The following is a 72,089-nucleotide window of genomic DNA, read 5'->3' on the forward strand; positions in this document are numbered from 1 at the left end:
ATTTTCTCATAGCATTATATTTGATTTTTCTATTTTTCCAAACCACCCAGGCAAACATTACAATTTCCCTCCCATGCTGAAGGATTGCTGACCTCCAAGAAAGTCTCCCAAGGCCCACCCACCTATATTCCCTCCTAAGCATCCCGCCTCCCAGTTGTAGACATTTGATAATGAGGACTGTTAATCTTTTAATTAGACTCTATCCCCTTCTACTCCTGGTTTGATAATTCATATCAGCCTCATTTAGCATTCACACCCTAAAGTTCTGTAAAAGAACTATCAGCACTAGAGTATTAACATAGAACTTGAGCAATTGACAAGGGGGAATCCTATTAATAAGACTCATCTATGAGAAAAGTTACATATATTAGATGTAGAAACAAGTAAATATAAATAATTTAATTTTGTCCTGCTTAGATTTGATTTAGAAGGTACAGGTGATAGAAAATGCAGAGAAACTAGGAACCAGTGAAAAATTAAGTCTAGGGTAGGATTACTCTAAGCAAACAGTGAAGGGAAATTCTGACTGAGTCAGGATCCCTGGACTAGGTTCAGGAAAAACACAATAAAACTCCCTATAGCTTGTATGGGTGCACATACCTCTTCCCACACATACCTACCAGAGAGATTCCATGGACAATTTCTGAAAAAACTAACATCCCAGGCCTCCTGTGTTCTCTGTTTTCTGTATGAATGAAAAGATTGGATTAATAAACATCTATTTGCCAAGGTTACTAGGAGGTGGGCTTTAATTATCAACTGGGCCAAATTATTCTTCTCTGGTTTTGCAAAAGTTCAGTTTGCCAGAAATGACTGAATGACTTGAACAGCATCAGCTGTGTTCCAGAGAACTTTATTGAACCAGAAAATTTATTTCTCCCGTAAATTGGAACAAGTCATGAATTGCTCTTTTGTAGCACAAAGAGATTGAGTTAGACAATCTCTGAAGTCCCTTGAAGTTCTAATGCATGGTTATGAACATTACACAAAGTGACTGGACTATGTGCAAATCCCTTAATGGCTGTTCACTCTACTGAGTCTTTAATCAAATATAACTCAAGTTACAGAAGTTTAGGATTTGTGGGGAGCAAACCGGACTAGACTGAGTTACTGGAATTAAGACTTATTCTATGCATCTGCTCTCCCACAATATGGCGCTGGGAGAGGAGGAAACAGCTTCTAGGCAGCTGCCTCTTGCCAACTTGAGTGATGACCTCCAGGAGCTGATCCTGCTCCTGATTGGAGGAGAGCGGCGCGCTCGGCGTGTGGGCAGCCGAGTTGGGATTGGCAGAAGAGGACTATAAAGGAGGAGAGGGACAACATGCACCAGGAACATCTAGGGGGAACATCTATCTGAAGGAACACCTGTGCAGCCCCCGAGAGAGCCGGCCGGCGGTGTGCCGCTCCCCCGCGGAAGTGGGGAAAGTGGCCAGGGGGAACCGCCCTTCCACGGAGGTGGAAGGGACAGTAGCCAACCCGGGAAGAACCAGCAGCAAACCCGGGGAGGGCCGAGCAGACAAAAGAACAGCGCAGGGTCCTGTGTCGTTCCTCCATGAAGAGGGGGAGCGACAAGGATTCATTTCTGAAATTAGGTGGCCAGATAGAAGATTTTTAAAATTAAAAGTGTATTTGCTAGGTATTTGGCCTGATATTTAAGATGTCATTTGGAACAAATGCATTCCATGTTGGACTGTTTGGGTTCAAGTCCTGGCTTCACTACTCACTCTAACTTTCTGTGAATGCACACGCTGGGCAGCAGCAAGTGCTAACTGGTGTAGTTTGGTCCCTGCCACCCACATAGGAGACCTGGATTGAGTTCCCAGCTCCCAGTCTCTGGCTTTGGCTCAGTAGCAGCTGTTATGGACATTTGATGATTAAGTCAGCAGTTGGGAGTGCTCTCTCTCTCTCTCTCTCTCTCTCGTGTGTGTGTGTGTATGTCTATCTATTTGTCTCTCTCTCCCAAATAAATAAGATGAAAGAAAGGAAGGAAGGAAGGAAGGAAGGAAGGAAGGAAGGAAGGAAGGAAGGAAGGAGGAAGGGAGGGAGGGAGGGGGGAGGGGGAGGGGGAGGGGAGGGGAGGGGAGGGGAAAAGAGGGGAAGGGAGGGGAAGGAAAGAAGAAATGAAGAAATAGGAAAGATGGAAAGGAAAAAAAATAAAGAAAGAAAAAAATGAAGAAAGAATTGTCTAAAGCAAGTGGTTTGATTCAGTGCTTCTCACAGTATTAGTTGCAAATCATCAGCATCGACATACTGGAATAAAAATATTCAGGGTTCACTCTATACTTAAATCAGAAACTCTAGGGATAGGACCCATTAATATGTGCTCTAACAATTTCTTCAGGTGTTTTCACTAAAATATGTAGAGAAATGTCTTAAAAAGCAGTAAAACATATAGTTTGGTTTCTGCTGTAGATTTGAACACGAGCTGTGCCTCCTACTATCCAGGATCCAACAAGAACCAGACAGGAACCAGGAGAAGTTCCTTAAATTCAGTTTCTGTTTCACTGCCTATAATGGGAGATAATAATAAAATAACTTACCTTACAGAGTTGTATGGAGATAATACATATTAAACAACTAGCAGGTAATCAGGAAAATCCACTCTCATTGGGAAATAATTCCAAGAAGGAATGCATGGAATGGTCTCTTCAACAAATAGTGTGGGGTAAATTGGATTTCCACAAGCAGAACTTTGAAGTAAGTCCCTTATCTTACATGGTTATATAAAGATCAACTCAAAATTGACAAAGGAACCAAACTCAAGATCTGAAACTATAAAAATACTAGAAGAAAACAGAAGAGAAATGCTACAAGATATTGGCCTAGGCAAATACTTTTTGGGTAAGACTCCAACATCACAAGAAATAAAAGCAAAAATAGATAAATGGGATTATATAAAGCTAAGAAACTTCTGCACAGCAAAGGAAAGAATTTACAAAGTGAAGAGACAGCTGACAGAAGTGGACAAAGTATTTGCAAAATATTCATCTTACAAAGGATTAATATCCAGCATATATCAGGAGCTCAAGAAACTCAGCAATAACAAAATAAACAATCCAGTTAATAATTGGGCAAAAAATATGAAGTTTTTTTTTTCAAAGAAATAAATACAAATGCCAAAGAGACACCTGAAAAAATCACTCAGGATCACTAACCACTAGTGAAATGCAAATAAAAACCACATACCCTAGTTAAAATGGCTAATATCCCAAAATCAAGGAATAACAAATGATGGTGAAGTTGTATAGAATAGAGTACCCTAATACACCACTGAGGGAATACTCAATCATTGTGGAAAACAGTATGGAAATTCTTCAGAAAACTTAAAATGTTATCTACAATATGATCCAGCTATCCGACTTTTGGAAGTGTATACAAAGGAGGTGAAATCAGTCATGTTTATATCAGGGCAATTTACAATAGCAAAAAGATGAAATCAACCTAGATATCGTCAACTGATGATCGGATAAAGAAAATGTGGTTTATATACATGATGAAATATTATTAACACATAAAAAAGATTAAAATGTGTATATTTTCAACAAAATGGGTAGGACTATAGACCGTTGTGAAAAATGAGGCTGGCACTGTGGCGTAGTAGGTTAAGTCTCCACCTCTGTTGTCAGTATCCTTTGTTGGTACCGGTTTGAGCCCTGGTTGCTCTACTTCTGACCCAGCTCCCTGCTAATGGCCTGGGAAAGCAGTGGAGGATGGTCAAGTGCTCGGGTCCCTGTACCCACTTGGGAGACCTAAAGGAAGCTACTGGCTCCTGGCTTTGGATCAGCAGCTCTGGCCATTGTGGCCATTTGCAGAGTGACCCAGCAGGTGAAAAACTTCTCTCTCCCTCTCTGTCTGTAACTCTGCTTCTCAAATAAATAAATTAATCTTTAAAACAAAGAAAAATGAAATAAATTTGACCCAAAAGGACAAATATACATTTTCTCTTATAGGTGGAAGTTAATATATACAGAGTAGAAAAATTAAAAAAAAATGCTGATTCTATGAGTTTTGGGTATATAAAATTTGCTATGTATATGTTAACATATCTGAAAAATATGAGTGCTTCTACACAGAATTTGAAGTATTTAAAATCTAGAGTTGAAGTTTGTAAGAAGTTTTAATTCTCTGGAATTAAATTCTTAGGATTTTAATGTTTTTTTTTAAACTTGTCTCTGTGTTATATTATTTGCTCATGTATTTCATTTCTTTTTAAAAGGTATGAACAAACCCAAAAGAAGAAGAAGAAGGGACTCATAAGCATTCTTCCTGGGATGGGGATTTTATTAGCCTTAGGGATGGAAATGCAGTCAAGAGCCACAGGCAGTGAGGGTGGTGGTAGTTAAAAACCATCCTCTCAGTGAGAATAGGTGTTCTAGACATTCTGTGCAGCAACATTTCTCTAGGGTATGGCCTAGGAGGATTAGCTGAGGCTGTTCGTCTCCTGCTGTAGAATGCAGAGATCTTGTTCTAGAGTTGGTTATAGACTTAGCACAGTGCAAATAAAAGCAAAACTGGGACTGTATGACAGGAGGCACATTTAAATACTTGCCTCTTATGCTGGTTGCCAGATTCCTCTGCAGCAGCAAGTAGTAATAAAAATGTTCTTTTACCAGTTGAAGAGTCAACCGCGTATGTAGGAAAATTGTCCTGGAAAAAAAGAAGAGGTTTTGCAAACTGTTTTTCATCTCAGTAAAACACAATTGAGCATTTCCCGAGTTTGTGTTTGGTTCTTTTGTTCTGTGGGTAACTTGAGAATGACAAATCTGATAGGTTTATGCCTTCTAACCATGAACCTAAACATTAAGTTCATGAATGAAAGGGAAAAATGGGAACATTTCCATAATGCATCTTCAGTCTTCAATCTACCAGAAATCCAAGTATATAAATATAAAGGGCACTTTAAAAAGTTTATGGAAAAATGAAATTCAAAGATAAGATTAATTTGATGCAAATTTTTAAAATGTATGCATAACATAGTATGTTTCTTTAGTGAGCAATATTAATTATTCTATATGAGTATTTGAAGTTTACACAGCTTACATCATCATTTTTATTCCACTTTTAACATGTAAATTGTCTTAATGGTTAAAGTATGAGTATTTCTATGTGTAAAATTTCTTTGCCTACTTTGGGAAAATACAAATACGCATGGCTTTCAAAATTTGTAGCAAAATAAACGTATCTTTTAATTCTCTTATCCATGGATGCTTTGAAGTTTCCTCTTAAGTGTTTGTCATGAATTTATCCTTTACTAAATTTGGTCACAGGTGATCCAGGAATCCAATTGGATTATCTGATATTTTTAGGTAAAACAAAGGATATTAATCTATGGTAATAAACATCAAGAAGTGGTTGGCTATCCACCACCAGACATCATTTTTAAGATTGCCAGTAATGTTAAGAAATAAAAATCTTGTAATTTTTCCATAGCATTCATTTTATATGAGCTGTTTGAAGAATCTCTATTAGATATCAATATGCTGTCATAAATACTGTCTTGGGATTAATCAAACAATAATACAGCCTAAGAGATTTTTTTTATTTGAAAAAGACAGAGTTACAGAGAGAGGTAGAGCCAAAAAGAGAGAGCTCTTCCATCTGCTGGTTCACTCCCCAAATGACTGCAAGGGCCAGAGCTGAGCTGATCCAAAGCCAAGAGCCAGAGGTTTTTTCTGGGTCTCCCACAGGGGTGCAGGGGCCCAAGGACTTCTACTGCTTTCCCAGGCCATAGCAGAGAGCTGGATCAGAAGTGGAGCAGCCAGGACTCGAACTGATGTCCATATGGGATGCCGGCACCATATGCCAGGCCTTCAACCCCCTGCGCTATTTCTTTAATTAGGAGCCCAAGTCCTCTGATAAAGTATATATATATATATATATATATTATTTGACAGGTACAGATATACATAGTGAGAGAGACAGAGAGAAAGGTCTTCCTTCCATTGGTTCACCCCCCAAATGGTTGCTATGGCCAGCGCTGCGCTGACCTGGAGCCTCTTCCTGGTCTCCTATGCAGGTGCAGGGGCCCAAGCACCTGAACCATCCTCCTCTGCTCTCCCGGGCCACAGTAGAGAGCTGGACTGGAAGAGGAGCAACAAGGATTAGAACCCGGCGCCCATATGGGATGCCGGCGCCTCAGGCGGAGGATTAACCAAGTGAGCCACAGCGCTGGCCCCGATAAAGCATATTGCAGACTTCCTACTAAATCTACATCTGCTCCCCTGCTCTGGTGGAACCTACCATGGTGGTACATGTATAGCAGATGGGACTCAGTTCAACAGAACAGAGGAATATGCAGTATTTATATTTATTGAACATCTCCTAAATGCAAGTAATTTAAATATGTTGCTTCAATTTCTCACAAGACTGTGATTATAATACTGATTTTACGGAAGAGGACAATTATTTTTCATTTGATTCCAGCCAAAGGTAAAATAGAGAATAGCCTTGTCTATAAAAACAATCATATAATCTGCTGTTTCCCCAGCTCCTGATGTCATTTTATGGCAAGTAGCTTGCACAAAGGTCACCTTCAGGCAAAGAGCTTTTTTTCAAAAGGCACTTTTTCCTCATCCAGGTAAACCTTGGAGACTAGAAGAAATCTAGATTCTGCTAATCTTCTGAGTGTGGAAAATAAAGCAACAACCCAAAGAACTGAGCCATTCAATTTGTCTTCCAAATCAACTTCTGCTTGCTGAGGCTTGAAAGGAACTTTGCTTATTTTTTCACATCATTGAATGAAGCTGTTTGGTAAGATGTGTTTATTAGACTTACATAAGAGCTCCTGCCCAAAGAATTCAAACCCCAGTGCCGGGGAACAATCTTTACGATCTCTGGCTCTACCATTTTAACAGCATAGCGAAAGGGCTTATCAACATGTCTAATTTTTAATTCTACAGAGAAGGCAGCAGAATGAAAACAGGATTTTCAAATCAGGTAGCCATTTCTTTTTTCAAATCACCGTTCTGTCTATGTCAAAGTTGATTTTCAGAAAGACCCCTATTCTGATACAAATAAGTAGTGAGCATGAATCAAATATGCATTAACTCATTAATGAGGGAACTAGCAAGGTGGTAAAGCTGAATCAAAGACAATTTGAAAGTTAGTGCATATAGGCGCTGGAAGAACACTGCAAAAAAATTACAAATTAGATGCAATACTGGCTAATGCATTACAAGTTAGAATATGGAAACCTTTGTTGGACGTCATTTTTTTTTCTGCCCAAATTATTTACATCCTTGTCAGACAAAAATGCTATGGGTTAATATAAGCAACTTGAAGATTGGACCCGAGTGGGCATTTGGCCTCGTGATTAAGAATGCTGGTGAAGATCTCCATGTCCCAGATCGGAGTGTCTGGATTTGATACCAGACTCTGGTTTTTGATTTCAGCTTCCTGCTATTGTAGACCCTGGGAGGCAGGTGCTGATGGCTCTACCCACATGGGAGACATGGCTTGTATTCCCCATTCCATTCATTAGTACTGGCCTGCCCCAAGAACCTTGCAGGCATCTGGGAGAATGAACTAGTAAATGGGAGCTCTCTCTCTCTTTTTCTTTAAAAAAAAAAAAAAGATTCTGCCCCTATCAGTAGAAAATAGCAATTCAAAAATAGGAGGACAAACCTTTTCTGTAAAGAGCTAGATAGTAGAGATCTAAGGCTTTGTCAGTCATATGGTTTCTGTGGCAACCACTCAACTCTCCCCTTGTAGCACAAAGCAACCATATATAATACAGCCAAGAATGACTACAAGTGTATTCCAATAAAGTTTTATTTACAAAACATGCTGGGACCAGCTTTGGTTGATGTTCTATAGCTTGCCAATCCCTGCCTTAGATAATTAAATAATCCTGGGTGGGCCTGTTAGATCATTGGGTCTTCTAAAGGACACAATAGCTGTTTTCAATATCCTCCTTTGGAATATTTTTTTCTTAGACCATGTATAGTCCATAAGACATTATCCAAGGTACTCATATCTCCTCACTTTTTATTTCCTCAATTGCTGAATTGGAAGAGTTTTTGAAATTCTTAAGTTATTATATGCATACCATGGCTTAGTACTCAAAATATATTTATTCCTTACATCTTAATTTCATTCTTATTCTCAGTCAAAAATGTAGAAGATGATCTCACACTATCTCACAAAATCTGTTCATGAAAATAAGGGTCCCTACTTAAGCTGGAAGAAGAGACCAGCTGGTTTAACAGGAGGCTCAGGGAATAAAGAGCAACTGACTCACTTTTTTTTCTCTTAACCTCACACAAATCCTGCCTGTGATGTTCAATTTGGTGTGTGTGTGGGGGGGGGGCTTTTTTGGTGCAGACAAGACAAACATGCAGTCAGCAATGGCTTTGTCTTATCTTCCAAATATGACTAAATGTATAAGTACAGCTTTGAACACTGAAGAAGCTCAGTGTGATTCCAACAGGTCACCAAGTCCACCAGTCCTCTTTATTTCCACAACTCTTTGTGCAGGACAATAGTTCCACCAGAAAAGCAATGCCCTACATGGAGTTTTTTGGAATCAGACTGAGACCTGGAAAACCGTGCATAGAAGGATTAGTACAAGGTGCTGTTGGGAGATACACCTGGAGGGAAGGAAGGAAGGAGCACTGGGCAGAGGGAAGCTGACTCTCCAGCCATTACAAGAGAGGGCTCATCTGACTCCGTCGGGGCAGTCTGGGGCTAGAATGGCCTTCTGACTCATCCCATTTGCGACAACAGGGCCAGGCCCCTGTGCCCCTGCGTTAGTCATTCGTGGTCGTGAACACCCCTAGGAGAGGATGTAATCTTGGGAGAGGCAGTTCCTATCTGCTAAGGGAAATTCCAGTGAGGAAGGAAGCTGTGAGCCATCCGTCTCCATTGTTCCCAGCACCTGGGGAATGGGTGCTTTTCGTTTCTGAAGAGGATCCAATCTATCTGGTCAGTGTGAACAGGGTTTCACATTTGCTGTACTGTGATTCAACCAGGAAGCTAAAAAGAGAATACACTTATCTTCAACAATTACTGATGTTGATTACTGCTTTATCTGATCATGCTCATGCCAGGGTCTATTATCTGAGTCTTAGTGGCATAAAACAATAAATAGTTATTATCGCACAGCTTCCATTAGTCAGCAATCCAGACACAGCTCAATCTGAGTGCTTGTGATTCAGGATCTTCCGTGATACTTCAGTCAATGTTTTGACCAGGGCTGTTGCAGAATCCACTGGAGGATTATCTACTTATAGGCACTTACATGAATACTGGGAAGAGGCCTCAGTGCCTCATTGGCTACTGTTGGTGGAAGCAGTTGCTTGCTACATGAATCTATCCATTGCTATGTGGATATATCCACTTTGCTATCCCCAGAGCTTGGATCTGAGGGGCAGAAGAAGGGAGAATGGGGAAGAGAGGGAGAAATCAAAACAGAAGCCAGAGAATTTTTATTGCCTAAACACATGAGTGATGTCTTATTACTTCTGCTGTATTCTACACATCTGAACTGAGCTAATAGGTCTAGCTCATACTCTACGTGACAAGATTTGATGCCAGTAGTTGAGGATCTCACATGCTGCCCTCTTCATAGGGAATTAAAAATATTTTAAAGGGACTTTTGACTATCTCAAAACACAATTACTCAAATATACCTATAGGAATTTAATGAAAACCCCTGTCAAACATACTGGACTAATATTAGAATTATATCCAACTTGTAGGCATTCACTGACTTAAAAACAGATGGTCACTCATCTGAGATTAGCACAGGAACTGAAATCAAGTGTTGAGAAATTTGACATTGCTTGACATGTGTGGGGAGCAACCGAGACTAGGCTAAATTACTGGAACTGCTAAGACTAATTCTATGCATCTGATCTCCCACCATATGGCGCTGAGAGGGAATAAACCACTTCCACACAGTTGCTTCACCAATTCGACTAACAAGCTGCAGGAGCTGATCCTGCCCCTGATTGGAGGAGAGCAGTGTGCTCAGCCTGTGGGGAGAGAACGCCAGCAGAGTTGGGATTGGTGGAAGAGGACTATAAAGGAGGAGAGAGACAACATGCAAGAGGAACATCTGAGCAACCCCTGAGAGAGCCGGCTGGCGGTGTGCTGCCCCTCCGCGGAGGCGGGGGGTGGGGGCAGCGAACCCGGGAAGGGCCGGGGAAAGAGAACAGCCCAGGGCTCGGTGTCGTTCCTCTGCGAGTGGGGGAGCGACAGACATGTAAGTGTTTGATCAATGGATTTATATAGGCATAGAACACAAATATTGATCCATAAGGGATTTAGGAGGAAAATTTCCCTTTACCACAGAATCTGAGAAGCTCTGTTAGGATGATTTAACCCTCTTGCCAGATATGTCACTCCTGATCAGAGAAGTAGGCTTAGAATATCAAAGAGAACTAGACTTCTGTCTGATATTTCCTAACAAGATTTGGAAGTCATCTAACTCACTTGGATTTGATTCCCAGTCTGCAAGGTAGTACATGAGTTAGAAGGTTCAATTGCAGCTGGCATTTAGCCAAGCAGTTGAGACACTAGTTAAGCTGTCCACATCCCACCTGGGTCTTATATCTGACTCCAGCTCCTGAATACAGCTTCCTATTATTGCTGACCCTGGAGTGAAGGTCTCCTACACTGAACATCTGGACTAGGTTCTCTGCTCTAGGCTTCAGCCTGATCCAGTCACAGCTGTTGTAGGCATCTGAGGAATGAACCAGCAGATGGGAGCATTTCTCTTTCTCTCTATCTGCCTCTCCTCTCTCTCTCTTTCTCTCTCTCTGCCTCTCCTCTTTCTCTTTCTCTCTATCTGCCTCTCCTCTCTCTCTCTCTCTCTCTCTCTCTCTGTGTGTGTAACTCTGACTTTCAAATAAAAATAAATAAATCTTTTAAAAAAAGAATCTCATTCTATTATTAAATAGCCTAACGTACTGGTAAATTTTTTTCCTTTTATTTCTGCCCCTAGAGTCCATGCGAGTTCATATACTTCTATGAAGTCTCTCTCCCTTGTCTCAGCCCCTTAAATGGCTCTGGAAACAATTCAGTAGAGTCTATACTGAACAACAGAGCCGATAGAATCAGTGATCTTTACAACAATAACATTAATAGCTCTTTTCTTTTCTCTCAGAAACAGTTTTAAGGAAAGGACTATATCCTTTAAAATACTTTATTTAAAAATATTTCTACATTTTGTAATGCTTCATAAATTTTTAAATTAGCTGTCTTAGGAAACTTCAGAATTGATTAAATTATATTTGGTGGTGGTACAAGAGCTCGTTTTTCATTTTGCACCTATTCTTCCCTCTCACAGGAAATGAAGATTCCTCTGGGAAGTACAATGAACTAATCTGGTACTGTACGCTGTAGGTTTCATATAAAATACTGTCATTTGCATTTGATCCAAGTAAGTTTGCAGAATTCCCTATTGTTTCTGTGCTATTGACTTTATAGTATATAAAATATAGTACATTTCCTAAACATGTCCTAGCAAAGATTCCCAAATAGTTGATACAAATAATATGCTCTGGTTCAGTGTACTTAGATGTACACTTTTAAGCTTAGCACAGATTCGTTCATAGTAAGTACCAGTAGCATAATCTTGGGAAGTTTTAAAGTAATAATTATAATAACAATTGCTTTGACCATCCATTGATAACTTAGTAGATACCTAGTTCCGGCCAGGAACTTCCTGTCTATGATTTAATCCTGAAAAATAAATTAATATCTCTGAAGTGGGTACTGATATCCTCATTTTGCAGAGAAGGGACTTGAGGCTTTAAAAGATAAATTAATTTGGCCAAGATGAGGTAATTAACTAATTGCTGGAGATAATATTTTAATCCCATCATGGTTGACTCTAGGAAGGAGTCCTATTTTGAGCTTTAGCTATGCCCACCCTGGAGTTCAGGCCTGCTGGTCAAGTCTGCAGGAGCATCCAGAGACGACCCAAGAAGTTTGGTGCAAGAACAGGAGGCCGGTGTCAGGTGTCAGGATTTTAGACAACTACCTGTCAAAACAGGAACTCTCATCCATTCTCTTAAAACCTGTGTAACAATATTATGCAAAAGTTATCATTTACCCAAGGCATTGAGAACATGCAGGAGTCTGTGCAACAAGCTAGTAGAGTACTTTCTCTATGTGAGATACAATTAAAGCATTAAAGCATGCCACTGATTTAACTTTGAGATGAGCTCAGGGAGAACAGCATGTGGGGAAGAGAAGAAATCAGAGAAACTTCAGCACATCAGCATGCTGGCCTTGATGGGCTGTGAGCTGGAATCTCAAGGAAACAGGGAGCAATAATGCGGATTATTATGCAGCAGCAGAAAATATTAACCTCTACTCGCTGCTGTCAATGTTTGTGAAATTCCTTCTGAAGACCCCCAGAAATATTTGTGTGGAACTTGGAGAAGTTGGTAAAAGTTAAATAAGTGTACATTTTGTTAGTATCTAGAATCTTACTCATAGAATAATGGATTCCATGTATATTAATGCCTTCTGAGTTTGTATTAGATTTTATTTTTATAAACTATATTTTGGTTCTCATTGAATAACATTGGCTGCATTAGTCATGCAAGACTTTACTTGTATGATTAGACATGAAGTTGGTTATGGCTGTTTCAACTTAATAGAAATGATTACCTGACCTCTGAGGTAGACATTTACATTGGCATCTCTTAAATAAACGCAGTTGATTTTAGTCAGTTGTTCCAGTTTGTGAAGGGCGTTTTGACTCATTAGTCTATCAGAAAATATCTCAACTTTCTTTCTTGGCTTTTCTAATTTACAAATATGATGGATACACTCATTAAACTTTATATTCTTTATTGATATAAAGAATAAAGCCTCAGCTTGAAGCCAAATCTAGTCAAGCCCAGACAACATCAGCTAAACTCCAACCACCCATAGATTAGTGAGCAAGAAAAATAAATATTTTTCTCACACATAGACAAATTTCAATAGCAAAGATCAATGTCAGAGACCTGTCACAGCCTTAGGAAGTTTCACTCTGTTGTCCTTGAGTCGCTTACCAGTAAACTGTGATTGTTCAACCCATAGTTCGTGTAACTGTAGTATCACCTGACTCAGATTTCGCTAAATCTCTCATAAGTATATTGTGCATAGCTTTTTCAAATGCTTTGCAGAAACTGAGGTGCATTGTCTTTAGACAGAGAGGTATTTTCTCTAATAACTTCATTTTCATTTGTTTGAAATGACTCATTTTTCAGCCCAATTTCAATAGTAGCATGCATAGTGTTTATAGTTCCAATTTCAAAATAAAATATTGAATTTTTCTTTGGTAGCATGCATACAGTTTTTATGGAAGACACACATTAGAAATAGTGGGGGTAACACACTTAAGGAATTTTCAGTCTAAACGAGAAATTGGCAAGGCATGGAAAAGAAAGAAATCCCATAATTTCCAGCAAAATGGATGGAACTAGAGAACATCATGTTGAGGAAAGAAAGACAAATACAGAGGAAGACAAATACTGCATCACGTAATTCTGATTTATAAAGGCCGGGAGAAGTGAGGGGTCAGATGGAGTTTGGACAACATCTACCTAATCAAATTTAGATTAAAGGAATAAATTTCTAGTGTACACAGCACAGTGGGGTGACTACAGTTTACAACAACCTAGTAGATAGTATATGAACAAAGCTTCCAATCATAAAGGAATGTCAAAAAAAGGGAAAATGTTAATTATCCTGTTTTGATCACTGCACATTACAAATGTGTTGAAATATCACACTATAATTCATAAATATGCATAAATATTATTACATTTTTAACGATAAATCAGCAAGGGCAAAAATGCATAGAACATCAGACTGAAGGCCTTAGACCCTGTGCTTTGAAAGTTAAGATTATAAATGGACTCTTTTCTGCATAAATCGTCAGAGGCAGATTTCTCAGAGCTATAGCTAAACTATGTGTGTTAGTTTGAGTTCCTTCAGAAGTAGCCTCTGAATAAAGGACTCAGTTTTAAGTAGTTTATGTGAGAGGTGTAGGAAGCCAGAAGAGCAGTAGAGAAGTGAGATGGGGGAAGAATGAATCACCAAGGATAGATATTAAGAAGATGGGCAACTTATATCCGTCTGGAAAGCCCCATGAAGCAGCGTTTAGAAAGCATGTAAGACTGATTCTCTCCAAAGGATGAGGAAACTGAAGTTTTTATTCATTATTCTTGACATTCATAGGTTGAGGTTTCTCCTGGGGAACATATTTTAATCCTGTGGCACTTTCTGCCTGCCTGTGCAATGTCAGAATCAGCTTTGTTGGACAGAGAAAGCTCTCTGGCAAAGAGCGGCAAGAGCTGACAGATGTTGAGCCAGTGAGTGCGCAGTGGAGAGAATACAGCAGACCTCTACACACAGTGTGTGAGATTAGGTGCATGTCTGTGTGTGTATGCACACACAAATGAAGACATACAAGGAGGGAGAACACCTTCCAAGCTGGGAGAATGACAATTTATCAAGAGCAAAGAGTACATGAAGAAATCCAAGAGAAATTAGGTGTCAAGGATGCATTAAAATCTACAGTTCTAGTTAGTGAAATTAATCTTACAGTTCCCTATTCTTACAATGGGAATGGGTATTACAGACCTCGTGGAAGTAAAATGCTGGCTGTTTCTAATTAAAATGAAACCACGAAGTTAGAACTGATGAATCATGCCAGATTTTCTCATCTATACCATAATCCTTTCTAGAATTCTGTCAAGGTGGCAAGTGAACAATGCTAAGCTCATTGGCAGATATTTTGTTTTTTCTTGAACTCATCTGGAAAGACAAAAGTATGCCAGGTAGATAAGGCAACCTCATATCCACTTAAATATGGATTTTTAATGCCCTGTGGAACTCACACCTGCTTTCACTTAAGCCCCAGTCTAGTGTTAAAAATATAGAGCCTAGATCCAGCAAGCCATTTGCTATTTCATAACAATTGACAAGCATGACCCTCCTAAGACACTAAATCAGGGTTATAAGTTCTTTCCTGGAAAATACAAATTTTATTTTCTTAGCAAGTGAAACTCCATATGAGGGTACCTTTACATGAGGAAAAATGAAATTAAAAGATAAGTTTATTTTGGGGCAAAAGTTTTGAAATCCATGCCTACCTATTTTACTAATACTCATTTTCTATAAATCCTTGAAGACTCTTGCATAGATTTCAAGTAGTTTCTACCAAAACAAGCCTATCTTTTAATTCAGTTTTCCATGAACCTTTGTCATACCCTCATATCTTTCTGTAGGTACTTCCAAAAGATTTTTCAAAACTAGATTGCCTGCAGATGAGAGCCAGGATTTATAATCTCTTGATAAAACATAGATTTTAATTACATGAATGTTACTCTTGCAGGACTTTCATATTAAGCTTTTGGTTTAAAACGATGCAAAATGCATAGAAAATTGAGTGGTTCTTTGAGAGAATTGGATGTTGGAATGCAAGAAGATCAGAGTGCTGCTGGGATTCAGGGAGATGTTCAGTGGGAACGGATAAAAGTGATAATTCACCTACTGGCAATTTTAGAAGGTCTGCCATCATCTTTAGAAAAGAATATGATTTCTCTCATCCACAGGATGACACTGATAGAGTTGATTCTTCTCGCAGAAGCCATGTTTTCTCCTTCTACACACTACATTCAACTTGTCCTTGGCTCTTCTGAGATAACTCATCCCCGACATCATCTCTCCTCAAAGGGATTTCCAGCTCACCCAATATGGGCAGTAGGCTGGTTTTTCTTTTCTTCTTTTTATGTTTGATGGCTCAGATGGAGATCTCATTTTGTTACAATTATTACCCACCTCAAGCCCATCAAGGTAACCCTTTTAGCAGCTACCTATATTCTATTTTAATGAAGAATTCTGGCCTTAAAATAGGTTTTTCCTTTTAAAATAAAATAAAGGGATTATATAATATTAAATATATATTTAAAATATATTTATTTAAATATATTAAATATTTATAAGTAAATATGTTTATATTAAATTCAAAATATGGCATATTATTCTAGGATTATTATCTTTGTTGTTTTAACATTTGTAAGCATACTCAGCTTATGAAATTATTGTGTGTTAATTATGAGATGATTGGTCAAGGTATACTCACAAGCCCCAAATCTCAGAGACTTTACATGAAGTTGATCTCTTACACAGAGTCTGTTGCTGTTCTAGTGGCTTTTTCAGGAATCCCCTTTCCATGTGGTGATTTCAGATTTTCTACTACTTGCTTATACATTGTGGCAATGGCATCTGAAACATGTGCCTCTCCAGGGTCACCATGAAGAGAGCTGGGAAATACACTAGAGAGTCTTGCCTCAGTCCTCAAGTAACGTACATCCCAGACTCAATAGTCACATGGCCAAGCACAAGTCACATGGCCTTCTGCAAATGTAAACAGACTGGGTAATGTAATTTAACTATGTCCAGGAAGGCAAAACCAAGATACAAGGTAGTTTTTGCCAAAAATCTCTGTAAAAGACAATGAAGACAATGATGATAATTGGTGAATATTTTTTCTTACTGCAAAAAGTTGAAACTCTCTGTGAGCATTCCACATATTTGGGGAAAATTTATTGATGAAATTTAGGAACTATTGCACTAACTCGTTCTATGAAACCTGAACGTCATAGCCTAGAATTCCTGGTTCTTTATGCGCTAACCCTGCCAACATCTCCAAGCTTATCTGTTGATAACCTTGACATGAGTCATACCTTTCTGTTTATTTCATTGCAGTTCATGACCATGTGTCCTTTTGCCTGAAATTGTTTAAGCCTTGCCCTAAGTTTTTAAAGACTCTTACTTAGCATCACTCAATTGGTAGTGCACTCTTCAATACCTCCAAAAGCAATCCATGCACCACTTCCAACCATTTTTTGCAGACATTCGTGAATCCTCCAGTTGACCATGTGTTCTTTTGAGTAGAGAAATCTTTTTCTTCTCCTTAATTCTAGAATTCTGGTAAGGAGGACCTACGTACTTAGTAAACACAGAAGGAAAGATTGGTTCCATTGATTAAAACTCTCTTTGTTCCTATTTTTTTTAACTTTTTATTTAATGAATATAAATTTCCGAAGTATAGCTTATGGATTACAATGGCTTCCCCCCCACCACAACTTCCTTCCCACCCGCAACCCTCCCCTTTCTCTCTCCCTCCCCCCTTCCATTCACATCAAGATTCATTTTCAATTCTCTTTATATACAGAAGATCAGTTTAGCATATATTAAGTAAAGATTTCAACAGTTTGCACCCACATGGAAACATAAAGTGAAAAATACTGTTTGAGTACTAGTTATAGCATTAAATCACAATGTACAGCAGATTAAGGACAGAGATCCTACATGAGGAGTAACTGCACAGTGACTCCTGTTGTTGACTTAACAAATTGACACTCTTGTTTATGGCATCAGTAATCACCCTAGGCTCTTGTCATGAGTTGCCAAGGCTATGGAAGCCTTTTGAGTTCACTGACTCTGATCATATTTAGACAAGGTCATAGTCAAAGTGGAAGTTCTCTCCTCCCTTCAGAGAAAGGTACCTCCTTCTTTGATGACCTGTTCTTTCCACTGGGATCTCACTCACGGAGATCTTGCATTTAGTTTTTTTTTTTTTTTTTTTTTTTTGCCAGAGTGTTTTGGCTTTCCATGCCTGTAATACTCTCATGGGCTTTTCAGCCAGATCCACGTGCCTTAAGGGCTAATTCTGAGGCCAGAGTGCTGTTTAGGACATCTGCCATTCTATGGGCAAATTCTAAAGGGGCAAATACCGTATGTTCTCCCTGATCGGTGACAACTAATTGAGCACCAAAAAGGAAACCTGTTAAAGTGAAATGAACACTATGAGAAATGGCGACTTGATCAGCCCTTGCCCTGACTGTTGATGAACTACTTAATACATTATCCCTCTTAGTATTTTTTTGTTTATTTGTTCTACTTATTACTTTTGGTTGAATACTGTAATCAATACATAGTTATTCTTAAATGTTGAAACTAACTGAAAAGTGATCGCTGTTAAATATAAGAGTGGGAATAAGAGAGGGAACAGATGTGCAATTCGGGACATGCTCAAGCTGACTTACCTCAAATGGTAGAGTTAGAAACATACCAGGGGATTCCAATTCAATCCCATCAAGGTGGCATGTACCAATGCCATCTCACTAGTCCAGGTGATTAATTTCTGTTCACAATTGATCATAATGATAGGACTAAGAGCCAAAGGGAGCACATAAACAAGACTAGTGTCTGCAGATACTAGCTGATAGAATAAAAAGGGAGAGAATGATCCAACATGGGAAGCGAGATACACAGCTGACCCATAGAATGGCAGATGTCCTAAACAGCACTCTGGCCTCAGAATCAGCCCTTAAGGCATGCAGATCTTTGTTCCTATTTTAAATTAGATTTTTGAAAGGATCTCAAAGAAGGTTTTAACCTTACTAAGGCTACTGCTCTTTGGCTTGAGTAATCTTTAGAAATCTTTGATACACAGCTTTTATCTTAGTACCTCTTCACTACTGTTGTAACCCATTTGATTGCTAAAGCTCAGCCACTTAGCGTGAAGCCATACTTCTCTCACTGCAAAAGGATTTAGGAGAATAGTCCAATTTGCTCTTGATGGTCGTGTTTGTGCTTATCCTATGGTGTTTCACTGGAAAGGCTAATGGGGTTCTTATTTTGTCTAAACATAAAAAGCAATGGTTTTGGCATGATCAAGTAGCAGTTTTCAGCTTACTGTCTATGCAGTGAGAAGACAAGCTACATGAGGCTAAGAACCATGCTTGTGACATTTTACAAATGTTCACCAAGAATAATCACAGAGATGGAGGAGAGTGAAGAGCAATTGAAGTGTGGGGCTTTTTCTTGTAGCAGTTAAGAACCCTGTGTCCCATATTGAGTACCCATGTTTGATTCCTAGTTCCAGCTCCTGACTTCAGTTGTTTACTAATGCAGTTCCTGGGAGGCAGTGGTGAGGGCTTCAGTAATTGGTTTCTGCAACCCACATAGCAAACTTAGATGGGCTTGGGCATTGGCCTGTCCCCAGGTGTTGCAGGCATATGGGAAATGATCGATAGATGGCCTTCCCTCCTCTCCTCTCCCCTCCCCTCCTCTCCCCTCCCCTCCCCTCCCCTTACTCTCTCTCCCTCTCAAATTAATTTTTTTTGAAAAATGAAAGTGAGAAGGAAAACTCCTTTGAGAAACATTCATAGAACTCCATTCACCTATATTGCATACCTACTCCCTGCTAAACTACAACATGAACACTGTGGGATCTTCCCTCTCTGAACTCACAATCAAAGAAAGAGCTGTAGACACAAACAATAGGCACAGAGCAGCTTAATGAATGAAGCTAGAAAACAAGTGGCCCTCTAAGGAATGTGTGAACACACACAAAATCACTGACTCACCCTATCATGTTCTATAACAGTTACTGGAAAGTTTCTTTTCAAGACAATTTCGATAATGTCAAGTACCAAGCAAGACAACTTGAGATTTTTGGCATGATTTGTATTATTGGTTTCTTGGGCCTGGGACAGAATTGAAAAAGCAATGTCTATAAACAGAATGAATAATACATAACCATAATATGTTCTCTGTTTATTTTTACATCAGATGTTTGGAATGTTGGCAGTATTAAGAAACTCATTTAATTTTGATTCCCTTTTGAACCTGTAATGTTATAATACAAACCCCCTAAATGAATCATATTCCTAGTGTTAAAAATTGGATGCTGGTGCCATAAACATATCAAGGTTGTGTTTTTGACAAGTGCCTTTTAATTAACAGAATCTTTGAAGCTTGTTGGCAATTGTTTTGTTCTGTGAAAAGTCCGATAATGATAATACTGGAAATGTAACCATTTGAAACTGGCCACCTAGAGTAGTTCTTAAAGCTTTTCATCTTCAGATTGATTTGCACATCTCAAACAATTATGGAGGTTGGAAGATATTATTATACCCATTTTGCAGATGAGGAAATTGAAACTGGGAGCCTTGGAGACTTGCCTAAGCAGGTGAAAATGACTCCTACACCAAAGACTCTTGAAGACGCCCCCACTCACTAGTAATTTTAGTGGTTCATTTCCCTTAACATAGACTTTCTTAACTTTGGCACTATTGACTAATTGAAATAAGATAATTCTTTTGTTGTGAGGGTCTTTCCTGTGCATTGTAGGACATTTAGTAACATCCTTGGTCTCTACCCACCAGGTGACTGCATCCTTTTTTTAATTTAATAAATGTAAATTTACAAAGTACAACTTTTGCATTGTTGTGGCTTTTTCCCCTATAACCTCCTTCCCACCCACAGCCATCCCATCTCCCACTCCCTCTCCCATCCCACTCTTCATCAAGATTCATTTTCAATTATCTTTATATACAGAAGATCAACTTAGTATATACTAAGCAAAGATTTCAACAGGCTGTACCCACACAACCACACAAGATATATAGAGTACTGTTCGGCTAGTAGTTTTACCATTAATTCTCATAGTAAAACACATTAAGGACAGAGATCCTACGTGGGGAGCAGGTGCACAGTGACTCCCGTTGTTGATTTAAAATTGACACTCTTGTTTATGACGTCAGTAACCACCCGAGGCTCTTGTCATGAGCTGTCAAGGCTATGGAAGCCTCTTGAGTTCACCAACTCTGAACTTATTTAGTCAAGGCCATATCACAGTGGAAGTTCCTTCCTCCCTTCAGAGAAAGGTGCCTCCTTCTTTGATGGCCCGTTCTTTCTGCTGGGATCTCATTCACCGAGATCTTTCATTCAGGTTGTTTTTGCCACAGTGTCTTGGCTTTCCATGCCTGCGAGACTCTCATGGGCCTTATAGCCAGATCCTAATTACCCAAGGGTTGATCCTGAGGCTGCAGTGCAGTTTAGGGCATTTGCCATTCTATGAGTCTGCTGTGTATCCTGCTTGCCCCGCAGGATCATTCTCTCCCTTTTAATTCTATCCTTCATTATTTGCAGACACTGGTCTTAATTGTAAAATCTCTTTGACACTTACCCTATCTTTTTGATCAATTAAGTACTTAAACTGATCACTTTAACAAGTGAGATGACATTGGTACACGCCTCCTTGATAAGATTGAATTGGGATCCCCTGGCACATTTCTAACTCTACCATTGGAGGTAAGTCTGAGTGAGCATGTGTCAAACTGTACATCTCCTCCCTCTCTTATTCCCACTCTTATATTTAACAGAGATCACTTTTCAGTTAATTTTAAATGCCTAAGAATAATTGTGTATTAATTACGGAGTTCAGCCAATGGTATTAACTAGAACAAAAAACCAAAAAAATACTAAAAGGAATAAAATAGTAAGTTGTTCCTCAGCAGTCAGGACAAGGGCTGATCAAGTCACCAATTCTCATAGTGTCCATTTCACTTCAGCAGGTTTCCTTTTTGGTGCTCAGTTGTCATAAATCAGGGAGAACATATGATATTTGTCCCTTTTGGACGGCTTATTTCACTCAGCATGATATTTTCCACATTTCTCCATTTTGTTGCAAATGACCAGATTTCATTGTTTTTACTTCTGTATAATATTCTATAGAGTACATATCCCATAATTTCTTTATCCAGTGAGTGCATCCTTAACAACTAAAAATGTCTCCAGACATTGCCCAATAGCACCTGAAGGACAAAGGCACCCCCGGTTGAGAACCACTACCATAAAAGAATTAGGCTCCATGGCAAATGGATTCTGCTCTTGATGTGGCTTACTCTGTACTGACTCCATGCTAACAGGGAGCTCAGTTTCTTTGGCAAATTGTGACATGATAAAGTGAATTTGCCTTTCACGATAGTCTGATGACAGGATCAACTAGAAGTTTCCATTTTAGTGATTGTACAATGAGAGGACAGCTGTATGAAGACAGGGGCAGTATCTGTTTCCCTCGATAAATTTTTGTTCAGTGAACAAAAAGTGGGTGGCTGATGCCATACATAGACCTAACACAGTACAAACTTTATATACATTATGTAATTTCATTCTCCAATCATCTGTTTATTAAGTATATATCCTTTAAGATATCTATCTATCTATCTATCTTGAAAGGCAGAGTTAGAGAGAGAGAGAGAGAGGTCTTCTATCCTTTGGTTCACTCCCCAGATGGCTGTAGTGACTGGAGCTGCACCTATCCGAAGCCAGGAGCCAGGAGCTTCTTCCAGGTCCCCTGAATGGGTGCTGGGTCTCAAGGAATTGGGCCATCTTCTACTGCTTTCCCAGGCCAAAGCAGAGAGCTAGATTGGAAGTGGAGTAACCAGGACTCGAACCTGCGCCCATATGGGATGGCGGCACTGCAGGAGGTGACTTTACCAGCTACTCCACAGCACCGGCCCCCTGTTTATTAACTATAAAGGAACATTTCTAAAATGCAGAGCATAGAAGATTTTTAGTGCTGTGAGACTACTTTGTATAGTAACCTCAGGGAGGATATCTTATTCGTGGATGAATGTCACAATACAAACTATGCATTACTCTTATGGGGTTGCTGATCATGGAAGTAGTTGTCCATGTGTGGAGGCAGGGAGCATCTTTATATATTTCTCTAGGTTTTGCTGTAAGCCTAAAACCACTTCAAAAATGAGGTCTTAAAATATAAATTTTCTGGGGCTGACGCTGTGGCATAGAGTGTAAAACCACCACCTGCAGTTCTGACATCCCATATGGGCACTGGTTCGAGACCTGGCTGCTCTCTTCTCTGTATAACTCTGACTTTCAAATAAATAAATAAATATTTTAAAAAATATTTAAAAAGCATTACCATACTACCCTGTTATCAATCTTCCAATAGCTAGACAATGCTAGGCTGGCAATCTCAAGCTAATTTATTTTCCTAAATCGGAAGTCTGTCCTCCCTTGGGTTAATCTATTTAACACTTTGTCTACCTGGTATACCTGGACTGGTGTTGGACTTAGGGAAAGTTGAAGACTAGTCTTAAAAAGAGAAAACAAAGTGTACTTATGAGTCTGTGAGTGTTGGAATTGCTTGTGTCATGCACATACCCTCCTGGAGTTGCCAATGAAGAGTTACTGGGATGCCAGCTTCCAGAATGTCCATGGATATGACTTAGTGTTTCCAAGAGACCATTTTCTTTCTATGCTAGACTGGAGCTTCAGTTCCAGGGATTAAACATGATGAATAATCCATTGCTAGAAGTCAACCTGGAGTCAGATGGCAAAGGGGAATCATGGCTTGTGGATGCCCAGCTCAGCTTCAAAACAGAGCATGGCAAGACAGATTTCCGGCTGAGAGACTGTTGCCTATTTTGCAGTTTCTTATACATTCTTCTGGAGTATGTGAGTATTTTCTTGTTTATTTAAAGTTTATTTTTGTTAGCTTTTATTAGTTTGAGAGCCAGAAACAGAGAGAGAGAGAGAAAGAGAGAGAGAGAGAGAGGTGTGTTCCCATCTGCTAGTTCACTCTCCAAATGCTCACCATGGCTCCAGGGCCATGGTGGAACCCAGGAGCTGAGAACTCAATCAAGGTCTCCTGCGTGGGTAGCAGTAACTCAGTCACAGTCATTGCCACAGCCTCACAGGATTTGCATTAGCAGAAAGTACAATCTGGAGAGGAATGGAGATTTGCTCCTTGCTTTTTTGTGTTAGTTTGGAAATCTTTCTATATTTTTGACATATTTTATGTACTCCATTTATATAATTTTTGACACATTCAATTGACTTCCTTTCTTTGTTGAGTTTATTTACTATAAGAATAATCAGCTCTGTAATGCTGGCATCCCATATGGGCGCCAGTTTGAGTCTCAGCTGTTCATCTTCCAATCCAGCTTCCTGCTAATGTGCCTGGGAAAGTAGCGGAGGATGGTCCAAGTCTTTGGGTCTCCATGTAGGGGACCCAAAAAAAGCTCATGACTCCTGGCTGATGGCTTTGGATTGACTCAGCTCTTGCTGTTGTGGCCATTTGGGGAGTGAACCAGCAGATGGAAGACCTCTTTCTCTCTGTCTCTACCACTCACTGTAACTTTGTCTTTCAAATAAATAAAATTAATCTTTTAAAAGAAGTGAAAGTATATCTAAGAAAAATTTAGAGTAGTTTGGTGGAACTAAAGGTAGTGATTTAAATTCTCCTAGATACTTTTAAATGAACCTTCAAATAGATTATAGTACTTTTTTACCCATAATGTTTAAATTTATATTTTCCCAAGGCCACAAGATTGTATATATTTAAAAATAGACTAAAAAAGTTTTCTCTATCTTTACTCATTTCTTATTTTATTGTATATTTTAAAATTACTTATAAAGTTCAACATTATTTAATTTATTATATTTTGTGTTTATCTATTTAAGTACTTGCATTTTCTACTGACAGGATGATTTTCTTATTAATTTATAATACTTTCTTACATACTGAGGGAATTAGCCTTCTGTAATATGCATTAAGATTCATGTTCTTTACTTTTCTTTTGACTTTGTTCCTCAGATATAGAAATTTCTTTTATGTAAAATTTATATAAATTGCCACCATATATTACAAGTGACCAATGCTGTCTCTTACAACTTTATTTTAATTTATTTATTTTTATTTATTTGACAGATAGAGTTAGACAGTGAGAGACAGACAGAGAGAAAGGTCTTCCTTCTGTCGGTTCACCCCCCAAATGGCCGCCACTGCTGGAAATGTGCCAATCCAAAGCCAGGAGCAGGTGCTTCTTCCTGGTCTCCCATGGGGTGCAGGGCCCAAGCACCTGGGCCATCCTCCACTGCCTTCCCAGGCCACAGCAGAGAGCTGGACTGGAAGAGGAGCAGCTGGGACAAGAACTTGGGGCCCATATGGGATTCTGGCGCCGCAGGCGGAGGATTAACCAAGTGAGCCACAGCGCCGGCCTCTTACAACTTTATTTTAAATATGTTAAAAATGAACTTAACATGCAATTATGTTATGATGAAAAATAAGGAAGAGATTCAAATTTAACAGTTTCCCTAGTCCTTCATATTAAATAATACTTTATTGATGTCAAAAGCTGGCTTTCACATGTATTCAATTCCCATGGGCAAGTTGCATAATTTTGAACACTATTATGTTCTATTGATCAGAACATGCTAGAATGCCAGAATGTCATCTTTAAAAAAATGAGTTAGTTGTTGGGGCTGTTCATTTCCATTGATTTGAGTCCAAAAGCAAATGGGAGGTTTTAGGACATAAGTAGAGTCTTCTCTGATAAATTTTTCAGATGTGATCTTTTTGATTGTAACCTCTATAGAAATTTATTAATTTTTCTTGGGTGTCTTTCACTTCCCGCTTAGTAGTTTTCTCTTTGTTTATAACATCATCTCTGTCTAGCTGAGATATTGGATGGTTTGTACTCTCATTTGTCTCCTTAATTTTTTTTCCTTAGTCTTTGAAATACTGTTCCTTACAGGGTGCTGTTCAAAACAGCAGTGAACATTTCAGACTGTCTTTGCAGTAATATTGTAGAGGACAAAGATCAGACCCATTTTTTACAAGTAATAGAATTCAGATGCATCAAGGGGTGTGTTGAAATAACCAGGGGGTATGGCTAGAGAATGATTGACATGGGGCCAGGTGAGAGGAAGTGTCAGTCAACGGCTGTCTGAGGAAGGCGCACCTGAGGTCTGAGGACTATGGAGAGAGTGGTCATGTTCCTGTTCTTCAGCAGGATGTCCAGGGCTGTGTTTACCACACACTGAGGCTTGGCAGATAGTCATTGAATGGCTGAATCAATCAGTAATGGCCAGAGGTTCTGGCCTTGGACGTGGGAAGCACTTTAGTTTATGCTGTCTTTAAACTTCTATTAGGAGGAACTGTTTAGACAAGTTAACTGGTAGACTTTTACTTTGGGGAAGAAAGAGATTTTCCTTCAGTTTTTATTCATTACTTATTGCAAAAGTGATTTTGCAATGACTGATTTCAACATTTCTCCCTGGGCTTTTAAACCACCCTGGCCCTCAGCAAGCCCCAGCATGTTTCCAAAATCAGGGTTTTCCCTTCAAGTCCGACCTCCCAAACTGCCATGAGAGAGCTTTGCAAATCCACACCTGTGTGGGGCATAGACTAGAAGCAAGGAAGAAGTGGAAACAGCCTAGCGGACCCAGGGGTTGTGTTTTCAGAATTTAGCCTCTCCCCAAACAATTCCTATGCATCAAAAAGCTCATGTTCAGACATGATCTCCAAGCATAGATTTGCAATGGATTCTACATGAGCTCCGTCTTGTGCTTCTTCAAAATTATTCCCACTGTGTAATCTTCCAAGAAAAGAAATTCAAACTTCTGTAAGAAACTTCTTTTTCTTCCTTTTAATTGGTTGCTTAAGTAACAAAATATAAAATAAAAAAACCCAGATTAGATAAAATGGTGAATGTTTCAGCCCTCTGCTAGTTTTAATGACTTTTTTTCCTTTAGCTTGTTTTTAAGATTGAAGGCTGTTAAGGTTTTTTTTCTTTTTTTACAATTGCTTCTTTTTATGATTATTGATCTCTTTTAGCATTATAATTTTAAATACTTGATAAATTTCCTTCTTTGATCTGGCCTACTTGTCACTCAGCAGTCTTTAAAACTCTGGGGCCTTTCTTTCATTCTTGACATTTGCTATTGTCCGCCAGTCTGAATACTTCGCCCGCTATTCTCAAAAGCGTCCCAGAAACACTAAGAGAGTATGCTGCAGTATCAAGTGCCATGGCTTCAGGCTCTGCCGCAGCTGCCCACTTTCTAAAAGCTCCCTTTATTCCTCGCAACTGCACTTATCCAATTCAGACTAACAAATGTCAGCTCTTTTCCCTCTGCCTTTCATGCAAACCACACACACGCGCACACACACAAACCCTTGAAAGTGTAATAAATCCCTCCCTCTGCACAGTGTACATTAATACACCTTGTAATTGCCTTTCCTTGTTGGTTTTAGTCCTTTACCCAATTTTTTTTTCATTCCTTTTGTACTCTGGCTTCCTCAGCTTTAGTATTCCCAGCTTTGAAATCCAAGTTGTAAATGCAGAAAACATGTCTACCCATTTAGGACAAACTGAATAACTTCAATTGTAGAGGTTATAGCACTGTGTCTGGTGGTACTGCTCGTTAAAAGCACTTATCTGTTGGTTTATGAGAAAGTAGCTGTTCTTATATTCAACACTAATCATCTATGAGTTTCAGAGCAGGCTTCAGTGCTTGGTGGAAGTAAGCAGTATAATAGTATGCCATAGTGTATGTGTGTAGGAGTGTGTGTGTGTATTTATACACACACACAAATATATATAATATAGTATATGTATAGTACTACAAGTTTCCTTCACAAAATTCATCGAAAATGGAATTCAAAGAGGAGTTTATTTTGGTGCAAAAAATTAAAATCCATGCACACAAGCAGTCTTCAAAAATTTAAAGTTTGTAGACTCAAAAGGCTTCCACAGCCTTGGCAGCTCATGTCATGTCTACTCCTCTTGCCAGGTTTTTTTTTTTAAAGATTTATTTATTATGTGAATGGCAGAATTACAGAGAGGCAGAGGCAGAGAGAGAGCTCTTCCAACTGCCAGTTCATTTCACAAATGGCTGCAATGGCCAGAGCTAGGCCAATGCAAAGCCAGGAGCCAGGAGCCAGGAGCTTCATCTGGGTCTCCCATATTGGGGCAGGGACTTGGGGCCATCCTCCACTGCTTTCTCAGGCATATTAGCAGGGAGCTGGATCAGAAGTGGAGCAGCCGAGACTCAAACCAGCACCCATGTGGGATGCTGGCACTGCAGGCGGCAGCTTTACCCACTAGCCGCAGCACCAGCCTCTCCTCTTGCCAGTTTTGAATAACATTTATTAGGAATAGCCATATTTTTGCTGTATAGAATTAACACTGGATGCGTGTGTCCTTGGAGAAGATCATTTAAAACAAATGTATAGATTATTCTGTCTCTGCTGAGTCAAGTATATGATCTAAAAGAGTTCTTTACTTCACTGCAGGCTATTTAGCAGGAATCAAGACTTTCCTTACAAGGAAACTGGAGTTTTTCTGTTGCTATAGACATTGTCCTATAAAATAGTTCAAATTACCACAGAAATCTTACAGAGTGATAGGCACCAACACTCCCTTAGGAATATAAATGGATCTTTTCTCCAGATCTCAAGGATTTTAGGAGCCAGATGGGACTTCAGAGACATGTTTGGAAGGGAATCCGTTAAGGTCCTTTTTGAGCCAATATTCCATGAGCCAATCCTTTGCTGCTCAAAGAATACTCCACAAACATGGATCATTGACATCACTGGATCCACAAGAGAGCTGGTTAGAGATGCTGCATCTCTGGCCATACCCCACCTGCTGCATCAGGACTTGCATTGTAACCAGGTCTCAAAGTGATTCAGGTGCACAGGAGAGTTGAGACGCCTTGATCCACCCTAATTCCTTCATTTTTCTCAACAGTAAGCCAATGCTCAAAAAAAAAAAAAAAATGAAATTAGCTTGCCCAAAGTCACTAGTTGAATTTGTACTTAGGAGAATTAGCACCATACTACATAAATTAAGCTTTCCATTCTGAATAAAACTTTCTTTTATTCAAGCATCTAATTCCTTCATTGAAATTCTGGGTTGGGCCAATGCCCAGCCTGGGCCAGCCATCTCCATACAACTGCAGGACTTTCTTCACTGGTGATGATCTATGTGTGCTTGGTAAATTAGGCTCCTGTGCTATTTAATGCCTGAAATGGGGACAGTGGACTTGGAGAGCTGGAAGCTAGCAGCTGGGGAAGAATGAGGTCTCTGTCTCTAGGACATGTTAACCACTCAACTTTAACATGGAACAAGAAGGAAGCTCTGCGGCTTTTGTTTGGATAATCTCACATGCTGCAAGTATCTCAGGCCTTGTTCTGGGAAAGTAAGTTGCATCTGTCATAGTTTCCAAAAAAGTAGCACTAGAAAAACCCCTAGGTTGTTGACTATAAGCTGGAAAAAAGTGCAAGAAAATTGTTGCAGTCATGTATAAGGCTAACAGCTTTTTTGAAAACGTACAAAGAAACTGGTAACTTGCTGTTCTTCAGCAAATGTCATGTCCTTGTTCTTGTGTTTGTTCTGAGGATTTTCTTCATAAAAAAATGAGTGGTTTGCTATGACTTCTGACTCACCTGGCTGGGAATGAATAAAGCATCAAACTGTGTTACTTTAAAAAATATATTGCAAAATATTTCAGAGAGAATCATAAGCGAGACCTGGCTCGTCCCCATGTGGTTGTGTTGATAAGTGGTCCCTGTTTCCCCAGCTGTTCATTGCTGCCTATTTCCATGTATCTCTGCAATATGATTTTGCAAAACCTCCTATCAGGAGTTGAAGTCTACTTCTATAGCTGTTGGAGAATTTTATCTTTTACTGGGTAAATATAAAGGCAGTATTGGAAGGCATATTGGAAGGCATATTATGCCAGTTCAAAACACAGGTTCAAAAGGTTTTATATACTCCCCTTCTCTTTCAGACAACCTATGACACATGAATGAGCCTACACTAGCCTGCTGGATACTGAGAGGCCCCAGGCATTGGAGGGAAGCCCTGAACCATTCTCCCTGTCCCAGCTGAAACTAGCACAAGTCAGCCTTCCAGCAGGTACACACCTTAACTGTAGGCTTGACAGTAAGCCCAGTCAAGATCAACCAATCCCAGTCCATTTTGTACAGTCCACTTGCAGGCATGCGAAAATATGTAGTAAATGATGGTAAAGAAATGCAGTTGGTGGGCAATTTGTTACAATATTGTCATGACAATAGATAATTGCTGTACCAATGTTATATTTTTAACACTTTCAATGTTACTTAACATTTCTAAAGGGAAAATAATTTCTTGGGCCATGATTAGATTAAAGTTTGGGGGATCAGAGTCTATTAGTCTTCCATAGCCTTGGAAACTCATGACTGGAGCATAGGGAGATTACTGATGCCATAGACAGGAGTGTCAATTGGTAAAGTCAACAAGAGGAGTCACTGTGCACTTACTCCTCATGTAGGATCTCTGTCCTTTTTGTTTCTATGGGGGTGCAAACTGTTGAAATCTTTACTTAATGCATACTAAACTGATCCTCTGTAAAAGAAAAAAAAAAGAAATTATCAATTCCCAACTTGACTCTCACTGGGATTAAACATGACAATAGGTCTGATCTGATTTCATCATCATTTAAAAAAAATCATCTATTATTTTTCACTTTATGTTTCTGTGTGGGAGCAAACTGTTGAAATCCTTACTTAATGTATACTAAGCTGATCTTCTGTATATTAAGATAATCGAAAATGAATCTTGATGTGAATGGAAGGGGAGAGGGAGTGGGAAAGGGGAGGGTTGTCGGTGGGAGGGACGGTATGGGGGGGAAGCCATTGTAATCCATAAGTCGTACTTTGGAAATTTATATTCATTAAATAAAAGTTAAAAAAAAGAATATTATAATTAGTCCTCAACTATAAACAGAACTTATAACTAAAGAAATGGAGGCCTAGAAAGGAGAAATAAATAACCTTGTTTCATCCAGTTTAGAGTAGAATAGGACATAGTCTCTTGTCTCCAAAGTCTTTGAAAGTCTCAGCCTGCTCTTTATGCATATACTCTTGAGTTTTGCTTGTCTGCCAAACAGCAAGCCTTTGAAAACACAGCTTCAGAAAACAAGAGATTACAGTTACAGAGACTACTGCTTTGACCATATGATTAATTGGTTTCTAAAGGTCCTCTCAAATCTTTGTTAGAAGTAATCCTTACTTTGCCATTTGGGTTTTTTGAAAAGATTAGTGGGTAGTTTTTATCATCACCACAGGACTGCATACTTGATCAGCCCTATGTCTACTTGTAATCTAGCAGAGAATTTTTTGTGTTATAATAAAATACACTTGAACATGATATATTTTCTACTCAACACATATTAGTGAATTTCTTCACCAGTATGAATTTACTTCCCTGGCAATCTAGGATTCAGATGGCTTCTGTTCTTTTCAAGGTCTAAGAATCATTCTTTGCATGTTCTTGTTAATAAAATATTTTAAATTAAGTCATTTGATTTGGATTTACAATAATCTATTTTTAGACCGTTCAATAAATTTGAGGCTTCAAACAATTGTGCAGTTTGCACTAGTTCATATGGACTGAAGGGAAAAGGACTATGTCAAGCTAAAAGATGCTCACTGATGCATCATGTCTAAAAGGTTTTTGTATCACAGAAATCTCTTTCTATACATAGAGCCTCAAGGAAATAAGAACTGGCAGAAGCAGACAGTTTTAAATCCAGGGCCCTGAGTAAAAATTTGGGAAGGAATGCCTCACCCAAATCCAAAGATAAAACCTCCTCCCCCTTTTTGCTGGTCTCAACCTCAGATCTGAATTGAATAGGGAGAAGTTGAATAGGGAGAGAGCAAAGAAAACATTGAACATTGGCTGGCTTCCTTCCTTCCTTCCTTTCTGTCCTTGTTTTTCTCTCTTTTTCTTTCTTTTTCTTCCTTCCTTCCTTTCTCCTCCTCCTCCTCCTTCTCCCCCTCCTCCTCTTCCTTGTCTTATTGTTGCTGCCAGGATGGGAATTGTTTCCAATTGTCTTCTAGCAACAGCACTGTAATACAGGCCACCTAAGGCCAGTGCACACAAAACCTTGGTTAAGCAGCCGTATAAATAGCAGAACACTGATGCCTCAAACTTTCACTCTACATTTGCTTCCATCTCATGCAAAGGCAGCACTAGCTGGAGTTTTCTATTTTTCTTACAATTCATTTGTATTCAACCTCATCTTATCTAAACAGTTTCCCTTGGTGCTGTTTGGGCCACAGTTATGCTCTGACAACTGGACATCTCTGGATTAAGAATAATTTCTCAAACTTTAATAAGAATGATGATCTACTTAGCATTCTGTTAAAATATGAAGATACTTTACAAAGTTCATGGAATCTTGGTGCAAAAAATTGGAAACTGTGCAGTTTTTAATAATACGCATTTTCCTTGAACAGTTTGAAGATTTCTCAAACAGATTCTAGTTCTAGGTCATGGGTTAGGTCCTAAAACATTGCATTTTAAACAAATTAAAAGGGATCGAAGGTGAAGCTGTTGGTCTGAGTCTCTGAAACTATGTTTCTGAAATTTTAGCATGCCTCAGAATCATCTGAAGAGGCTCCAGCCTGGAGATACTGATTCCGTGAGTCTAGGTTAGCACCCAGGATTCTGCGTTTTTAATAAATCCCAGGTGATGCCAATGCGTCTGGTTCCTGGACCATACTTAGAGTTTTAGTGAAGGTATCTAATAGAGACCTATGAGTGAACTGATGGAAAATCTCATAAATCTTGATTCTGTTGTTCAAGTATTTGATTTGCATAGGGAAAGTGATTTTGGGAAACCAGCTGAGAAATTTTGCCTAAGGCAGTTCCTTCTGCTTTCAAATTATCATTTTAATACAAGATTAAATACATATGACTAGGGGCTGTAGGGCTGGGAAATAAATGAGAAGCCTGGAAGGTCAATAGCATAGGTTTTAAATCAGAAAACCTGATCTCCAAGCCCCTGTATGACCTCCCACTTTGAACCTTTCTCGTCATAAATAAGACTCTCACAGCAATATCTAAATTGCATATCATATTTTACCTCTGTTTTAGGATTTCTTGCAAGGATGCCAAAACACAAGCATGGGACTCTGAAAATATTGACGTATTCCTTGCCTGTGGAAGTCCTGGTAAGAATTAAATCACACCAACTATTGCACAACTGAATATCTCTGCATAATACAATACCTCCCTAACCTATGAAAGCCCTGTGTACGAGGAGCTGTGATTAGTCCATTAAACACATAGTCTCATATAAATCTTAGGCCAACCCAGTGAGCAGATGAGAAAACTGAGTCTGTGAACCACAAGATCAAAGACTCATTTGCTGAAAATCTGGGCTCCATACCTTTGCCACTGAAAGCATGGCTGAAGAATGAGCAGGATAAGCATTGAGGACAGCTAGTTAGAAACTCTGAATCTCCCTCTCCACCTCCGACCTACTTAACTGAGTCTTATTTTAACGAGATCCCAGGTGATTCCTGTGTATTTCAGAATACTGCTCAGGCTCACTCTGACACGTTGTCTCTTTACCAAGAAAGGATTTTTGCAGAGTCATTTTCTTTATTGGAAATACTTTCGCACAGATCCGGTAAGACATCAAAGGCAGTCATTTTCATCACCAGCAAAGGGAAGGTTTGATTGCTTTGGGAGGAGAACTGCTTGGCAGCACATCAGAGTTCAGGGGGAGTTGCATGTGCTGACACAGATGATTCCTGGCTTTCTTGGGCTGGATTGGGAGCTGATGTGCAGCCATCATCCAGAAGCAAATTAGATCATACAGCAGGGCTTGTTTTCTAGAGCCAGTTTTTGACAAAGAGATTGCTCACCTTTTGTAGGGGGCTTCAAATGGTAGAGTTAAATAAAGGAACAGAAGAATCATCTTGTTTGAGTTTTGGGGAAAACATAGATAATAGGAGACAGGCAAATTTAGCATCAGACTAAAGCAGGAACCCACATCTATGAAACAGGACAACTCTGTCAACTGCCTTGTATTTAAAGAATTAAAATAACAGCCATGGGGCTGGCATTGTGGTGGAGAAGGTTAAGCCACCACCTGCAGCACTGGCATCCCACATGGGCACCAGTTCAAGTCCTGACTGCTCCACTTCTGATCTAGCTCCCTGTTAATGTGCCTGGGAACGTAGCAGAAGATGGCCCAAGTCCTTGGGCCCTTGAATCCACATGGGAGATCCAGAAGAAGCTCTAGGATCCTGGCTTCTGCCTGAGCCAGCTCTGGCCATTGTGACCATTTGAGTGTGTGTGTGTGTGTGTGTATCCCCATCTCTGTAACTCTGCCTTTCAAATAAATAAAATCAATATTAAAAAATACAAGAGCTTGTTATTTTTCTCAAAAGTACAGGTTAAAGGTAGACAGTGATTTAACTCAGGCTCAACCAACCTTGATAAGATTCTCTCATGAGTCGCCTTTAAGACCTCCAGGATGGTTTCAATTGGGATGATTCTCCTCTTCCGTGTGTCTCTCATCCACATTTTGTTCACTTGGTAGCTCAGTGAGATTCCTTGCAAAGAGATGGAAATAGGCATGATGTTTTGGGGCTTAAGCTGACCCAATATCCTGTCACTTCTGCTGTATTTTACTGACCATTGTGAACTGAAAGGCCATTCCATATTCAAAGGCTGGGAAAGTATACTCTGCTTCTTTATTTTTTTTAAAGATTTATTTATTTATTTATTTGAAAATACACAGAGAGAGAAGGAGAGGCAGAGCAAGAGAGAGATCTTCCATCCTCTAGCTCACCACTCAATTGGCTTCAACGGCCGGAGCTATGCTGGTCTGAAGCCAGGAGACAAGAGCTTCTTCCAGGTCTCCCATGCAGGTGCAGGGGACCAAGAACTTGGGCCATCTCCTACTGCTTCCCTAGGCCATAGCAGAGAGCTGGATTGGAAGAGGACTCAAACCGACGCCCACAGGGGATGCCAGCACTGCTGGTAGCGATCCTACCCGCTACACCACAGCCCTAGTCCCACACTCTGCATCTTAGCAGGAGCAATAGCAAGGTCAGATTGGCAAAAGGCGTGGGGATATCAGGAAGTTGGAGAACTGAGGCTATTATTTTTTGCAATTGGCTGTATTTCTACTGATTACCTCTTATAGGTGAAACAGTTATTAGTATGTTCAATGTCACCCCAAAATTTCATTCTGATGTTCATGCTCTGACAACTTCTCCTGGTTAGATATATTTGGGGGCAATTGCATAAACTTAGAGACATTGATTGACCACCCCAAAAAATGTACTCCTTCAACTCCAATGGAGACAAATGAAAGAAGGAAGCTAAAAGAGCACAGATTCATTACCTAAATTAAGGGCTCAATAGATATCAAATCCCTCCTAAATGTACTAAATGAAAAGACAGTCTATTGCCAAGCATTGGTAAGTTTGTAGAATAACTGGGACTGTGCTATACTCGTAGAGGGAAGGTAATTGGTAAAACTCCATTGCAGAATTGTTTGACTTTGTTCATTGTAGCTGGGGATATGCTTGTTCCATGACCCCAGAAATTCTACTCCTAGGTACAAGTCCAGCAGAAACATTAAAAAAGTTCATCAAGAATGTTTAAAGCAGATATCTTTATAATAGTGACAAAAATGGATAAGCATATTATTATACAGTCTTGAATGGGATAATTTACAGCATTGAAAATCAATGCTATATAACCCTTTATAACACTATATAAATGTCAAAACCTGAAATGGAACAGAAGAAATCAAAACAGGACATATTACATAATTCCATTGATCTAAACCCATAAATATGCAAAATTAATCAATAATATTGGAAGTTAGTTCACTGGTTTCCTGAATCAGAGAGGGAACAGAAAGGGTTTATAGAGTGTCACTAAGTTTTAGTTTTCTGATCTGGGTGATGCTTACCCAAAGGTTTTACAAGTATTTTTCAGCACTTTATGAGTGCTAGCATATTTTTGTTATGAGTATTATGCTTTAATGAAGAGTTATTAAGAATCAGAGATAGAGAACAGCTCTGAAATAAGATGAATCTGAATTCAAACTCAATTCTTCTTCATAGCCTTGCACAACATTCTTGAATTCTCTGAGCTCCTATTTCTTCATCCATATGATGGTGATAATTTAGCATTATCATTGTCTTTAAAATGATTACATTTTAAGATGTGCAAAGTTTTCTGTGCTCAATAAATGTTAGTTATTCCTCTCCATTCCTGTGGAAAATGACTAAAATTGTATTTATATCCCAGATATAATACAAATACAAATACAATACAAAGTTTTCATTTAATATTGCATGTAATCACATTTTCAACTTTATTTCTCCAAAACAAAACAAACAAAAAAACTTCCAAACTTTTACTATTTCATTACATATTAATGCGAATATTCTGAGTTCTGGGTATTATATATTAAATGGATTATAACTTCATGTATCATTCTACCATCATTTATGGTGCCTATTTTCCTTTTTGCTGTCACTGATTATTTTGCTGTTCATGCATAAACCATATTTTAATTACTTATTAACAGTCATTTGGAGTAATGTTTTTCTGAAGGGACTCTGCCACAGTAAAGTTATTACTTCAATGAATAAATAGCACAAAAACTTACTCTGTCCAATTTAAGGACTGAAAGCCATTCATCCTCCAAAGCTTCAAAATGATCCTGAGGCATAATTGAGTGAATCATGCTAGAACAGTCTGTCCTGGCTTCTGATTATTTGTGCCAGGAGTGGCAAGCATGGTGGGTGGCAGTAGGAAATCTTGACTCCAGCTTCCCCTGTTCTTGTTCTGAAACCCTTTGGGGCTACTTCATTAGAAAGTGGAAAAGAGAGAGAGTGAGGCATGGAGGTGATTTCAGAGATGCTAAGAATATTGGCTGCTCCCCAAAGCTCTCGGCAGCAATCCACACACAGGCACACACATAAACACAACAGCCAGCCAATAACAAGACCTTCTGGAAGTCATAGCTGTGACAGAGGAAAAAAGTACTCAAGGGTGTCAATGAGATAGGGAAGCTGGCTTCCTCTATCTCACAATTCTGCTTAGACTTCAACCTTGCTCTTTCATGTCCTCATCTAAAGGAAAATCAAGATTCATTGAAGTGGGAGGGCATCTGGCCTAGTGGTTAAGAAACTGATTAAGATGCCTGCATCCCTTGTGAGAGTGCCTGGGTTTGAATCATAGCTCTGCTTGGTCCTGAATCCAGCCGACTGCTAATACATACCCTGGGAAGCAGCAGATGATGGCTCATGTACTTGAAGCAAATGTTACACAGAGATCATGTGAGATGTAATTCATGGGTCTTTGGAAGCCTGTTATTTGAGAAAAGGAAATAAGAAATGGATTGATTGGAGGGAATTCAGGATTTGGAGAAAGGACCTGGATGCCAGGTGAAATCTCATGTTGCTAATGGAAGTCACCTAACTTGTTCTGTGCAGCTGGTGATTTGATGTGAGAGTGGAGCCCAATAGCACCCAGCTACATGTATTCAGGCAACTGCTGAAATGGATATATCAGGTACTGTCTCTGGAGGAGAGAGGATGGAAAAGTAAAGAGCAAACATCAAGGGCAGGACTAGGAAAATGTCCATGCATACTGGAGAGATGGCATAGAAGAGTCTGAGAAACAGAATGTGAGAATCAACTGATATGATTTTAAGACACACTAAGAGTTAAGGGTCAAGATTCCTGTTGAGCGGTAAGGAGAATAAGATGGAGAATTCCTCCTTTCCAGGTCATTTGATGATTTTAGATTGGCCATTGGTTTAGGTAGTCAGGACAAGCATTGTAGAGAATGGATTTCTGTTTCTTAAAGGTGATATATTGTTAAGACTATGGATTGTAGGCCATATATCATTTGAGACATTAAAAATAAAAGAAGAGCTATTAATGTAGAACACAGGAAAGATTTTTGTGGTTTTTGGTTGCTTTGCATTTTTCTTCCTTGATTTCTCTCTCTTTTTTTTAAATAGGGGAAAATATGTGCTGTGTACAGAAAGCAAGAGGGAAGATTAAACGTACTCTTTGTAAGATAAGTGGTGAGAGGAAACCTTGACAAGACCTACTGAAGAACAGAGCTTCTCAAACTTGAAGGCACATAAAAACCTTTGTGAGAGCAAATTGAAAAAGGTTCCCAGACTCCCCTCCTGAGATTTTAATGTAGTGGGTCTAGGGTGGGGCCCAGGAATATGCATTTCTAACAAGCTATGCTGATGTAGGTGTTCTCTAAGCCATTTCGTGGCAGCTCTTTAGCCTCCATTTTTTTTGGAACATTTAGTTTCCAGACACCCTGAGACTCTGCCCTTTTGGCTTTCTACAAATAATACATTGCGCTTATTTTCCATCTTTGTTTCCAGCACCATCCTTCTCTTCCTTGTTTCCTTTTCCTATCAAACTATAAGATGCCCAGGGGTGGGTTTTTCTACCTCTGTCTCTATGTATGTGATATATATGTAAATAATTTATATGAATAGCTCTAGACAGATCCACAGGCTTCTACATGCCCATATATTGTCACTCTTTCTATCTCTATGTGAAATTATCTCTCCAACTGTTCTTCCTGCCTTACTTGGAAACTACTTGCCTCTATTTTTCTACCAAATTTCACTGACTTTTACAGAGTCTGCTGACTGACAAAGCGTTCTGTAATACCTTCCCCTCACAGTTCAGCAAAGGCAGATATGTGTTTGTTGATAACATCCCAATCCAAAATGTGCTTCTTGATTGAATCTGGATTTCAGTGAGCCAGCTTTGAAAGTTTTTGAAAGCAAGTGGAGAAATTTAAATGTGGACTGAAGTATAAGATAACATTATTCAATTATTTTTGTTGAGTAAGATACTGATAAGTTGTAGTTATATAGGAAATGTACTTACTTTTACAATGCATGCTGTACTTAATAGAGTAAGGCAATAATATTATGATGTCTGTAAATTTGTCTAACTTACAAAAAAGAGATGAAGAAATTATGACCAAATTTTAAATAGGGTTGGATCAAGGTGGTGTATGAGTTTTCCATATCTTATCCTCCATACTTTTCTGTATACCTGAAATTTTCCCAAATTAAATAGACAAGAAAAAGAACAGTATATTGAAGTAATTAATTTTTTCTGGTCCTAAAATTTTGAAGAAATAGTAAAACATTTGTTAATAAAGAAGTTATTTATCAGTGGTTATGAGATTATTGATTAATAGGATTTCTAAAAGTGTTAACTAGCCCAAATCTAGTAGTTGCTTTATTTTCTTGGAGGCAGTACATACCTTTGCTTAGAATCTAGATACATTTCCACACAGCCAACTCGTAGAATGACAGACAATCCTCAGAATCAACCCTTAAGGCTTCCTGGTTTGGCTGAAAAGCCCTTGAGAGCATTTCAGGCACGGAAAGCCAAGACACTGTGGCAAAATATGTTTTTCATGAAGGATCTCTGTGAGTGAGACCCCAGTGGAAAGAAGTGGCCATCAAAGAAGGATGTACTTTTCTCTAAAGGGAGGAGAGAACGTCCACATTGCTTATGGCCTTATCTAAAAACTGATGGAGTCCGTGGATTCAAAAGGATTCCTTGGGGCCGGCGCCGTGGCTCACTTGGTTAATCCTCCGCCTTGAGGTGCCAGCATCCCATATGGGCACCGGGTTCTAGTCCCGGTTGCTCCTCTTCCAGTCCAGCTTTCTTCTGTGGCCCGGGAAGGCAGTGGAGGATGGCCCAAGTGCTTGGGCACCTGCACCCACATGGAAGACCAGGAAGAAGCACCTGGCTCCTGGCTTCGGGTAGGCACAGCGCCGGCCCTAGTGGCCATTTAGGGGGTGAACCTCATGTCAAGAGCCTCAGGTGGTCACTGACTTCATACATAAGAGTGTTAATTGTTAAATTAACAACAGAATTCACTGTGTACTTACTCCCCATACCATGCAAAACTTCTGTCCTCAATGAGTTGTATTATGAGAGTTAACTAAAACTAGGTCTCACACAGTTTTTTGTGTATGTGCATGTGTGTGTAAATTGTTGAAATCTTTACTTAGTACAGAGTTGGTCTTCTGTGTACAAAATTAATTGAAAATGAATCTTAATGGAGATTAGGACTGGGAAGAGGAGAGGGGGGAGGGGGAGGGGTGGGAATGTGGGTATGGTGGAAAGAATAACTATATTCCTAAAGTTGTATTTATGAAATTTTAAAAAATAAATAAGCTAATTAATAACAACAACAACAACAAGAATCTGGATAAGCTTGCCTAATTGATGCTATTCTCCAAGGCTGAGATTGGCAATCCCTTTGCAATACGAAAATGGCAAATGCTAGAACAAACTCTCTAAGGTCCTCTGTGAAACACATTCTTTGCCTCTGGCATGCAATGGTAGTAATTCCCTGATCTTCAGCAGCAAAAAAAAAAAAAAAAAAAAAAAAAAAGGTGGTCCCAGCTGAGGCTTACTGGCTCCCTACTTGGGGTGGCTGGCTGTGAATAGCTGGGTGCTGATTCCTCCCTAGGTTCAGGATCAGCCTGGGGACACATGCTTGGCATGACTGTCTCTCTGCTGATTCCCCAGGTACTGATGATTATATCTTAGGGGAAACATCATGGGAGAAAAGAAGAATTGGTCCTTGAAATTTACAAGAAAGAGTCACCCTTTTTTATTAGCAGGGCTTCTTGCTTCATCAGAAATCTGGTTGGGTACCTACCTCTGGGTTAGCGCCAGGACCCCCCATCCCCCACACAGAAGCTCTACAGAAAGCCGATGCCTGGTGATTCTGTATCCTGAGACAAACAGATGAAAGTAGAGGTTCAGTTAGGCAAGGGGGACATCTAGGGGACTAGATTACTAAATTGGAAAACTAGGAATGCGTGAGCACAGGTTTGAGAAGGTATCCGGAGTGAGTCACTTCTGAGGAAGAATTGCTGTCATGGAGAAGCCATAGTCCCTGAAAGGGATGGAGCAATAAGTGGGTGCAAACTGTTGAAATTTTTACTTAGTACATACTAAATTGATCTTCTGTATATAAAGATGAAAAAAAGAAGGTGCCGAGAAGACATTATTTATGCAACTTGCAAACTGTACCAAAATATGCTTTTGATTTTGGAAACTGCATATTATCAAAACTGTGCTTTTTAAAAATATATTTTTTTATTTCTTTGAAAGGCAGAGTTACAGAAAGAGGGAGAGTCAGAGACAGATAGTGAGGAAGGGAGGGAGAGAAAGAGAGAGAGAGAGACCTTCCATCTGCTGGTTCACTCCACAAATGGCTATAGTGGCCAGGACTGGGCCACGCTGAAGCCAGGAGCCTGGAACTCCATCTAGGTCTCCTAAAGGGGTGGCTGAGGCCCAATAACTTGGGCCATCTTCTGCTGCTTTCCTAGGGCACATTACTGTGGAGCTGGGTCAGAAGTGGAGCAGCTGGGACTGAAACAGGCTATCATGGGATGCTATCGCAGATGGCAGTTAACCCAGTGTCACAATGCCAGCATCAACGCTGTACTTTCTTCCTACAGTCATGTGCTGCATAATGGCTGGCAAGTTCTGAGGAAGTCTCATTAGGCGATTTCATGGTTGTGCAAACATCATGGCATGTACTTGCATCAATCTAGATGTTGGAGGCCATGTACTCTATGTGGCCTCTTGATGCAATCAAGAGACAGTAAATAAATAAGCCAGTAACAGTCATGTATTATCATTAGCAGGTATTATGTAGTGTATGTGCTCTCCTTCTGCATGACTGGCAGCACAGTAATTTGTTTACATCAGTATCCCCACAAACATGTTACCAGGTGGTGGGATTTTTTCAGCCCTATTATAATCTTAGGGGTCCTCTGTCATATATGCTGTCCATGGTTGACTGAAAGGTTATACAGAACATGACTGTACTTTGGAAGGCCACTTAATTTTGGAGATTTAGTGTATTTATGAAAGAGGAAGATGGCATGGGACCAGATGACCTCTTCTAAACTTCTTTGTAGCTTCAATTTCCACCTATTATCTGAGCCAAGCAGCAAGGAAAAATGATTAACCCATTAGAGTTTCTAAAGTTGTTTGTCATGCCTCTGTGAGCAATTTATAGCAAATTAATGAAATATCAACTTTAGTGGCATATCATGAAGACATTTAATATAAGATTATTTAATCTATCAAATAATACAATATAATTCTTTGTGAAGTCTGCTTTAAGAGAATTCTGGCTATTTTGTCATGAACAGAAGGAATGCTTCAATTGAAAATGGTATTGGGGCAGGCGCTGTAGCACAGTGGGTTAATGCCCTGGCATAAAGTGCCGGCATCCCATATGGGAGCCGGTTTGAGACCTGGCTGCTCCACTTCCGATCCAGCTCTCTGCTATGGCCTGGGAAAGCAGTAGAAGATGGCTCAAGTCCTTGGGCCCCTGCACCCGAGTGGGAGACCCAGAAGAAGCTCTTGCCTCCTGGCTTCAGATCGGCACAGCTCCGGTCATTGCGGCCAATTGGGGAGTGAACCAGCAGATGGAAGACTCTCTCTCTCTCTGCCTCTCCTTCTCTCTCTGTGTAACTCTGACTTTCAAATAAATAAATAAATCTTTTTAAAAAAGAAAGTGATATTAATTTCCCAAGGTAATGTACTCTGGGTATAGAAAACAGGATATATAGCTGAAAAGAACCATACGACTTTGAAAAGAGAAGTTTCAAGTCAACAAATTGAAGTTCAGGACCCAGGGCTGTGTCAAAATTTGAGAGATTATAAAGTAATTGCATTATTATTGAGTCACTGCAAAAGATAGACCTAGAGCTGATGGATTCTCAGAAGGGGACAGGTTAAGTGAAGGACCAAAAATGGAGCCACTAACAGGTGTCAAGACTGTAGACACTGAGAGTATATTCAACTCACATTGGGAAGGTTTGCAAAATACTGGTACCTGGTCTGAGCCCTTGATTCGGATTTAATTGCCATAAGGTGTGGCCTGGATATCAGAATTTTACAAAACTCCCCACATGAATCCAATGTACCCTAGAATGAGAAGAAGTGTGTAGAAATCTGAGATCACTTCTAGCTAGAGAATCTGGCTTCCTGGAGAGGACCCATCCCTGCCCTTGAGGAGCTTTCTAATTGCTTTCCCAGTTCCCTCCCCTGCCTCTCTGCATTTGTTCTACTAAAAATTTTTGTCTTTATTCCTTGAAAGTGAACTAACGACAACAAACAAAAGGAAATAACTGATTATTATATCCAGGCATCAAATAACCACTACCAAGGATGGATATCTTACTTAATGTAAGTAGCTCAGTAAACAAATGCAGTGTTAAAATAACAAAAAAAATGCTTTCCTCCCAAGCCCGCCAGCAACTAGAACAAAAGCCCATCCATATGACTGCTGTGGTCTGATGGGTGGGTCAGTGCCATTCCTCCCGGAGTTTGTTAGTGTATGATGGAAGGCACCAAAGGCTGCTTGCTTGAATGGAAGGCTTTTGTGCAAAATTCTCTCACTCTAGGATAATAGACAAGTGGTCAGCAAACTATGGTTCAATGGACAAATTCAGTTCATTATTTTGTAAATCAAGTTTTATTGGAATATAGCCATGCTCATTTACTTATGTGTTGCCTATGGCTGTTTTTGAACTATAACAGAGTGGAATGACAAACACTGCGTGTCCTGAAAAATAAAAAATACTTACTATCTGGTCATTTACAAAAAAAGTTGCCAACAGCTGCATGATATCATTTTCATGCTGCAGTGTTAGCATTTTCCTACTGTGGTAGATTAATTTTAAAATGTTACCAGTTCTTCACTCCCCCCTATATCCATGTCACAATTATTTTTATTTTTTATCCATATAAAGGAAACAAATTTCATATATACAGTTTTAAGAGCATAATGATCCTTGGCACCCTACCTCTCCTCCTTCCCCTACTCCCAACCTCGCTCCTCCTTTTCTTATTTTCCCTTTAATATTTACAATGACAGACTTTCAATTTCCTTTATAAACACAAGCTTAACCCTCCACTAAATAAATAATTCAACAATTCAACAAGTAGTAAGTCTAAATACCATATCCCAATTCTTCACTCCTCCATATACCCATCTCTTTTTCTGAAGCTTCCTCAACTGAGAAGGCAGCCCATTTTATGGGCTATTGAATCCTGGCTGGCCTTGTCAGTTATTTCGACCTATAGAATGCCACAAAAGTAGCACTACACTCATCTTGAGCCTAGGCTTTGGGAGGCATTGCAGATTTCTGCTGTCTGTCTTTGGATCCTGTCTCTGAATTCATTTAGGCTAGCATACTGGATGATGGGAAACACACAGCCAACCCCCAGTAGTATAGTTACCTTTCTATACTGCACCTGGCTCCTGGTGCATGAGTGAGCCTGATCAAGACCAAAAGAAGTTGTAAGCTCAGTATAAACAGCCTAACTGCAGATGCGTGGGGTAACTACATATTTGATTTTTTTTTATTTGACAGGTAGAGTTATAGAAAGTGAGAGGGAGAGGGAAAGAAAGGTCTTCTTTTCACCCGTCAAATGGCCGCTACAGCCGGCACTGTGCCAATCCGAAGCCAGGAGCCAGATGCTTCCTCCCAGTCTCCCATGTGGGTGCAGGGACCCAAGGACTTGAGCCATCTTCTACTGCTTTCCCAGGCCATAGCAGAGAGCTGGATTGGAAGTGGAGCAGCCAGGTCTCAAACCGGCACCCAGATGGGATGCCAGCACTGTGGGTGGTAGCTTTATCTGCTATGCCACAGTGCCAGCCCCAGTGTTTGATTTTTTTTTTTTTTAATTTTTTGACAGGCAGAGTGGACAGTGAGAGAGAGAGAGAGAGAGAAAGGTCTTCCTTTGCCGTTGGTTCACCCTCCAATGGCCGCCGCGGCTGGCGCGCTGCGGCCAGCGCACCGCGCTGATCCGATGGCAGGAGCCAGGAGCCAGGTGCTTTTCCTGGTCTCCCATGGGGTGCAGGGCCCAAGCACCTGGGCCATCCTCCACTGCACTCCCTGGCCACAGCAGAGAGCTGGCCTGGAAGAGGGGCAACCGGGACAGAATCCAGCGCCCCGACCGGGACTAGAACCCGGTGTGCCGGCGTCGCTAGGCGGAGGATTAGCCTACTGAGCCACGGTGCCGGCCTTGTTTGATGTTTTAATCCATTACATTTTTACCTATCTACTGATAGGTATTAGGTCTATAAATCTTGTGATAGGATTCCTTGATATTTCCTTTTTTTGTTCAAAGTCAGGCTGAATTCTTATCCTCAAATCCCAGTCTGAGACAGAAAAAGTGGACAACTTATTGAAAGAAAGATGTTATGAAGACTAAACAGCACTTCCACCAAATACTACAAAATAAAAACAACAAGTTGGGGGTGGGAGACAGGCAGCTGATCTAGTGGTGATGATGTCCCCATCTCATATAGGAGCACCTGGATTTGAGTTCTGGCTTTGCTCCTGACTCCAGCTTCCAGCTAACATAGACTCTTGGAGGCGATGATGATGACTCAAGTGATTGGGTTCCTGCCACACATGTGGTTTCAAATAGGAATAACAAATAGGCAAGAGCTCAGACATCAATACAAACTGACAATGATGGCTCCTTACATATATACACACATGCGCACACACACACATTGTCTCCTGTTTGCCAATCAAGCTTCCACCTTGGCTGTAGATGTTCCTTCTCCCTAATGGGTTCTATGCTGTGATGGTGGCAGGAAGCACTGAATCTCAGTTAAGTGTGAATTGTTGGTGAAATCCTTCCCCTATAATCAAGTTTATAATACCCCACTACATGCCATCTATCTCATCACTGCACTTGTATTTCTTCCTAGTACCTTACTACATTATAGTGTATCTTAGTTATGCTTACTTCTTTGTAGTCTGTCCTTATCCACAACAGTATACACCAGGAGAGGATACAGAGTTCATATTCTTACTTATTGCTGAATCTCCAGCATAGACAATGTCCTACACATAATAAATCTCAATATTTCTTCAATGAATGATCTACTCTTTTTTTAAAGATTGATTTATTTATTTGAGAGGTAGAGCCACAGAGAGAGAGAGGGAGAGACAGAGAGAGGTCTTCCATCCACTAGCTCACTCTACAAATGGCTGCAACAGCCCAAGCCAGGTCAATCTGAAGTCAGGAGCCAAGAGCCAGGAGCTTCCTCTGGGCCTCATACATGGGTGAAGGGGCAACAAGGACTTGGGCCATCTTCCATTGCTCTTTCAGGCCACAGCAGGGAGCTGGATTGGAAGAGATGCAGCCAGGACATGCATCAGTGCCCATATGAGATACCAGTGCCTTAGGCAGAGGCCCAGCCCACTACACCAAGCACTGGCCCTGAATGATCTATTCTTAGGACTCATTGGAATAGCATAATCTTTATCTCCAAAGTAAATGACCCACATCAACGACTTGAATTGGAGGTGTTTATTTTTTAACAAAAATCTAAGATTGTTTAGAGGCTTAACCTTTTCAATGAAGATACAAGGATCCCTGATCATTCTTCTTTGTATGTGTTCATAATCTTACTATTACACAAAAAGAACATTTCTCGGTGTTACCAACAATTCTGGACACATCTTCACAAGTAGATAAAGCAGTTAAGCAGGTCACTGTTTTTTGTTTTTGTTTTTGTTTTTGTTTTTGTTTTTAAGTTAAACAGTTGGAAGTTTTCCATTCTGTGGGACCCATAGAAACCACAGCCTAATATGTCAGCAAAATCCACGGATTTAGAAGGCCTACAATCTACAAGCTCAGGAAGACACCCAATTAACAAAGATTAAAGTCCAGATCTGACTCATACAGGTATTGGAAATGCTAGGCAGTGTCATGCAGTATCCAACCTTGTTTTGCAACCTGGTTAATGCTCTGTGCAGTGTGGGGGCTGGAGGTGGGAATTCCACTTTATAAAGAAGCATGCGAGATGCTCCACTTCCCATCAAGACGTGTAATGAGTAGGTTTCAACTATACTCCACAGTCCCAAATGATTGAACTGGCATTAGGGCCAAAAAATTGGAAATGTCTTAACATGCATTAATTGCTTAATGGTTGTGTTGTCTGCCTGAAAAGGGCGGAGTGGTATTTAAGTTGCTTAATGACTTTACATTTTCCCATGGCAAAATACTTGTGATTTGGTTACGCTATAATTAAAGAGTTACATAAACAAGGCCTTAGGAAGACATTAAGTGACTTCCTTGGAAGTGGGATATTGGTCAGTTCCAGCTAGTGTATGGGTATTGACAAAAATCATGTAGTCGGGCCATTTCGGGGGAGAAAACTGCCACCCTCCAACCCTTTCCTTTTAGAAATTGTCCTTGTTTTCATCCCTGTCTTTTGGTTTGCTGCACTGAGTGTAGACTTTGGAGGTGGGCTTAAAAAAATAAGATTTTAAAACAAAAACAGCATTGCATTATTTGGAGACTATTTTAGAATAAATAGAAACATAAGTAATAAGGACAAACACTTTTAACTGAGACGAGCATGGTAACCTTGAAGCCAGAAAGCCTAAGGATGAGAAACCCGGAGGGCAGAGTGGGATCTGCCTTGTAAAACCAGTTGATCAAATGCTTATTCCTGTATAAGGAAGAACCTTTGAGCCCAAGTGGTTTGCTCTTATGTGTTCCTAAAACTACTTCCTCCAGGAGCATAGATATTTAATTTCTTACCCAGAGGTCTCATTCAGGGGTTAAAAAGAACTCTTGGCAGTCAAAGGAAAATTAAGCAGGGACAATGACATTCTACCTCCCAAAGAAAACACAACCCTTAGATAAAGTTAGAACAAAACTCAGGGTTTGGCCTGAGGTTTATATCAAATCATTATCTTCAGGCATTATGAGGTCCTTTATTTTTAGATCTCATATGGCAATGACATCGTGTTTCTATAGATTTACAAGGAAAGTAGGAGCCAATGCAAATTAAGTGCTTTCCCAGCGTATTTTCTTTAGTTTCCTAGATATCATTTTTTTTTTTTGGTATGTTGTAATATTTGCTGCATTGATGGTGAGTCATTCATTATGCTTGCTGACCCTGGTTTCCCATCCAGAATTCATAACCTATTCTTAAATAAAAACAAATATTAGTTGCCAGTTCATTTTTCTTCATATATTTGCACCTCTTCAGCTTTCAAACATTTGAAATTAAATCCCATGAGTCTTTTGTGTACTAAACAGCTTAAGCTAGAAAACTCAGTGAGTTGAAATCAACTTGCTTTTTTATTAAACATATTGGCCGTTCTTCTAGGGCTAGAATGGGGGTGGTAGTGGAATCTGGGGAACTTTGCCTTACGTGTTATGGTGGGTTGATGACATTTCTGGTTCTTTTTATGACTTCCTTGTATTTTGATCAAAATATTTTGCACAAAGACTCTAAAACTTCCTACTAAGATACAAAATACTTACTCTACCTTTTAATATGGCTGCTCTACTACTTGTTTTTGCCAATACAATATAGCTGAAATAATAGAGGACCTGTTCCAAGCCTGGGCCTCAAGAGATGCTTCATGCCTTCTCTGTTGCAGAACCTTCCATAGTCCTCATGACAGTCAGCCCAGGCTAGCCTTTTGAAAAAAATAAGAGGCACATAGAGATTTCAGTAGTCTCAGCAAAGGCCAGCATGGACAATCCAAAAGTCAGCAGAGGAGCCAACCACCCAAGGAGCCTAGCTAAGGTCAACAGAGCTTCCTTCTAACACACAGATGACCACACAAACTTGGGTAAACTCACCAAAGCCCAGGAGAACCACCTGATGGCATATAAACTCATGAAAAATAGAAGGTGTTATATTTGAACCCCCTGAATTTTGAGGTGGTTTATATGTTAACAGTTACTTAACAAATATTTTGAAATGATGCTCTTTCTGAATCGCTGTAGCATCTATGAAGATAAAGTTAATATATTGGCATCCTCTTTAAGTAGGTGAAGATATTGTCTCCAATAAACTGTTGGTCAGTAGTAAGAAAAGTTTACTGGAAACCACTGAGGTTCAAGACAATTATTTTAGGATTGAGGGATGAAATAGGAAACCACATAGATCAAGTGCCTGTCCTCAGGAATCTTAGAGTCTGTTACAGGTGACTGATATTTAAAGTTATTGAGATTGAAGTGAAATCAAGCAAGGAAAGAATAGTGGATATCAATCTGAGCAGCACATTCAATTCATCTGGCAAGATTTTAAAATATCCCACTGATGGATCCCATCATAAACCAATGGGTGATGCATTGGCATGAATATTTTATGGTGCTTCCCAGATACTTACAATGTGCAGTCCAGGTTGAGAATTACAGGTCTGAGGTGTGTTTCAAAAAGTGATCTGTGGACCTGAAGCATCAACAACACGTGTGAGCTTGTTAAAAAATGAGTATCTTGTGTCTCTGAAACTACTAAGTCAGAGTCTGAGGATGGGGAGGGGACATAGGAACAGTAACTTGTATCCTGAAAATCTCTTCAAGATTCTTAGGTGACGGGAAGTCAGTGGAGGATGGCCCAGGTGCTTGGGCTCCTGCACCTGTATGGGAGACCGGGAGGAGACACCTGGCTCCTGGCTTCAGATTGGCGCAGTTCCAGCCGTGGCAGCCATTTGGGGGGTGAACTAATGGAGAGAAGACCTTTCTCTCTGTCTCTCTCACTGTCTATAACTCTACCTGCCAAATAAAAAAAAAAAAAAAACCTAAAAAAAAAAAAGATTCTTAGGCGAGCTGAAATTTGAGACTCTGTTGTAGAGTTCTAGAGCAATGAAAATGAAGATAAACTATTGATAACTTAATGCAATCACAACAAAAAAAGTAGCTGTTAAGTTTTCTTAGATTTAAAGGTGAGACATACGTATTGAGCTTTTAGCTATTAGTGTGAGTGAGCTATTTAAGAGATGTTCATATGGTACTTATTTTAATTTTGCTGATGATTTAAATATTTATGAGCTGTCCCATTTAAATGTCCTAGAAACATATCTGCTTTTTTTCCTTAAATGCCAGAATTTAGAACTTTATTTTAGGAGAGAAGCTTAGAAGTGCTAGGTCTGTGAGTACTTCCTCTCCTCTATAGTTTTTAATTCAATTTGTTATATGGCATTTTGAGATTCACACTTGTTTATGGAGAGGTTTAAAAGTTAATCCAGACTTAGTTATCTTTGAGAGGTTCATTTTTTTCTCAGGTTAAAGAGGTTACATGAGCATATTTTGCCTTGGAAACTCCTGGTTTATGCTAGTTGCCCTGGTATAATCAATAACGCACACCCTATCAATCTCAAAGGTGCCCTCGCTTGCATAGCAATTTACATAATCATTTTACCTAAATTATAGCAGCACTGTCTCCTAGCAGAAAGGCCTGCCTCATAGATATATATGTGTATAAAATATATTATTTAACACATTTATTCATGCATATACATGAATTATTATTAGACAGAAGCATGTCTTGAGAGATAAATATCTTTGGAACTATTATTCCTCCAGACCATTTCAGGTCTTCACATCTACCACACTTTGATTTTCATGCCTCTTCTACTAGTTTGCAGAATAAATTCAACAGAGCTTGGAATCTCACTAAATCATTGCTCCCCCACCCATAAAAAAGGGATAATACTAGACTCATGGGGATTGTTTCTGGTTAGGAGTAAATGAACAACTATAATATGATCATAGTCCCTGAAACCTGATAAGGGATCAGAAAATAATGCATCTAATAGTGATGATTTTTTGAAGCAGAAAAATTAGAATACATAATTTGGTAATAAGAATGTATGTTGAATCTGTGAATAAAATTTTCCCCAGAAGTGAGGGCAAGGTCTGCTCTTCACGAAATGAGAAGTACCTGGGTGAATACATGGATTTGACAGGAGCTCTTCTGGAAAACCCTGAGAGAATAGTCACTCTACAAGATCCATGTTTAATGGATGTATACTAGGTGCCAGGCACTGTTCTAAGTACTTTATGTGCCATACCTCATCTAGCTCAAAGACTGCTTTGGTAAGGTATATATGATTATTTTGCCTAATTTGCAAATGAGGAAGCTGACCATCAAAAAGATTGCATAACCCAAATCATGCAGATGATAAATCAGAGAGCGAGATGTGGGTCCCAGTCTACCTGTAAAACCCATATGTTTGCAAGAACTGTAAAAGATCTGAGATTTTATAGTACTTTCAGGAATCCAACCAGCCTGTTACTGTATCATGAATCCTGATAAAAGATGTAAAACTTGTAGGTTCAAAGATTAAGAATTGTATGGTGTATGGCATATCAAGCATGGACATAAACATATTTGTTAGTTCCCTTTGTTCTAAAGTGCCATAAAGTGTTGCTGGTGGTATCTGTTGAATGTATGTGCATGCATTGAGTTGTGTATATAAAAAAAGGAAACCTATGTTCAAGAAAACTCTATATTGTATGAGAGTAAATGTACTTGGCTTTTGCTCTGAACAGAGACACCACCTCTCTCTTTTTTTTTTTAAAAAAAGGATTTATTTATTTATTTGAAAGGCAGAGTTTCAGAGAGGCAGAGAGAAAGAGAAAGAGAGAGAGAGAGAGAGGGACAGAGAAGTCTTCCTTCTGCTAGTTCACTCCCCAAATGTCTGCAATGGCCAGGGCTGGGCTGATCTGAAACTGGGAGCCAGGAGCTTCTTCTAGGTCTCCCGCGTGGGTTCAGTGGTCCCAGGTCTTGAGCCATCTTCTACTGATACTCCAGGCCATAGCAGAGAGCTGGATCAGAAGTAGAGCAACCAGGACTTGAACTGACACCATATGGGATGCCAGCACTGCAGACAGTAGTTTTACTGGCTAAACCACAGTGCAAGTCCCACACCATCTCTTTCTTCCAGAGCTCTAAGGATATTTCCCCTTTGTTCTAGAAGTAGAATTCTCTTCATCTGAGTCTGTTCTCTACATGAATGCTATTGGAAAGATATTCTGGAACTATAAGTAGTCAGTGTCTCTGAGCATAAGTACAGAAAAGTGAGAGAAGCCTGGAGAACTGTCTCCCAAATGTGTTTCCAAGAAACCACAGTGTTCTAGTTATTTCTGGGTAATAAAGTGTCAAGCTGAGTGACATAAAGCCACAACAATCCTTTTATTAAACCGATGGATCTTGTGCCTCACGACTTTGGGTGGAATGCAAAGATGAGAGCTGCCTCTGCCCCAGGATCTTTGAATCCTCAAATGGGAAGACTCATAGTTGAGCAAGAGGTGGCCATAAGTGGTTGGGGATTAGAATCATTTGGATATCTCTTCATTTACATGAGTGTAACTGGGCAGAGACAACCTCAAGATTGGGCTCAGCCTCTTGAATAATCCACGTGTGGCTTCTTACAGATGCAAGGTGGTCCAAGGAGGAGTACAGTAGTCCCCTCTCATTCAATTTCTACAGTTTCACTTAAAGACCATCAGTTGAGGTCCAAGAATATTAAACAGAAAATTCCAGAAGTCAACAATTATCCTGTTCTGAGTACCGTGATAAAACTACACACCACCCTGTTCTGTGGTTCCCACCACTCAGAGTGTGAATTTCCCTTTGTCCAGAATTTTCCCAGTGTTCATCCTTCCTGCCTGCTTGTCACTCCTTAGCCATCTTTTTTATCTGGTCAACTGCTGTGCTATCATCTCAGAGTTTGTACTCAAGCCACCCTTATTTTATTGATTAATGTTCCCAAAACCCAAAAGGTAGTGGCATCAATAACTGATACATGCCCAAGAGAAGTTACAATGTGTATGCTTTAAGAACAAGATATTTTGAGAGAGAAAATGTGCATATTTTATTACAATATATTATCATTATTTTATTAGTATTTATTATTGCTAATACTTTATAAATTAAAGTTTATGATTGATGCATGCATATAGGGAAAACAGAGGGTATATAAAGTTTGGTCATAGGTATAGTTTTAGGCATCCACCGAGGTTCTGGGAAGTTATCTTTCATGGATAAAGGAAGACTTGTATATTGTAGGAAGTATCCAGAGAGGGAAAATTCCAAGAAAAAAGTAGGAAGCTACAGGGCCTCTTGTGGTCTATTCTCAGACATGAGAGGCATCACTTTCACCAGGTGCTTGGTTGGATCAGTAATAGACCACAAACGCTCACAAGAGGAACCAAGGAGCAGCCCTCTTGTGGGGAGGAATGTCAAAGAAGGCAATGGTATCTCCTTAACCTTGGCACCGGAATCATACACAGATGCTTGCCTGTTTCCCTTGCTTTACACAGTCCTCTTCCCCGTCCTTTTGATGGGTGCCTGATATCCTGGCAGCTCTCTTGAGTTGAATAAATTCTCTGTCAATATTTTCCCTGTGATCCAGTTTCCACGAATCACACTCCCTATCTCTTCTGACAGATATTCTGTTCTCTGGGCTTGGATTATGAGGTTCAGTGTGAAATACTTTACTGAACTAAACCCCTAAGTGTGAATGACTACCCAATTTAACACTTCCAGGAGGGTCAGCACGGATTAGTGCAGGGAGTGTGCTAGTCCCAACAAACCTTAATTAGTAGAAGGTGTAGATATTACGTTACAGTTGGCAGTTCTCATTTTGTATTTTCTCACTTCCCATGTGTTTTTCATCTCCTCCTTAGACCCCACACTACCCCAAACTAACAGAAGAGCAAACAGCATTCTCACTCAAACACACGGAGAGATCATCACTTAGCTATGTCTCAGTGCTCCACTAAAGATTCATTTTCATGATGACCCAACTGTTATTATTGAATACATTCAATTTTAGAATGCGTTATTGTTTCTATATGGAAAAATTGCTGTTAATTGCTCTGCGATGCATGGCTTCTTATCTTTGGTAAGAAATCAAGCATTATCAGTGAACCTTTGATAAAAAGAGTAAATTTCTTATTATAAAACTGAATTACTATTTTAAAGTGTGAATGATTGACAAATTTAACAATTGATGTAGGTTATTCTTTTAGTTTATTAAGCATACATATAATCCTATGTCACCCTTGTATAAAAGAAAATGAAGACGTAAAGAAAATTGATCAGTTAAGCCACAGCTGGGACATTTTCTACTCAGAGTGGATAGTGAAGTTTCAGCAAGGATTATCTATGTCTGTATCTATATCTGTATCCATATCTATCTATCTATATCCATATCTATCTCTATCTCTATCTATATCATCTATAATTATATATGTGTATTTGTATGTGTATTTTCCACAGCAATGTGGTCACTTAGGCCTTCTGGAGTATTGAGGATGTCACCTTTATTAAGTAAGTGCTCCACTATCATCTCTGGGATTTTCTTTGAAGTTACTAGTACTCTAGTTCTGGGGCTTTCTAATGAAATATCTATGAATTCTCTATTAAATATGATCTATAAGTTTGTATGTAATAGATCATTATTTTTCCCATGACAAAACATAACTCAGCTTCAGGTACTCTGTATAATTTCTTTCTTTGGTTACTTGATGAATTTAGTTAATGCTTTATAAAACATAAGAAAGTATGGTAATTCTTCCACCAATGACTATTTGCTATCAAATTTATTGCTTTCTGCTTTATCCATGTCTTTCTGATTCAAAACTGAATCATTGTTTAATCTTTTAGAAGATAGTTTAGGGCCGGCGCCGTGGCTCAATAGGCTAATCCTCCACCTTGCGGCGCCGGCACACCGGGTTCTAGTCCCGGTTGGGGCGCCGGATTCTGTCCCGGTTGCCCCTCTTCCAGGCCAGCTCTCTGCTATGGCCAGGGAGTGCAGTGGAGGATGGCCCAGGTGCTTGGGCCCTGCACCCCATGGGAGACCAGGAAAAGCACCTGGCTCCTGGCTCCTGCCAGGATCAGCGCGGTGCGCCGGCTGCAGCGGCGGCCATTGGAGGGTGAACCAGCGGCAAAGGAAGACCTTTCTCTCTGTCTCTCTCTCTCACTGTCCACTCTGCCTGTCAAAAAAAAAAAAAAAAAAAAAAAAAAAAAAAAAAAAAAAGATAGTTTAGAGAGCAATTAAATTTAGCATTTGTTATACAGCAATGCACATAACTCTAGTAATGTGAATATGACAGAACTTAGTTTAAGAGTTGCAGGGAGCTATAATACATACCAGTTGCTTGGATAGTAAACAAATTTTTCAAATTAAAACCTGTATTTTTATTTTGGCTGTAGTGAAATTGTGGGAAAATACGTTTATTATAGAGATTAAAATAGTGACATGTTTGTTTCATATTTAGAAATGAATTTAGGGGATCCACATTGTGGTACAGTAGGTTAAGCCTCCACTTGCTATGCCAGCATCCAACATAAGTCTAGCCATGGCTGCTCCTCTTCTGATCCAGCTCCCTGATAGTGTGCCTGGGAAAGCAGCATGAGATCTGTGGCCCTTGACACATTCGTGGAAGACCCAGATGAAGCTCCTGGCTCCTAGCTTTGGCAGGTCCAGCACCAACCATTGTAGCCAACCAGATCTTTTTGCCTCTACATCTCTCAGTCTCTGTAACACTGCTTTTCAAATACACAAGTAAATCTTTTATAAAAAAAAAAAAAAGAGAGAGAGAGAGAGAAACGAATCTGGAATTATAAAAGGAAATCTTGCTCTCAGTCTGCCAACCATGAGCATCTAAAATAATGCTGCTTTTCAAATACACAAGTAAATCTTTTATAAAAAAAAAAAGAGAGAGAGAGAAACGAATCTGGAATTATAAAAGGAAATCTTGCTCTCAGTCTGCCAACCATGAGCATCTAAAATAATGCAGCTTACTTTCCTTATATATACTCTATTGCTTTTCACCTGACTTGTCTGCTCTTCAATTGCAGAACTATAGTATACTTTTTGTATTCTCTCTAAGTTGCCTTTTCTTAAAAGATTTATTTGAAAGGCAGAGTTACAGAGAGGTAGAAACAGAGAGAGAGGTCTTCCATCTGCTGGTTCACTCCCCAGATGACTGCAATGGCTGGAGCTGAGCCATTCTGAAGCCAGAAACTAAGAACTTCTTTCAAGTCTCCTATGCCGGTGAGTCATCCTCTTCTGCTTTCAGGCCATTGCAGCAAGTTGGATCAGAAGTGGAGCAGCCAGGACTTGAACCGGTGGCCAAATAGGATGCTGGTGCTACAAGCCAGGGCTTTAACCCACTGGGCCACAGCATCAGCCCCAAGTTGCATGCTTTACTTCCCCTTCAGAATTTTGCATTTTTACTTCCTACTTGTTGCATTTTCTTTTGTCTATTCCTTTTCCTAACACTTTTCAGGTTCACCACTCCATAAACATCAATCAAGGCTTTCAAATTCTCTGAGAGAACCTTAGCTGTCCTCATGATCATTAATCATACTTATGATTATGCAATTGTTATTAAATATGACTTACAGGTTTTCTTCATAATAGTCTCATTTCATGAATGAAAGGTACACTTAAGAAATTCAACTTGCTATTTAGCACTGACTTTCACTTTTTCCTATCATTTTATTTTTTATTGTTTCTTTTGGTTTATTTTGATAAATCTATGTCTAGATGCTATGAATACTAACTATAAATTAAAATACATTATGTTGGGGCCAGCGTTGTGGCATAGCAGGCTAAGCCTCCACCTGTGGCAACGGCATCCCATATGGGCACGGGTTCAAGTCCCAGTTACTGCTCTTCTGATCCATCTCCCTGCTTATGGCCTGGGAAAGCAGTGAAAGATGGCCCAAGTCTTTGGGCCCCTGCACCCACACGGGAGACCCAGAAGATGCTCCTGGCCCCTGGCTTCAGATCAGCCCAGCTCTGGTCATTGCAACCATTTGGGGAAGGAAGAGGTGAATGGAAGATTTCCCTCTTTGTCTCTTCCCCTTTCTGTCTGTAACTCTACCTCTCAAATAGATAATATCTTTAAAGAAATACATTGTGTTAATGAAATTAGACACATGAAAAATGCATATGCTCTATGATACTGCTTATTTGATATTCTAGAAAACACAAGTTAATATACGGTGAGGAAACAAGGCTAGGGAATACTTGGCAGAGGGGGAAGGAATACAAAATGGTAAAGTAAACTTTAATGTTTCCAGATGTTTACCATATTTTATTATACCCTAATAAATTTTATAACAGTGTTCCATACCAACTCTATTGTAATAATGATAAGCTTAATGTTTCTTCAGCAACAGGAAGCTCAGTTGGAGGAGAAAGAACCCTCTTCAAAATATTATATGAGATAAAACTGAGTATTCATTGACAGATTAAAATATCTTTTTGGAAATGCTTTATTTATTTGTTTGATTATTATTTATTTATTCATTCATTCAAGATGTTGAGAAAGAGGTTCCATCTGTCAGTTCACTCCACGAATGCCTGTAACAGCTGGGGTTGGGCCAGATCGAACCCAGGACTTGGCTATTCAATCTGGATCTTCCACATGGGTAGCAGGGCCTCAACAATTTGAGCCATCATCTGCTCATCCCAAGGTCTGTATTGCTAAGAAGCTGGGACCAGGAATGGAATCAAGACTTGAACGTAGGCACTCTGATACGGGATGAGAATGTACCAGGTGGGATCTTAACCAGGAGGCAATTGTACACTCCTAAGATGCTTTAATTTTAAAGGCACCCACCACCTAGAGATCCCTCAACCAACAGGCTGACCGACAGCTATACTGCTCCTTTGGGGAATAAGACTGAAGTGGGTTTTCGTAAGTGCAGATGGACGTGAGCTAACCACCTCCAGTATTTGCTCTGGCAGCTCCAGCTGAGGGTTAGGTGTGGTGTAGCAATGATTATTTCCCTCCTTGCCCTTTGCGGGCAATTTCTCCTTGTCACCTATTCAATGGGTTGGACTGATGTAGGGTGAAACAACTTGTCAAGATGTCAGATACTTCCAGAAGGACACGAACTCCTGGCCATAAAAATCAAGGGAGCTTAACATTTCCAAAATAAGAAAAAACACCCAATATTAAAAAAAATGCTTGCACATCACCCCAGCTGGTTGTAAACAATGCTCACCAACCTCCAGTATTTAAAGACTAAGCACCATTGTCTTTTAACAAAACACTATTATATTTTAAAATATTCTTTCCAGTTCATTTTGAGTTAAAATATAGGTAGAATAAAAATTCAAGGCTGGCGCCGCGGCGGCCATTGGAGGGCGAACCAACGGCAAAAAAAAGGAAGACCTTTCTCTCTGTCTCTCTCTCTCACTGTCCACTCTGCCTGTCAAAAAAATAATAATAATAAAATAAAAAATAAAATTAAAAAAATTCAAATATATATTTGAATATACACTTACATATGGAATAAACTATTTTTTTTTTTTTTTTGACAGGCAGAGTGGACAGTGAGAGAGAGAGACAGAGAGAGAAAGGTCTTCCTTTTGCCGTTGGTTCACCCTCCAATGGCCGCCGCTGCAGCCGGCGCACCGCGCTGATCCGATGGCAGGAGCCAGGATCCAGGTGCTTTTCCTGGTCTCCCACGGGGTGCAGGGCCCAAGCACCTGGGCCATCCTCCACTGCACTCCCTGGCCATAGCAGAGAGCTTGCCTTGAAGAGGGGCAATCGGGACAGAATCCGGCGCCCCAACCGGGACTAGAACCCGGTGTGCCGGCGCCGCAAGGTGGAGGATTAGCCTATTGAGCCACGGCGCCGGCCTGAATAAACTATTAATATATAAAATATAGGCCGGTGCCGCAGATCACTAGGCTAATCCTCCGCCTTGCGGCGCCGGCACACCGGGTTCTAGTCCCGGTCGAGGCGCCAGATTCTGTCCCGGTTGCCCCTCTTCCAGGCCAGCTCTCTGTTGTCCAGGGAGTGCAGTGCAGGATGGCCCAAGTGCTTGGGCCCTGCACCCCATGGGAGACCAGGATAAGTACCTGGCTCCTGCCATCGGATCAGCGCGGTGTGCCGGCCGCAGCGCGCTGGCCGCGGCGGCCATTGGAGGGTGAACCAACGGCAAAAAAAAAGGAAGACCTTTTTCTCTGTCTCTCTCTCTCACTGTCCACTCTGCCTGTCAAAAAAATTTAAAAAATAAATAAAAAAAATAAAAAAGATTAATATATATATAATATAAAAATATATAAAAAATTCAAATACACACATATTATATGTATTTATAAATTTTGGTGAATTTTGACAAATGTGGATATCTGTACAAACCATACCCTTATATCTCTATGGATATATGACCATTTATATGATATAATTTTCAGTTACATTTTAACTGACTATTGCTTATGGAATTGTGGGGCTGGTGCTGTGGTGTAGTGGGTAAAGCCACAGCCTGCAGTGCCAACATCCTGTAAGGGCACTGGTTGGAGTCACCGCTGTTCCACTTCCCATCCAACTCCCTGTTAATGTGCCTGCGAAAGCAGCAGAGGAAGGCCTGAGTACTTGGGTCCCTGCAATCACAAAGGAAACCTGGATGAAGCTCCTGGCTTCGGATCGGCGCAGCTCCGGCCTTTGCAGCCAATTGGTGAATGAACCAGCGGATAGAAGACCTCTCTCTCTCTCTGCCTCTCCTCTCTCTGTATAACTCTGACTTTAAAATAAATAAATAAGTCTTCAAAAAAAATGAACTGGAAAATGTTTCCTTTTTTTCTGTGTTCTGCAAGAGTTTTTGCAAGATTGGAATTATCAGCATATGAAATTTCTGGTAAAATTTGTCCTTTAGCAGTAGGAAAACCATGTTTTCTTGTGGTTGCTTCTTTTGTTTGCTTATTTTATCAACACACTTCACTCCTTAAGTACAGTTTTTTACTATGCAGATAGTAGAGAATTGCCATAGACTGACACAGAATTTTTCCTACTAAATCTTACATTAGTATGGCACATTTGTCAAACAATGAACCTATCCTAATTATTATTGCTAACTTAGATCAATATTCTATTCTGATTTCCTTAGATTTTACTAATGTCCTTTTTCTGTCCCAAAGTCCCAGTCAGCTCATCGCATCACATATAGTTTCTTTGGGCTATGACGATTTCTCAGACATTCCATGTGACCTCAACAATGTTGAGGACAGCTGAGGAGTTTTCTAAAATGTCCCACATTCACAATTGTGTGAGGTTTTTCTCATGGTTTGAATGGAGTTATTTTAGGAAGGGGAAAATGTCACACCATAACAAGGGTAGATGGTATAAACATGCTTTATTAATGGTTAAAGATGACTTTGATACCTTGTCTAAGGTAGTTTGTCAGTCATCTTATTTCTTTCAAAAGTAAAGAGAACTTTCCTCTCCTTCTATGCAAACTGAGTCATGAGTCACCCGCATCCCTGTAATCTGGGAGTTTATTAGAAATACAGAATCCCAAACTCCACCCCAGGAACCCAGTCAGAATCTGCAAGTTTACCAGATGCCAAGTGATTCATGGTCTTGTGAACATTGGAGAAAATTGCCTTAAGAACACCAATGGCAGATTCAATCTTTTTTTTTTTTTTTTTTTTTTTTTTTTGCCATAAAGGGCCCAATGGTAAATACTTTCAATTTTGTGGACTCTGTGATTTCTGTCACAACCATTCAACTCTGCCCTTGTAGCAGAAAGCAGCTATAGATCATATGTAAAAATAAGCATGGCATATTGATAACAACTTAAATTACAGACACTGAAGTCAGAATTTGAAATTTGAAAGAAAATTAAAGATTTGATACATATCACAAAATGTTCTCTTTTTTTCAACTTTGTAAAACAAAAGAAAGCATTTAAGATAAAATATTTTAATTAAAAATTTTCAGGAACATTTAAAAGCTATCTGTAGCTTTTGGTTCCTGCAAAAATGGGCAGCCAGTTGGATTCAGTCTATGTGCCTAGGTAAACCATCACTGATATGTGGAGTCTACTAGATTAGTAGCTTTTGAAGATGACTTTCACAAAAGAAAGATAACATGTGACTCTTATTTTGAAATATAAAGCAAAAATGCATCAGCTATTTTAAGTGGGGCACCTGAACAAGATGTTAATACCATTTTAAAGAAAACAATCCAAAACCAGACATATTTATAAATCAGGAAAATTGAAAGATATTTCAAATAGAAACAAAATGTGCTTTTGCAGAGGAAGATTTGCCTCTTTACCCTCTTCCAGACAGAATTAATTTGCATGTTCATCATCAAAAATAATTTGCATTGCCATCTGTTCTGCACACACTAACTTTGATCTTTGCTGAGTTGTGCGGTGGCCTGGTCATAGATACAACACAAGTCCCATGGGACCAAATAATCCCAGGAGGCTCCAGCATCTCCTTGAAAGGATATTCAGTAATCTCTTCTGGCTGCTTCAGCCCTAAGTTTCTCTTTTCACTAAGTTAGGATATCTCCTCCCCCACCCCCTTTTTTTAAATAAGGCATTTTTCTTTTTAGATGAGGTAATTGATATGCAAACTTGCTAAATAACTTATCCCTCTCACTGAAAAAGCTTCTGAACAATATCATGAAGATTCTTCTTCGGAGGGTCTCTCTAACTTAGAAGTCTTGTATACAGATAGGTCAGATATTTAAATAAAAAGATTCAGCCATTCAGCCATCAAAATGTTTTCTACAGCTTCAAGGATGTAATTTCTACTGGGGACAATCAGAACTTACTTTTCCCTGCTGAGCACCAGGAAACATTTTCTCAAATTATCTGTGCCACAGAACCCTACAAAAGCAGTTTTACTTTCTTGAAACTCAATTTCTTCATGGACTAATATGGAATTGAAGCAATTTTTGAATGAAATCGTAAGACTTATAAAAGTCTTAAGACATTCTTTGTTTAAAGTTTTAAAGCTAGACCCTCACATTTGATGTATTTATTTATTTTAGATTTATTTTATTTTTTTGAAAGAGTTACAGAGAGAGAGAGAGAGAATCTTCTATCCTGTGGTTCACTACCCATATGGCAGAAACAGCTGAAGCTGAATGGCTTATAGATAAGATTGCACATAAATTTAAACTGATAAAATTATTCAAAGATACATTTTGATTCCTTTGATCTGAATCTCTGTATCAGATGCTTTAAATTTGTTGATAGAAAGAAACTAAAAATATTTTATATGCTTGTGCTTGAATTTGCTGGTTATGTATTCTCAAAATTTATAGAAGGCATTGGATCTTCTGGTAAATGTTTTCCTAAGTTGTCATCTAATGATTGAAACTGCTTTCTAAGTTTTCATTTGATATTGCTGTTGTCAGTATGTGATCTGGGACTGGCACCCCCATTTCTCTATTCTAAATCTAACTTGTTCTCTCATTTCTCTATTCTCTTCGAGGTAGGAAACTAATTCAATTCTGAAGAACTCTCCAAGATGCACAATTTGATTTTTAGATCTTATAAAAAGGATGGCTAACATTTTCTGTAATAGCATAGCTAAAATGAGAACTTAAATTATAATTTCATAGCTAGATTTACTTTGCCATCAGTGAAATAAACAGGGAAAACCTCCTTTTCAGAGCAAACAAAGGGAAAGAAAGTTTTAAAGTAAGAACATAGTTTTCCTCATGGGTATTGTCTACCTCAGGAAAACTACTGCAGAACATGCCTGTGACTACAGACTTCTAGTTTAGGCCACAAAGATTAGAGATGGGACTTGAGCACCCCCTTGACTTGCATCCTCTGGTCTGCTTTAACAAAAACCAGGAGAAAAAGAAAGCTAGGCATCAGAAACAATGTAAAGATAGGTGGCAGGCCTATTAATGGCTGCTCTGTACAGTGATCTGCCCTCAAGGAGACCCAACAGGCCAGTCCACTGCAGTGGTTTTCAGTGTGGTAAGCCTGGGCTTCAGCAGAAGTCAGCTTGTGAAGAGCCCTGGCAGCTCTGCCAGCCAAGAGTTAAATCACTGGAAATGGAACCGCCCTGGAGTTGAAGGATTTCAGGTCAGAGCCACAGATCTTATTGGCTCTAAGCTGAAAAGCCCTTCATTTAACCCAGCTTCCAGAGTGACCATCGCAGCTGAGGGGACGGCCAAGTAGGGTCAGCAACATTGTAGCATTGTAGGCAGAACTATAAATTTCCTGTTAGAGATGCCACCTGCCTTTACCTGGCCAACTCTCCTCCCAGGCCAGGTAGGTAATGGAAGTCAACAGGGTGCCTTCCCCAAGGATGTTCACACCTCCCTTAGGATGTACCCTATGTGAAGAGACAGACAGATCTGGACCTCTTAACTTACAAGGCCTAAAGCCCACCAGATTATTATCAAGCCCCTTCTGCCAGTTTCTATTTGTCTCTCAATTGGAGAACTTATTCATGGCTTAGACAGCACCTTTCTTGGGTCCTCTAATAATGACTTTGTCCTTTGTTCTCGACCCTGTCTAGCCCACTTGGGTCTCATTCCTTTGTAATCATAACCTCTACTCTAACATCAGTGGCTCTGTTCCCAACCTGTGTGTACTGATGGTCCTCTCCCCCACTTAATGTTGTATGATTATTCAGAATTTCTCCACAGACAAACCCCTCTACCTGCAACAGTTTAGTGGCCTTTCTCCCAGTCTTGGCTGGGATCAGATTTAAACCACATCCATCAAACAATCCTCACAAGGGTCCAGAGACCCCCCTCATTTCCTCTCCTCTATGAAATCCTCTTATTATCTGGTTAATGCCACTCTTAGGATCTTTAGTTGCTATTCTCACCCTGACTTGTATACTACAGTGTCTGTTTAAGTGTTTACAGCAGGTGATAATGGAATGAACCAAGGTCTTCAGCAACCAGGTGGTCAACCAAATGCTGCTACAGGGATATATTTGGCTCCCCACCCCCGAGACAGCAGCTTGAGACATCACCCCATGCCAGCGAAGAGTACCTCATCGTTCCCAATCAGCAGGAAGTAGCCAGAAAGAGTCATCCTCCCCCCTTTCCTATCATCAATAGGTCGGGATGGTAGCTTTGGGATCCACAAGGAGAGAAGGCCTATACTTCGGGAATGGAGAGTCCCTACCCATACTTTTGGGGAAGAAAAGTCCTTGTCAAGGTCCCCGCGGGCGCCTAAAGTTCAACCAATGAGGATCAGACCTGCTTCAACCTTTAACCCCCATGCCCTGTATCTATAAAAGGAGCCCTCCCAGCCTCTGAAGCGCGACTTCCCCTGCCCCCCACTCTGTTGGGACCAGTGAACCTCACCCGTTAGCGGAATCCCAATAAAAGCTTGTGAATTAATTGATTCGTCTGCCTGGGAAGATTTGTTATGCGCTGGACACCTTGCACTGACCCTATCCAAAGCCAGGAGCCATGAGCTTCTTCTGGGTCTCCCAGGTGGGTGCAGGGGACTAAGGACTCAACCATCCTCTGTTTTCCCAGGCACGTTAGCAGGGAGCTGGATTGGAAGTGGAGTAGCCGGGACTTGCATTAGCACCTGTATGGGATGCCAGCACTGCAAGCTGGGGCTTTAACCTGCTGTACCACAGCGCCAGACACTTATATTTTAAAAAGAATCTTAGAAATCAACTGGTGATCTTGTTTATAACTTGTCTTTATTATGCTCAATTGTTTGAGTCTGTTGTTATCCTTCCTCTCATTACTACTGTATACTTTTCACTTGAAATGTTTGTGAAGTGGTGGGCTAAGAAGTCCATTTCTTTGACTTCTTGAGTTCCCAGACAAAGGCCCCACCCATTCAAGCACTTATTTATAATGAAAAAAGCTTTCCTCTATCCTACCTGGTTACATTTAAATGACTCATTGTATTAAACATGCATAACTATAATGTCTACTTTTCACAATAGAAATGCATTAACTTCCTAAGAGGTGTGTTTCTGTACTTCAAACTAATATTATCTCTATCAATTTATCCTTGACTTAAGAAATTCGTTCCTTGAGTAATAACATCAAATTCCTACTCCAAAACACCATTTGTAAATTATAATAGATTAATTTAAAAAAAAGATTACTCTTTCTCTCTTTCTTTTTCTTTTTCTTTTTCTTTTTCTTTTTCTCTTTTTCTCTTTCTCTCTCCCCTATACTCAGTAGCCCACTCCACCACATACACTCATTAGTTTTCCAGGCATCACTGTTGCCTTTAACTAAAGATTATCAAGCATTAGCATGTTTAAAATCAGCTGAAGGATTTGTTCTAGTAAAAATTGAAGGATGCCAAGTGACTTTTCTAATTGTGTTATTCAGGGTGATTGAGATTCTTTATAAGAGTACTTTAGAAAGTTTGGAAAAATGGAATCAAAAGATAGTTTTATTGCAATATTAATTCCATGAACTGTTTGAAGACCACTAATATAAGCGGAATTCAAAATTTTTTAACCAAAATAAACTTGCCTTTAATTCCATTTCCCAAAAACCTTTTGAAAGACCCTTAGAGAGACTGCAAATGAAACTATCATCTATATATTGTAGAATGGCTGCAGTCTTTAATTGCAACTCTCATTCTTTGTGGAGGCATTTCCAAATAGATAAAGAAGGACTGTCAAAGTTTACTGTTCAGTTACATTTGAGGTTGGATCAGCATACTATTGGGCAAACAGACACTGAGTTTTTGTCTATAAGCATTTGCAAAAGAAGGCAGCCTTCAGGTCTAGGACTGTGAACTAAGAGGAGCCTTCGAGTATCCAAGACGAGAAGGTGTAGGGATTTTGTACAATTCAAGGAAATAGAATGACTGCCTCATAATGGCCCTGAAATCCTGAACCATTCTATAGTCCACATTTGGCATCAAAATGGGCAGAATAAGGATGTTACAAGGTGACATGGAACCAGGACTCCATAATTGAAAAATTTGTGAAGTAATTTTTGGAGTCCCCACTTAACTTCAGTTTTAAGGGACACTGACACAGATGAGGAAATGTTGATTTGTCCAAGAAGAGAACTATGGTGAGGACACAATCTGTCCAGATATGCCTCGATTGCTGATTTGAGAATCCACTGTGTTTGAGTTTATCAGGAAGATAATCCAAGCTGGGACTTGTCACAATACTTATTACTATCATGACAAAAGACTTTGACTTATAAGCAATCAACCTGAGAGAATTTCCCAAGCATGATAGCAAACTCCTTCCAAGTAAAGGAGTTGAACACTCTTGCACTATCAAAAACTGGTGGGTGATAAGAACATCTGTCTGGCAATCCAAAGGCAAAGTAAATATTTGAGACTGAGGCCTGCCATTCAATCAGGTGATGACACAGTTCTTTCAGATAGAGGTTCTGGCTGTTGCTGTGGTGTGGTGAGTGAAGCCGCTGCCTGCAATGCTGCCATCCCATGTGGCTGTCGGTTCCAGTTGCTCCACTTCTGATTGAGTTCCCTGCTAATGTGCCTGGGAAAGCCACAGAAGATAATCCAAGTCTTTGGCTCCCTGCACCCATGTGGGAGACTTGGAAAAGGCTCAAGGCTCCTGGCTTTGGATTGGCTCCGTTCTGGCCATTTTGGCTATTTGGGGAGTGAATCAGAGTATGGAAGACCTTTCTCTCTCTCCCTCTCTCTCTCTCTCTCTGCCTCTGTCTCCCTATAACTCTGCCTTTCCAATAAACGAATAAATCTTTTTAAAAAAAGATAGAGGTCCCAATTGGGAGTTTAGTACAGTGTACATGCTCCTGTATCAGTTAGAAAATCAATATTCTTATCTGCAACATCAAAAGTCACCCAGAGGTCCAAGCATGAGATGTTAATTTGTATTGTGGCAGACACCTGATTTCCTAGGCCCTGTCAGTCTTTAGACAAAGACTGAGGGAGTTGAGAGACCACCCCTTCCTTTTTTATCTCCTATTTTTTTTATTTAATAAATGTGAATTTACAAAGTGTAACTTTTGTATTGTTGTGGCTCCCCCCCCCCCGTTTCCCTCCCTCCCGCGGCCCTCCCCTCCCCCACTCCCTCTCCCATCCCGCCCTTCATCGAGTTTCATTTTCAATTACCTTCATATACAGAAGATCAACTTAGTATATACTAAGCCAGGATTTCAACAGGCTGCACTCACACAACCGCACAAGGTATAGGGTATTGTTCGACTAGTAGTGTTATCTTTAACTCTCATAGTAAAACACATTAAGGACAGAGATCCTATGTGGGGAGCATGTACCCAGTGACTCCCGTTGTTGATTTAACAATTGGCACTCTTATTCATGATGTCAGCAATCATCTGAGGCTCTTGCCATGAGCTGTCTAGGCTATGGAAGCCCCTTGGGTTCACCAATTCTGAACTTGTTTAGTCAAAGCCGTATCACAGTGGAGGTTCCTTCCTCCCTTCAGAGAAAGGCACCTCCCTCCTTGATGGCCCGTTCCTTCCGCTGGGGTCCTGTTCACCAGGATCTTTCATTTATGTTGTTTTGGCCACTGTATCTTGGCTTTCCATGCCTGTGAGAGAGAGACCACTCCTTCCTTTGGAGCTGAGGGCAAACCCATTTCCAATAACACTCTGTCTTACATTGAAGGCAAGGACCAGGCTGGCTTTTCAGGTAGGGACATTGTTTGTGACAGTGTCCCAGGTTTCCACATTTGAATTACTCTCTTTTGGGCCTCTCCACCATGGTAGAATGCTCCTTATGTTGCCCTGAGGTCAACAGGCCTGCTTAAAATGACTGTTATCTTATGATCTTACTTTCTTGGCTACTTTCCTGGTTGCAGCATCCTTTCATTTTCAGATCCTAGAGCTTAAGTCCAAACCCAAGCACCCAAGCAGAAATCCAGCTCAAGTACCGGGGCTAAACATGGAAGAAGCAAGGGGTATCAATCATGAGTAAAACCAAGCCCCAGATAGTAGCAAACTAACCCATAAGCTAGAAGCAGGAGTCAGGTGCCTGGACCTGCTCCTTGAAAGCTGGAAATCACAGCTTGAATAGAGCTGAGTCTTGAATGGACCACCTTTGAAGTCAGTGCTCCACAGAGCCCCCAGATACATTGACCATGTCAAGGCCTTGAGCTGGACAAGGGCCTGCTAACCCATGGAGACAGTGAACAAGCTGTCAGGGATTGGGCCAACTGATGGCTAGTAAGGGTGGCAGTGTGTACTCTCCAGACATATGTCAGCCAATCATGCAAGCAAAACGGTCCTGCACCCAGGGAGGAGTGGGTGTAGTGACTTTGCAGGTTCCACCAGAACCAGACGTTGAGTACCTGGTCCTATCCCTGCATCCCAGATCTGGAAGACAGGTGCTTGGTGTCCACCTCTGAAAGCCTGATCCAGTGTGTCTGGTCTGCAGCTTCTCTCTGCCGGGGAGTTTTATCTGAAACTCTGGAAATCACATCCATGAGCAAGATTTGTAAATTATAGATGCTTGTGCATGCTCCAGCTGCTTTTCCTCACCCTCTGTTTCTCCCTCATTCCCTCTTCTCCCTCCACAGAAGGCAAGCACAGAGAGGCAGTGAAGAAAACATGGGGCCCTGACGACATAGAAGGAGGAGGAGGAGCAGCAAGGACCAGCTGCTGATGCTCTTCTCTAGAAGTGAGAGTCTGAGCACCTTTGGGGAGCCTGGAAGAGGCTTGCATCTCCCCAGCACATGCTAGCTCAGGGACACAACTGGGCTGGGTGCCACGCATCTCTGCACACTGGGAAGGTGGCTAATTGTGAGCAATCACATCTGTGCACTTCTCTCCCCAATAGCTCAAATGCATCTGGGAACTGGAAAACAGGAGGAGGCCTGTATTTCCAGCCATGTGCTAGCCAATTTTGGGACATTTATTTCCCAGCTTCCCTTTCTCCTATTTTTCCCAGGTGGAGTCTTATGGCTTCCTACAGTTACAAAACTTTCCCATCTGTTATTCATTCAGCTCTTTGTTCCATAGGGGTTCAGCTTCCAGTTTACTCTCAAATATTAAGACAGAACACAGAAATAACCAGTTTAGCATTTCAAAGTCCCACCCAGAAGCTGTATGTTGAATCAAGAAAAGGCTTAGCCGGCGCCGCGGCTCACTAGGCTAATCCTCCGCCTAGCGGCGCCGGCACACCGAGTTCTAGTCCCGGTCAGGGCGCCGGATTCTGTCCCGGTTGCCCCTCTTCCAGGCCAGCCCTCTGCTGTGGCCAGGGAGTGCAGTGGAGGATGGCCCAGGTGCTTGGGCCCTGCACCCCATGGGAGACCAGGAAAAGCACCTGGCTCCTGGCTCCTGCCATCGGATCAGCGCGGTGCGCCGGCCGCAGCGCGCCGGCCGCGGTGGCCATTGGAGGGTGAACCAACGGCAAAAGGAAGACCTTTCTCTCTGTCTCTCTCTCTCACTGTCCACTCTGCCTGTCAAAAAAATAAAAATAAAAAAAATAAATAAAAAATAAATAAAAAATAAAAAAAGAAAAGGCTTAAGTTGACCAGAGTAGCAGCTTTTACATGCAAGATGGAGACAGAGATAGTACTGCACTTACCAAATTTCCATGTTATATATATGCTCCATGCTCCCCAACATCCAGCTGGCTCACCACTTTTAAAGTTGTGGGCATAGATTCCTCAGATGTATTTACTGCAAGGTTCTTCTCTCCATGGAAGAGAGGAATTCAAAGCAGAGACATAAAGTGCAAGAATGGGAACAGAATGTATTTAAAGAGATTAGAAAGGTGAATGCATGCAACCCCAAAAGGAAACTCGCATACATCCCAATTCAGTTGCCCCCTTTACACGGTAGAGGGTGGTGCTTGAATCAGATATGCACATGTAGTAGAGTTTGAGCAGGGTTTAGTGTATGTGATGATCTCTGGAAAAGTTTTATGGGATCTCCATGTGGAGCTCAGAATACAAGTGTTCATTATGGCATCTTCTTCATGGTGTATAAAAGTGGGTGTTCTGAATTAGCATGGATAGGGGTGGAGTTTTGGGCCAATGCAGGGTGAAAGCACAGAGATGGAAGGAAATCTCTTAGCAATAAATTTACCTCAGATGAATTTAACTAGAGGTTTTAGCCACACTTATAAAATAGTAGGGTAAGTCTCTTTTTGTCCAGGACTCTTTCAGACTACATGTGCTAGGGTACTAGTTCACAAATTTCACTGCCCACAACTTGGAGGAACTTCAATCCCAGCAGCTAGGTCAGTTACACCATAACTCCAATACCCTAGCCAATTAAATAAAAATTCTGGAAGTGGGAGATAGGATTGCTTTTTTTTCAAACCCCAATGTGTTTCTAGTGTACAGTCAAGACTGAAAACCACTGGTCCATGGTGAAAGCCTACATATGAAGCCAATCATGGATAACAAACCTTTCAGGAAGCTAGATCAAACGTTCTTCTATGGTCAAAGAAGGACTGAAATAGAACTAGTGGCTTTGGATATTTTTCTCTTAATTTTCCCTGTTAGGACATAATGATCAGGAAAAAGCATATCTCATGTATTCTGCTGCATTATGCTGTGTCTGATGTCCTACACTAAACATAACCTTAGGACTTTGGGATGGTGACACTCCAGCTGGGATTTGAAGACACTTCCCTTTGTTTTCCAGATCTTTCACCTGATGATTATGAGTCAACAAGTTGAGGATTGCATTAATCAACTTTTTGTTACCTTGACTAAATACAAGAGGAGAACCTACTTACAAAGCAAAAGGCTTAATATAGTTAGGAGGTTCACAGTCCAAGATCCATTGGTTCCATTAGTTCAGTCATATAGTAAGGCTAGAGGATAGCAAAGGCTGGCAGAGAAATGAGTCTATGGTGATTCAGGAAATGGAGAGAACAGCTAAGGTGAACTCAGCTCATAGCCAACTCTCCTGAGAGGACTGCCTTCTTAGGGCAAGGCCTGATGACCTAAAGACCATCCAATGGGTCCACCTTCTAGATACCATAATTGGATCAAATATCCACTCTTAATCCATTAAGCATTGGTATTAATTCATTAATCATTAAAAGAAGACTTTTGGTACCAAACTCCCAATAAATGGTCCTTTAAGGGACATCTATAGCCTTATCTGTACCCTAACTGAAATCTGTTTCAAACACATATGCTCTATAACTCTTAATATGAGGAAGGCTGATTTTAAAAACAATGCCCTAATCATTGTTACTCAAAATGTGGTTCTTGGACCAGGAGCATGGGTGGCAGAGTCCCACTGCTCTCCTAGGTACATTAGCAGGAAGCTAGATCAGAATAGAACAGTTTGAACCTGAGCCAGATCTCATCTGGAGTGCCAGGGTACATGCAGTGGGTGAACCCGCTTTGCCACAATGCTGACCCCTAGATTTAACACTAATGTGTGTTTTCTATCTGGTTGGGGGTGTCTGTAGGCTGGGCACCTGCTTTAGAGAGAAGTCTTCCACTTTATCCTTTTCCTATTGCCACTCATTAGCAGAGCATCCACATCTCTTAGAATAACCATGAGGAGTCAAGACAGAATACAAATGTATCAGGAAGTCCTAACTTGATGTACATCATCATGAAGTACCTTCACATTCTTTGGCTTTGGAGGAGATTGAAAGCATTTTCTGATGGGCTCTTCCACAGGTTTTTGTTGATTCTCCTACTGGGTTCCACTAAACTACCTTCTTTCTGCAAAGTGAATAATATATTCTCTTCCTCTTGCTTCCACTCTGCACTCAGCCCCTTCTTTCTTGGCTACTCCTTTAACACCGATACTATTGGATTCCAGCATTTCAGGTGGTCACTTGGGGCAAGAACCAGGTTAGTGTTAGATACACACTCTTCTACACACCACAGGAGCCATATAAGACGTGTGCATTCATTGCTCACCATTGTTGGAAGTGTGGTTATTTGCTAAACTCGGTCTTCAACCATCATTCCTTTTTGTATGCCTTCTTGAACTGAAAGCTACAGATTCCTGACCTTGAAATTTCAGGTAAAGGTCATACTCTAGTCAATGTAGTTTTCTCACTGTAAGGAGTGGCGTTAATCAAGTTCTTCAAGTGGTCACTCTAAAGCCATTCTCAGTAGACCTGAGAAGCTTGAAAGATACAGCACCACCCTTCCCCTAGAACTTGGGTCTCAGCACAGCAACAGCTCTCATCAAAGAAATCTGCTGAACTAATCCCCAAACACCTGGCCCTTTGTCCTTTTCTTTGTGAATATTCAAAAGGCACTGAAATGGTTCCCAATCATTTCCTTTAAGATTTTTGCTCAGTGTCCAACAACTCCGTTTGAATCCGACATCTATAATATCTTAGTGCTTTCTTTGAAGCTTCTGGTTTAACATCTTGTTACTCTCTGCAGCATGTGCATGCTTCTTTGTTAAGCAAATAAAAGTCAAATTGAATTTAAAATTATGAGTTTAAGATTAGAAGTTGGGGCCAGCGCTGTGGCATAATAGACTAAGCTTCTGCTTGCGATGCTGAAATCCCATACGGGAACTGGTTCCTGTCCTGGCTGCTCCTCTTCTGAACCAGCTCTCTGCTTATGGCCTGGGAAAACAATGGAAGATGGCCCCAGCACTCCATGGGTGACACAGAAGCTTCTAGCCCCTGGCTTCTATTGGCCCAGCTCTAGCCTTGCAGCCATTTAGGGGGTGAACCAGGGGATGGAAGACCTTTCTCTCTCTCTCTGCTTGGCAAATAAATAAAATCTAAAAAAAAAAAAAAAAAAAAAAAAAAAAAAAAAGATTAGAGGTAAATTCAGCCAATCAATCAGCAAATTTTAAAGGGAGTTAGTTAATATATTAAATTTGAGATAATATTTGAAACCTTAGAAAGTCGGAGAAATAGGATATATCTTATTATTCACTATTTGAACTACGACATAGGACAAACAACCTGTTAATAAATAACAAAAAGCCACACTGAAAAACACTTACGTGGAGTTCCCTAATGCTTTGCTATGTTTAAAAATCCTTTAGAGAACTCAGTGAATGATAAACAAAAGCATGAGAAACAAAGTATAATTAAGCAGACAAAATGAAAAGGATCTACTTTCTGGCCAATTTTATTATGGTTGCTCATAACTACAGG

The 72,089-nt window shown here is 40.1% G+C and overlaps 1 long non-coding RNA gene across 2 annotated transcripts; it reads left to right on the forward strand.

The window, feature by feature from the left end:
* Positions 1-8,321: 8,321 nt before the first annotated feature.
* Positions 8,322-39,639, forward strand: LOC108176706 (uncharacterized). Of its 2 annotated transcripts, XR_011379757.1 has the most exons (5): positions 8,322-10,204; positions 11,291-11,383; positions 29,407-29,534; positions 32,541-32,617; positions 37,450-39,639. It is a non-coding gene; the product is annotated as an uncharacterized lncRNA (long non-coding RNA). The 2 variants fall into 2 exon arrangements; XR_011379758.1 differs by lacking the exon at positions 29,407-29,534.
* Positions 39,640-72,089: the final 32,450 nt, after the last annotated feature.

This window comes from Oryctolagus cuniculus, chromosome 11 (assembly GCF_964237555.1).
Source record: "Oryctolagus cuniculus chromosome 11, mOryCun1.1, whole genome shotgun sequence".
Taxonomy (NCBI): Eukaryota; Metazoa; Chordata; class Mammalia; order Lagomorpha; family Leporidae; genus Oryctolagus; species Oryctolagus cuniculus.